The 72,089-nt window shown below is 32.3% G+C and overlaps 3 protein-coding genes and 1 long non-coding RNA gene across 4 annotated transcripts; 1 reads left to right on the forward strand and 3 right to left on the reverse strand.

Moving 5' to 3' along the window:
- Positions 1 to 12,936: 12,936 nt before the first annotated feature.
- Positions 12,937 to 15,042, reverse strand: LOC18586743 (uncharacterized). Its single transcript, XM_088810461.1, has one exon. It carries the CDS (start codon positions 15,026 to 15,028, stop codon positions 13,007 to 13,009), a length of 2,022 nt encoding a protein of 673 aa, XP_088666587.1. The 5' UTR covers positions 15,029 to 15,042; the 3' UTR covers positions 12,937 to 13,006.
- Positions 15,043 to 23,980: 8,938 nt separating this feature from the next.
- LOC108663616 (uncharacterized) lies at positions 23,981 to 24,595 on the reverse strand. Its single transcript, XM_018128831.2, has 2 exons — positions 24,529 to 24,595; positions 23,981 to 24,441 (listed from the first exon to the last, which is right to left on the reverse strand). Exons 1-2 carry the CDS (start codon positions 24,593 to 24,595, stop codon positions 23,981 to 23,983), a joined length of 528 nt encoding a protein of 175 aa, XP_017984320.1.
- Positions 24,596 to 34,001: 9,406 nt separating this feature from the next.
- LOC148760376 (uncharacterized) lies at positions 34,002 to 36,403 on the forward strand. The gene is made up of 3 exons (XR_016028786.1): positions 34,002 to 34,234; positions 34,886 to 34,965; positions 35,833 to 36,403. It is a non-coding gene; the product is annotated as an uncharacterized LOC148760376 (long non-coding RNA).
- A 7,187-nt stretch (positions 36,404 to 43,590) lies between these two features.
- On the reverse strand, positions 43,591 to 45,753 carry LOC18586741 (uncharacterized). The gene has a single exon (XM_007010278.3). The coding sequence runs from the start codon at positions 45,737 to 45,739 to the stop codon at positions 43,718 to 43,720; it is 2,022 nt and encodes a 673-aa protein (XP_007010340.3). The 5' UTR covers positions 45,740 to 45,753; the 3' UTR covers positions 43,591 to 43,717.
- Positions 45,754 to 72,089: the final 26,336 nt, after the last annotated feature.

Raw genomic sequence — 72,089 nt, forward strand, 5'->3', positions numbered from 1 at the left:
ACAATTCGGGATTAACCAGTCACTTAAGACTTAGATTCATTCAGATCATGCATGCCTCATGCGTTTTCAAATTCCAATCATACATTAAGAGGTTTTCATTATCTGACTTTATTATCAAGATTACCTTTAATCATCTTTGGCATTACTCTTTCACATAAATATAACATCATTCTTCCTTAGCCAATTTACCATATGTACTTGAAATTACAAGACTTGGAACAAGGTTCTTCTCAAGTACCTCTTAATGTCAATGTGAGTATCACTCTTAGCTTACAACTTCCTTTTTGTAACCACGTAACTTAATGCTTGTTTCCACAAGATTCCAAGTGGGATGCCTCTTGAGTATTTCCTTATAGATGCCTACCTTTAACTTATGTTTCACTGCATATAATTATTTAACCAGTGGTTTAGCCGTTAGGCTTTTTAGCAAGTTTCAATTTTCTAGATGTTATACTTGCCACGTATGATTGGTAATTCCTTCTCAAGGATGTTTATGCATTCCTGAAACACTTCATCACTTATTGGCTCTTTAACCTTTCGAGCATATCATTCCAAAAAAGGCATGCACTTATTCACCAAGATATTTAAATGCATGCTCATCTATCCATGGCCAATCAATCTTCTAGCCTCTAAGGCTAAAATCATATTACCTAGCACCGTACTATGATCCATTTAGATGCTAAATGGTTTTTCTTTTGGATATTTAAAATGTACCATCTAGTAGTGGTAATCAACACTAGCTTAATTAGGTGACAACCAATCCATTCCTAATATCGCATCAAACTCTAACATGTCTAGTAAAACTAAATTTACTGAAGTGTCCTTACTCCCAATCTAAACCATACAATCTGTATACACTTGTCTTGCCACAAACATCTCTTTCAAGGGTATGGTAACTACCAAGTCTTACTCCCTCTTGGAGCACTCTGTGCCAAATCTAGATGCAAAGTTTGGGGATACAAATGAATACGTAGCACAAGGTCATACAAAACACATGCAGCAACAAAGCAAATGGGTAGAGCACCTGTAATAATTGCGTTGGATGCTTGTGCATCCTACTGAGTCAAGGCATAAACTCTTACCTGTCTTTGACAAACTATCCCTTACGTTCCAAATCCTTTACCCTAGGATGAACTACTAGCACCTCAACTTTTACCTATTCCAACCTCTCTAGCAATCTGTGTAACAACAGACAAGGTAGGTAAAGTTGGTTGTGTTTGTCCTTGAGTCACTCCCTGAGATCTCTGACCATTGGGACAATCTCGAGCAAAATGACCGGTCAACCCACAAGAATAGCATGAAGTGGATCCTTGAAGACACTGCCCTCGGTACCTCTTACACATAAAAAATAGGGTGATCTATCTCCTTGAGACTGTCTAGTAGTTTGCTCTCTAGGTGGTTTGGAATCCTTCTTAGCCTTCTTAAAATTGCCCTCTGAGCCAGTCCCTTGATGGAATGACTGTGAACCTCTTTATTGGCCTTACTTGTCAAGATCCGGTACTCTCGTCGAGCTCGTGACAACCACCGCGATGTCCCGATAGATACACCTTACTCGAAATGTCAACTGAAATCTCGCAAGGCTCTAGCATCAGTCTTCCGCCTCCCCTGTGAGCAGCAGTTACTAAATATCATATTTTAAAAGAATATAGACTATCTTCAAATCAAAGACAATCAAAAAGTAATTTCTACCACACAGGGGTATTTTTATCATTTTACCCAAAACTTTGGAAACCTGCTAAAAATATAATATATAAATGAAAAATATACATTTCATATCTAAAAATAAATTTAGGTATCTAATCATCCATTTAAAGTGAAATTATAGCTAATCAAACTAAATAAAAATATTGAATAAAATATTCTATTTTCATATAAAACAATATTTGTAAAATTCTAAGTAAACAGTTAATGAAAAGTAATAACAAAATAAATTCATATATATAATAGCACATTTCGCCAAGGTATACAAAAATATTCTACAATGACATGTGAGCCCCAAAATAACAAAAATATACATGACTGTAAACCTACGATTTCTAAGGGTGCGAATCCAAAAGCAAACTCTCGATAAAATCGGCGATCTACAGACTGTCATGAGCTTGAAATGGGTGAAAGAAGGGTGGTGAGTTTTTATAAACCCAGTGAGTAAGTAAAGTTCATCTATAACATCTAAAGCCGAGTAAATAGAGACAATTAAAACATCTTATCATAATATGGTTCATAACATTAAAACTCATTTCAACACATATAAAACAGTTACATTTCATAAAAAAAAAATCAACAAGGCTTATGACTCTTAAAAACTTGGCTTGTGCTAAAACTTGTACTCGGTGACACCTTGCGCAGGGCATCCAACCGAGTCCGTCAAGGCTGTTAAAATAACATATACACATATAACATGTTTTTACGTTTAAAAATACAACGGTTCCTTGATGTTGATTGAGTTTCACCCGCACGTGGTGGTTCAGCGTGAAGTGAACTCTAAACTACCTTAGGAGATATCCTCCGCGCCTCTCATACTAAGGTAAAATATGACGGGGTTTATCGTGCCCCCCTAATAGGTCGGTCCACGAAAACCCACCCACTACAGTAAGCTAATCAATTACCCCACCAAATCAATAAAATTTCGATATATGACATCGCTAATATGATATTACCCAGCCTGTCAAGGTAAAACAAAACAATTCATATATTCCACATAAACACAAATCCAGCCATTCATCCCATCACATTGTCATTAGCCATCAATTCAAATCATATGTCAATTACAAATCCCGTTATGCCCATACATTTATTACAAAGCAAGGTCAGCACAACTAACAATAGTCAAAACACATATATATAACACTAGTGTATAGTCTCCACTTACTCAATTTCCAAAACCAGGATTCAATTTCAAACCAAATTATGAATCTTATTTCATTTAACCAACACTTCAGTTATAAAACATAATAGTTTACAATTTAAGTTTACTATTCTTTAAAATAATAAAAACGAGCATAAACTATTTTAGATAGTTAAGATGAAAGTCTGTTTACTCACAATAACGGGAGTACTCCTACTCTTGGTCCTTGGGTACGATATCCTTACCCTTACCAGAGGGCTCATGTCAAACCCTGCTTTGTAAAATAATTATGATGTTATTCACATGCTCGATAGAATGTTTGTATATTGAGGAAGCTCGAGAAATCGACAAAAGACGGTATTGCCCTTAGAGGTGCTGTGAAGTTGATTTATACCTCAAGCTAGTTCAAATGAAAAATTTAAAAGGAATTTGAGAGTTCTGAAACCCCAAAATCTACTTGGAATGGTGATTCGGAGTTCGAGGATCAATTTGGAATCAATCAGGAAATTTGACCGATTATGGGGTAAAATGGTCATTTTACAATTTGAGGACAAAATGGGAATTTTCAAAAAAAAAGAAAAAGATTTTCTTAGACCCATTTGGCATATTTGAGTATGATATGAGTATTGAAGTACAATTGGAAGATTTAGCAGTGAAAATATATGAATTTTCGATATTTTTAGAGTATAGGGGTAAAACGGTAATTTTGCCACTTGAGGACGAAATTGAATTTTTTGAGAGAATTTAGATCAAATTTGATTAAATGGAGCATGATATGAGTATAAGGAGTGAAAATTATGCATTTTGGTAATTTTTCAATTTTTGGGGTAAAAATGTAATTTTTTACTTTTATGGGGGTAAAAGTGTAATTTTTAAAAATTTGCTCCACCAAAACTTTGGAAAAGTCTAGAAATTTCATGGAAGACATGGATAAGTGAAGAGGATTGAGTGGTAGAAAAAGAAAGTTAAAAAGATGGCTAGAAAAAAAGAAAATAATAAAATATTCAAAAGGTAAATAAAATAATAATATTTTATTAAGCCTATTAAAAGGCTTGAAAGTTTCAGAATTCTTCATTTGGAGGGTCAACCAAAACCAGCAGGAGACAGAGAGAAATAAGAACGAACCCTAGAGTGAGAAAATTCAAAGAAAAAGTGTGATTTTTCAAAGAATCAAGTGTTTAAAGGTATGATTTTTCAAGCTTAGCTTAAGATTTATCATTTTCATGCATTTCTCCTTATTTTCCATGGTTAAATTATGTGTTTTGATGATGGATTCAAATCTGATCATATGGGTTTAGAGAGAGAAAGTTGTTAGATTAATTTGATTTTGAACTATGTTAGTGTTTAGTGTTAGTTTAGCATGTTTATGAGTAAAACAACAAGAAAAATATTCATTTTCTCCATGAATTTCTCTAGGCCGAATCTAGCCAATGGTGTGTGAAGATGAGGTTGACTTTATTTTAAGAGAATTAGATGAAAAAATGATGAATTATGAGGTTGGAAATTAAATGGGAATTTTTGGTGTAAAAAAAAATTGAAATTTTTACCCACTAGGGGTAAAAGCGTAATTTGTGGTCCGAACTGATAAATTGGACCACATTCACAGTCATTGAGGTATTGTGGATATAATTGGATAATTGAATATGAAATGGATGGAATTGGAGTTGAATTGGAGATTTTAGAAAATTTACACCGTGTATAGGCGAGTTAAGTCGGACACTGTGATTAAGCGATTGTCCAAACATTTCACACCCTATCTAGTGCATACGCATGGATAAGAGCCTGAAATAATATATATTGATTTGACACAAATTATTGAATTTTTGTGTCATGTATTGTGGATAGGTGGTGAGCTATCTGATACGGGTAAAAGACTACACCCGAGGATCGAGAATAGGAGTATATGTACTCCTATTACAGTGAGTAAACTTACTATCGTTTTAATTATCTAGAGTAGATTTATTTAATTGTGTGATTTTATGAAAAAATGGCTTAATTAGAAAATTATTGTGTTTTATGGGAAAATGAGATTTTATAAAATAATTTTATAAAATTTTTGAAAATTTAATAATGATTTCAAAAATAGAGTAATTGGAGACATAGACTATGATTGTGTTGTTTATCTATGATTTTACATTAAATGGCTTATGATAAATGTGAGTATGACTAGTTATTTTTATGATTTTAAGAATATGTGAACTGTTTTGATTTGCCTTGAATGTGTTAAGTGAGCCATGTCATACTATTGTGATTTTATTGGTTGGTGGATTATAAAGTGGGCACTGCAGTGACTAGGGTTCCGTGGGCCAGCCTAATTAGAGGGGAATGGTTCTCAATTATTGAGCTTACCTCGATTGGAGAGGCGCGTAGGATAACTCCCGAGGTAGGATTTGAATACACTTCACGCTAGCCACCACGTGAAACTGGGACTCAGCCAACACCGAGGAACGGCTGTGTTGTTAGAGGTGAAATGTGTTTGTGTATGTGACAATAAACAGTCTTGGCAGTCTCGGTAAGATGCCTTCGCGGGGTATCCCCAAGAATGGATTTTTGGCAAGGGCTAAGTTTTTGAAAAGTACATAAGCCATGTTGAGTAATTGGATGAAATCCAATTATTTATATGGGTTGGGATGAATTATTTTAATTGTCTCCTATTACTCGGCTTTAGATTATTTTGATGATGTTTGTCTACTCACTGAGATTTTATAATCTCACCCTTTCTTCCTATACATTTTTCAGGCTTAAAATAGGTAGTAGACTGTCAATTGTATTGAGAAGTAAATTTCGGAGCTGCATCCTAGAAAGCAAGGTTATAGACTTAAACCTTCTCAGTTATTTGGGGGCCCACGTGTCATTGTAATTTAAATTACATACTCCAGTTTTCTATATTACAGTATGTATAAATTTATTTTGTTTTTATGTGCAGAAAATTAATTTTTGATGTTTCAAAAATATATATATATATTGTTTTACATTAAAATAGATTATTTTAATTAATATTTTTATTTTATTTTATTATTAAAAAAAGAAAGAGAGAGGAATGGAAAAACTGGTACAAAAGCCTTGCGAGGTCTCAAAAGGCATTCGGGGGAAGAATGTCTGTCGAGACTTCGCGGCGGTTGTCACGAGCTCGATGGGAATTCCGGGTCGTGACAACTCACCACCTATACCTAATACACAACAAGTAATTTAATACATTTGTGTCAAACTATTATAAAACTATTCCAGGCTCTATATGAATGCATGAAATTGAATGAGAAATGTTCGAATAATCACTTAAAGATGGTGTTCTACGTAGGTTCAATTGTTATTGGACTAAAATGGTATTCGACCTAACTCACACTATACGTTGTTTAATTAGCCAAAACATCTGATTCAACTCCAAATAGATTCCTTGCACTTTCGGTACTCCAAATACACCCAAAGTACCTCAATGAACTTGATTGTGACTTAAATTATCACATCCAAAATTCATTTCGATTCCGAACTAACGTGCTAATCAGTGTCAACACAGTCCAATAAGTCTGTATATATCTTTAGAAATCAAATTCAATTCCATTTACCATGATTTTCTCGTTGTCATTCAAGTCGTTTACTAAAGGCACTATACTTTTCGATAACCATTGTCGATATCCGACACCATAAATCATCAAATACGAGCTAAATAATGTGAAATATAACAAAATTCATCATCAATATATCCCCTATTAAATTCGGCCAAGGAGGGTTTAATGAAGGACATGTGGTTTTCTTGCTTGTTTTTCATACCAAATATCACAAAACAACTAAAAACACCTAGATAGCATGAAATCTAGCAAAAACCATCATCAAAACCTCCCCCCTTTGATTCGGCCAACATGACTTCTTTCATGAAAATTTGGGTTTCAACCATAGAAAATAAAAAAGAAAGCATGGGAGAGGTGAATCTTAAGCTAAAATCGTGAAATCTTACCTCAGATCGTTTCGTTTTTCAGTAATTGATTAATTTCTCTTGAATTTTCTTCCTCAAGGGTTGTTTCTATTCTTTCCCCCTTTTCTTTGGCTTGCACGGCAATGAAAGAAGAATTGGGAGAGGTTTATGTTGGTTTATAAAGAAAATTATAAAAGAATTAAAGCTTGACACGTGTCAACGTGTGAATGGTTTATGGTTAAAACTTAACTATTAAGCATTTTCTTACCACCACATATAATACCTTAATTATCCAAAGTATAAAATGATAATAGGTGAAATTCATGGGCTTGACAAGTGTCACGGTGGTGTAAAATTTTAAAAATTCCTATTACGTCCTTATGGACACGTGGAATGACCGGTTTGCCCTTATGCTCAGAAAAATGTCAGAATTGAAAATTTTCACTTCTCAAATTCAAATTATGCTCCAAATAGTCAAAATCGGTCAAAAATCTCATCCAACATTCCAATTTTGCCCTCGGGTGGCAAAATGACCATTTTGCCCATACATTATAAAAATTCTCGATTGGATTCCAAATTAATCCTCGAACTTCGAATCACTATTTTAAGACATTCTAAGATTCAATAACTCTCAAATACATCCCAAAATCTCTATTTGGACTAGTTCGAGGTTTTAATCGACTTAATTGTACCACTAGGTACAATACCGACTTTTAACAATTTTTTGAGGCATCCAAGTATGCAGACATGCTATCAAGTACATAAATGACATGGCAAGTATATAATAGAGTTGGGCTTGACATTACTAGTCTCGATCCTAGCCATTTTGGGCTTATCTTGACCTCCTTAGGTCTCTATATCTTTCATCTCTAACGTTTGAGCACAGCTCACGGCCTTAGAGTAATCAGTGAACTCTTAGGTCACTATGGCCTTATATAAAGGTCGTACTAATCCATTAATGAACCTCATGACTCTCATCTCTTCAGTAGCCACCAAGAAAGGCACAATATTGAGACAACTCAATAAACTTAATATTTTATTCTGGCACCGTCATCCTAGAGTCTATACCAACATCTTGAACTCATAAGCTCTTGTCTCCCTCACACTGACAAGTAGAAAACTCTCCACAAAGTTGTACTAAGCTATTGCCAAGCAATTGATGTAGCAGCAGGTGCTCTACCTTTGATCATACCAGTGGCGGGTTGCCCAACCCAACCTAAATGCGTTTAGCTACAAGTGCAGCTTAAAGCGTTGCATATGACCTCAATGTCATCCAAGAAATCCTGTGCATCTTGTGATGTATTTGATCCAGAGAATGAAGGAGGTTTCAACTTCATAAACTCAAATAGTTGAACCTCAATACCAACTTTAACCGCACTAGCTTGTTATTAGTCACCTTGACTTTGTGACTTGAAGGATGCTTAAACAGTAGGACGATACTCACTCTGTCATCTTTGATCTAAGATTTATTGAGAAAGAAGCTCTATAGTATGACTGACTCCCTGTAAGCCTGTAGCTAAGTTTTCTAAGGTCACTACCATCGCTAAGGGCACTACAACCTTAGAAGCTCATTCCTCTACTATTGTATCAAGGCCTTGTCCCTCTGTCTATGCATTGGTGGGGCTATTAGTCCTCTCAAAACTGGTGGCCCTGTCGCGTCTACAATGACTTCTAATAGTAGGTGTACATGGTTTATTAGTAGCCTCCACAGGAGCCTCGTGCACTAGTTCACCTCTAATACTAACCCGTGTCTTAGGCGGCATATCTCACCTAGACAAGAGCAACGTATACTTTAAGACTCAACACTGTAGACTCACAACAAAACTAGACATAACTCTTAAGCATAATGTGGTAAACAAACAAGGAATTATATGAAGGTTTCCCATTTTTAGTTTGTGCCTGAGTACACAAAACAAAAACAAGATTCCTATATACGACACCAAACAATCCACTGACAACCAAAGAAAACCTAGGACTTTATGAACTTAGAGCTCTAATACCAACTTTGTCATATCCCATTTCGTGATAGAATATGACTGGTTGTTTAGGCATCAAGTAGTTATTAGACATCTACCAATGGATGAAAACCGAACACTTAAATCCACAACACTTGATGCTATTAAAATGCTATCACTGATCTGAAACAAAAACAGTGAGGAAAAATAACGTTTGAGTCACAAAAACTCTATTAGTGGATACAGGGAAGGGAAAAAGACAAGAGGAAGAGTTTTTCATAACCATGCAATCGTAAATACATATGATTAATAAATTCAACATAACTACCATAATGATCATATAAGATAGCATTTTAAACATCTTTTAAATAACATTGCATGAAAATAACTTTGCTTAAAACATTAGAACTCATTTATCCTCAAAAACCTCTTTAAAATCACTTGAAAATCCTTTTCTGTAACATTTCAATTAATACATTCTGGAATGTATCAATACATGCAAGAAATCTATCAATACTTTTGAGAGCGTATCGATACATTTCACATAAAACACATCCTGTAGCATTCTGTTGAAAATGTATCGATACATGCTCCACATGTATGGATACTTTTGCCACAGAATTTAATTTTTTGTGTAATATTCTAAACCTAACCATTCATAAGTCTTTCTAACATTGAAGGATCATTCCTTAGGCTAAGGTTTTATCTAACCAAGCCAATATCACCACATTACAATGTGAATAACATTTTCGATAATCATTTAATCATAAAATAAGCATTTAAGCATTAAGCAATAAGCAATACTCATTCAATCATTCCTCAAACTCATTAAACTCATTCATCATAACATTCCATCTGTGAGCGGGTCTGCCTTGTTCCAAAGAATAGTGGTTTAACCTTTACTAATTCGGGTTCTTAGCGTGCTCTGGTGAATGGCACATCAACCTCATCCGCGAACTATCGAGTCATCCCACCCCACTAAGGCGAGTGATGGACAAAGTCCTCACTACCATATAGTTCACCTCACATGAACAATCATCATAGTTGTGTAAGTGGCACATCAGCCTCACCCATAATCATCATAAGATCTCTTAAGCTTAGGATCTTTCTCATCCTTAGCTTGCATCATAAACATAATACATTTTCATAAATCATCATAATGCTAAACCTATAGTGCATAAGATTATCTCAACAAATACATCGTATGGCATGCATTGCATAATCTCATAAATCACTCACATGCTTAGCCCACAGTGTACATGATATTCTTAACACATACATCTCAAGGCATACATGTCATAATCTCATAAATGTAACTTATGCATCCATCATATCTTACATGCTACTTCATGTCTAGCATGTATATCATACCATGCATCTTATTTGGAAGGAAAACATTTAAAAAGGGTTGTCCTCCCTTATTAAAAACTAATAAGTAGTAGCATATTTACATACATAATAGATTCGCACACGATTTGAAAATCATTATGTCAAACATCTCACAAATCATTATCAAATCTAGTCCTTTAAACATTTCCTTGAAAAATTCATAACAACCTTGTAGTTCAAATTCTTTGATAAACCATTTACGGAAATAATATTTCAACATGCTTAAACAATCATTTTCATAGAAATCATGCTAACTTTACTATTAAAATACTTGAAAAGGTGTATCCATTCACTTAATTAGAGGTTTAATTTCTTAATGCTAATCACAACTTTGTTTTTGGCATCCTCAGTGAAATTTTCAAGTTTTCCTGTCATACAACAATCATCACAATAATTTCCTAAAACAAATCTCGAAATAATCATTCTAGGTACTTTCAAAACTATTCACTTTTAGCTAAACTAATTCTCCAGCTAAAACCCATGCTTAAAAACCCATAAATCTTTCATCTTTACCTTAGATGAGCTTAAATGCTTAAGAAAATCACAAAACCTTTAAACTTTCATCACTAACAGAAAATTTGGGCAATAAAATCATATTTTCAGAAACTAGAAATCAAGATTTCAAGTTTACAAAGCTTAAAAATGTCACATTTTTCTTAACAACTCAAAACCACATCATTTAATCATCAAAAATGAAGATTTAAGTTAAACATGAGTTGAAAGGGGTTGGGTTGAGAGCAATACCTTAGAAAAACGATTGATTGTTGAAAATCCTTAAAGACTATGAGGTATTTATAGTTTTAAGTGTGAAAATACAATTTTGCCTCTTTTATTCTTCTAAAAACGACGAAATGTACTAATACATTTGGGCCATCTATCAATACATTTAGTTCTGAAAAAATTATATCTATACATTATGAACATTTATAAAGACATGACCATATGCATTGATACATTATTATCATGTATCAATACATTTGAAACATAATGTAGTTTTTGAGAGAGATTACCTATAACACCTGCCCAACTTATTTTCATTAAATACCATTTAAGTAAATGTTCTCATTTTTACTTCTTTCCTTTTCACACTCCATGTATTTAAGATATTTAATATAAATAAGCAAACAGCCCCCCATTTGAATTTAATAAAAATATTAAAAAACTCTAAATTCAAAAGAATCAAAATCAATGTTTTGGTTTCAAGAACAAAATTGAAAAAGTTCTACTGAAATTAAATTTACAACTCCCATTTACCATAGCAAACGTACTTCAAAAAGTACGAAAAATTCATATTTGGTCATCTAAATAACAAGGGAATCATTATCGCCATTTTTTTTATGTTTAAGAGATTATTTTATAAAAATCACATATGTTGACCCTTTCTAGACTTAGAAAAATTTTTGCTTCAAAAGTGACAAACAACCAAAGTATCAATGAATTTTTTTTTGAAGGTTAAAACTAAGTTTGATATTCAAAACATAAAATCTATATGCTCGCCTAGGATTTTCTAACTTATCCTCTTACTTAGGGTTAGATTTCACACACATGAATAAGCCCACTGTAGGTGTACGAATACCATACTAAAATTGTGAAGTATATGTGAATGAGTTGATGATATTGTACTTGTATGATTGATGACGTGAATTGATTGTTTAAATTAGTGACTATGACTTGAATGGATGTTATGGTATTAATGAGTACGAAGTTGAATGGCATTTTAAATTTCCACATGTGAGATAATGCCAGATGATGGGGTTGTGAGTAAGAATGATACCATTAACCAAGGTGAAGATACTATTACCCATGAAGGGAAATCTCTTGCTTTCTCATTGCAAAGATTTGTATTTGGAACTATCACTATTTTATCAAATCATTAATGTACCATGGATTTCAAATGCATTTGTGGAAAATGATTGAAATGAGGTTGTTCGATATTTGAAAGGAATTATGTTGATATTAATGAAACTCATGTATGTTTTTCTAAAGTATGGTTTATTGAAAAAAAAAATCTTCCTCTTGGCTTGTCCCCTTCCCGTATCCACTCACAGAATCTTTGTAACTCACCTATTATTTTTTCTTACTTTTGTTTTACAGATCAGTAGCTCATTTGGCTAGGTGCCTTGTGGAGTAGTTCAACTCTTATTCGGTAGGTGTTGTAGTGTCTTCCTTCCAGCCACCCATATCACTACACTTCGTAGTGTGTCGAGTTAAGTTTTTAAGTGTTTATATTTACAATGGTACATGGTGATGTAAACAAATATTAATAGACATTTATTTGTTTTATGATTGTGAATATTATTGTGTTGATCCTCGGAATGGATGCATATGAATAATGTTCCTATGGTGAAAGGACCATAGCTGATAAAGGCACGGATGTTGCTGGACCACAGAATTATATGTTATGTGAATATTGATATTGAATGAATGAAATTCCACACATTATGTTGAGAAGTTTCATAATGATGTGATGATGTTTACTTACTTCTAAATTCTAATAGGCCAATGTTAATATTTATGTTATACTGTATGGATGTTGTATGAATACGATGGATGTCAAACTCATACATGTTGATTAAGGCTTGATTGGGCCTAATGGGCTAGACCGACATAGGTCTTTACACTAGTCACAAGCTCCCAGAAATGGGTCATGACATTAATGCATTATATAGGGATGGGAGCAGATAGCAAGCAAGATAGGTTTGTCAAAGAGATGACAAAAGATTCCATTGTAAAGTGTTGATATTAATGAGTACAAATGCATGTTGAAACCTTTCACTTTGATAATTATGATTTATAGTGTTCTTTCCTTTTCTTTGTGAAGGAAGCAAGCATCAAAATTGAGAAGTCTTACATTTATTGAACAGAAACACATAAAACAATGAAACATACAACAACTGCACCCCCATTTTACAACAAACCTAAGAAACTCAAATATCCCAAATAACAATTGCAATGGAAGGTATAGTTGGGTGTACAAAGTTTACATTCAAGAGCTACATCTTGGCAAGGGTGACCACATATAGAGCAGGTGTCATAACTCTTTTTGACAAAAATGAGAGGATGATCATGAGGGTGATAATCATCTGGGAAAGTGACACCTATCTTGATCTTCATAAATGGATATTTTCCAAGAACACATTTAGGATGAGCAGAATTATCACAAACTGTACAATAATAAAACCAATGGTTTGGTTCTCTTTTTTCTTCACATATGTCACAGTAATATTCTTCTGGATCATCATTGTCATCATGAAAAGTAAGTTTTAGAAAGTGTTTATCACACTTGCAGCGAATTGCTTGTGGTAGTGTAATGCATGCAAAATCCAAAGCAAAAGTACTACAATCTTTACATCTGTATACACCATTTTTGCAAGTGGCACCACAAGCGCTGCATTGCCCCTTGAACTTAAAATCAAAAAAGAGAAAGTGTTCATGTCCTTGACATATGAGGGTATGAGAAATTCGAGCACACCTTAGACAGAATTTACTGCGAGACTCTTTGTCACTTTTGTAAACAAATCCACTGCAGAAACGATTGCATTGAGCACATTTGAAAAAGACCCCAGAATCGAGGGTGGTAAGAGATTGATGAAACCAATGGTGTTTTTTCCTAGGTAATTCAGCACAGGTTTTGTGGAGAAGGAAGTCGCATTGTGAACAATAGTAAAAGGGAGTTGAGATTGATAGCATGCACGCATCACAATGTTTATCATCATCTTGCTTGATCTTGTTACCTAGTGTTAAGACATGGTCATGCCTAAAGTGTTTTATCTTTGTGGCTTCTTCATGTTGGTTCATTTCAATGACACAAGTGATGGAAGAATTTGTAGCTAACTTTTCACTAGACTCCTCATCTTCATCATTTACTTGATCAATTATATAATACATCCCCATCTCCCTTGCACAGTTCACATGGGAAACGTAATCACAATCTTGCTTCAAACACTTATAATTTCCATACTCTATTTTCACTTCACTGAGACAAATTCCACAATCATGTTTTCCAAGATCTTTTTTTTGAAAGAAATAGTTGTGAATAATATTATGGTGATGCCGTGTGGTTTTGATGACACGTGGCAATGAAATGCATTTTTCATGGATCATAATGTGGCATGTAGAACATATATAGGAAACATAATTTCCCTCTGTACCACATGCATCACAAATGAATGGGTCATGCCTTAACAATTGAGTGAATGAGTGCTTTTCACATTCAAAAATGGACCTTGACCTTGATCGAACACATTCAATGTCGATGTCAAAATTGCAAGGAAGACAACGATAAAACAAACTCCAATGTTGCCTTTGGCATAATGAACAAACAAGCCTATCATCTTCAAGATAAAGAAGGTGTTTGCGATCACTAGGATGATGAAGTTGAGGAGGAAACTGAGCACATTTCTTATGAAGGTAAAAATTACAATTAAAACAAACATATACAGAGTCAACCATAGGTTTTTGACACCAATGACAATAGGCTCTCTTAAGTTCATCTTTTGGATTTTCAATGAAAGTCAATGGATGTTCATGGCCAATATATCTGAGCTCATGAAAATTTTCATCCATGTTATGCAATCGTAAAGCACATTTGATGTCAAGGGTAGTAAGGCAAGAAGTGCAGCAATAATAAAACATCAAACGTTTTTCCTTGCACATATCGCAAAGAGAGGAGGACAGCTTAAGAGTAAGAGTAGGGTGCTTACGATGAAAAGGGGAATGACTAATTTCAGAAGGTGCCTCGGCACATTTTTTATGGAGGTAAAACTTGCAATCTCCACAGCTGAAACTTGGGCAACCCAATAACGATTCCAAGCATGCCGAGCAACAAGCTTCTTTACTTTGATCACCCTGCTTTTCATCGTAGAACACCAATGAATGTGGATGTCCAAAATTTTGGATTTTCTCAATTCTTTCACTTTGATTCTCCATAAGTGAGTAATAAATTTGAGATAGTAAGGAAAGACACAAAAAGAAAGATTAGGCTATTGATCAATATTTATAACCAAAGAAAAAATCTTGTTATTTTTTTTTTCTTTCTCTTTATTCTTTTCTTGTATTTGTTAACAAGCAATACTTTGGAAGACCAACATTAATAATCGTTAATAATAACGTCCCTTAGTTACTTAGGCTTTTCTTTTGTTTTCTTTTTGCTAAGTTGTAAAGTAATACTCACAATAATAAATTCTAATAAATGATTATTTCTAATTTTTGCATAAAAATAATGCTAATGGCTTAAAGTATTTATTTGACATTCTGTTTTTTGATTTTCTAATATGATTAAAGTAGCATTTCTAAGGTTTTTTGGAATGAACTAAATAATGATAATATATAATCCTTTCCTTAACATCAGAATATACTAAGTCAAGTATATACAAATTTTACTTCACATCTATCAGCATATGCGATTTTTTAGATAGACGGATGCACCTTGAAGGAAAGAATTTTACTTTATTCTTTTTGATCTTTTCTCAGAAGCATTTACATCCAAAGCAAGCAATGGATTAAAACGAAAAGTAAATAAGGATTAGTTTATTTTCTTTGGATCAATATCTAATTGTGTTGAGCTACGAATATGCTTTTTGGATTTATTCAGTGGAGAGTAAAACTCATTCTAAACCCTTTTGCTTTATTCTCTTTTTTTATCATTTCTCTAAAGCATTTCCCAAGCAACAAGCAAAGGATGAATTGTTATCAAAAGAGAAGCATCTCCATTCAAATGTTTACAATCTTTCTTTCTTTTCTTCTTTTTGTTGAGAGGAAATTATATAACTTTTTTTAATTTGGCTTCTCTTTTGCCAATGTCTTGTACTATGTTTCAGAACTAAATCACAAGAATGGTACGTAACCGTCAGCATACACATAGTAAATAAATGGAAAATCTGATAATTAAAAATGCATGAACCAATAACAAAGGAATAAAGAGATATTATGGAATATATGTCTAATTGCAAAACTCAGTGAGTCAAGCACTTATTTGGTTTAGAAATGGTAAAGGCTTTACAAAACTAAGAACTAGAAAATTCTTTTTAATATAAATATATATATTATAAGACATGTATATGGTAAAAGATGATAATTACATTAATCACTAAAATATTAGTAAAGAACTTGACCAATTCTAAAATTTATATTAAATAATGAGTTCAAGTTAAGAAGTGTAACAATTATGGAATAAAAAATTATACAAATTTGATATAACAATTATGGAATAAAAAATTATACAAATTTGATATAACAAGCACTATTATTTAAAATAATTAAAAGTAAGTAAAACAGAATAAACTCCAATTGAATGGATTGGTTATGTGAGGTTTTGCCAAAGAAGTCCAATAGCCCCAGTGCCTCGACTGTCCTAGAGGCCTGTGGCATCGGTGACTCTAAGAGGAGGTCAGCAAGGTTGGCGAAGGCAACTGCTAGGAGGAAGGGAGGGAGCGATAGCAAGTGGAGGGAAATGATTGACGAGAAATTACATTTGGATGAAAATTTTTATCAAAAAATAATTGTCCAAACTAAAACATATTTTTTTTATCAATCAATTTCCAGCTACAGTAGTTTCATTGGAAAATTTCATCGAATAAAAGCCAGAAATCCATTGAATAAATTTATTATTCTGATTAATATCCATAGAATAAAGTAACCAATATTTGGTAAAGAAACAAAAGGATAAATCAAGAAAAATGAATAAACTAAACTAATAAAAAAGAAGAATCCAACTGTATTTGACGCCTTTGTGATGTGGCCATGGGACTTGCAAATGCCCTACACTACCTTGCACACTTCATGGTATGGTAACATGAAAACAGATCAAACTAAAGTTCATAACTAACAATGAATTTATCTTGATGTATCAGTCACAAAATCATTGGCCTTTTCTTTGGTTTTTGTTAATTATTGTTATAAATTGACAATTCACTTTAGTTTCTCTTTCACTTTCCTTGGGAGCATATTGTTAATCATGAGGTTTGCTTATATTTTTTCTATGCAATACAAGATTGATAGTCTTTAAGAGTAAACTTCAACCACTTTCTCCGTGATTTTAATTTTTTTCACACAATATCTCGTCGTCATTTCTCGTCTTTTAATTAGAAAAACACCCGTGCATTGCGTTAAGGTAAAATTCATATTTTTAAGAGACCAGTCCTAGCATTGATTATTAGATAGATTTGGGTTGGAGAAGATATGAAAGAAGTACATGGACTATTGCGTATCACATGTTGTTGTTGCACAAAGGCTTTGATACTAAGACTATTATGTGTCATATATTGTTGTTGCTACAAAGGTTTTGATACTAATTTTGAATCCATACAGTGCTTTCTGTTACAAAAAATATGCACCAAAGATAAGTGATTTTGCTAATGTATTGCCAGTATTGTAGTTATACACAGAAGTTATGATTAAAGCATTTGGTAAATACTGTTGCCTTGATGCAAGAAGGATAAGACATTCTGTTATGTAATTCGTAATTGAATTTCAGTGGCGTGTTCATGAACAAAAGGTGAGCAAAAGTCTGCAGTTGAGCTACGGAGGCAATGTGTAGGTTTGGAGTAATCCCTGTATCCAAACAAAAGAGTTTATTATCAATGTTGCATATTAGACATAATTTCTATAAAAAATAGAAATTGAATTTTATGAATCACTCACAGTCAGTCAATATCTTTGAGTAAATGGTGAAGGCACAGGAAGTGTTGCATATGTACGTATAAAAATTTGTACATGAGATTTATATATGCATGTGTAGAGTGATGCTGATGAATTATAAAGTATATATGAACAAGAAACAAATACCATTAAGTGTAGTGGCATTAATCTTCTACATTGCTTTCAATCAACTATAGAGAGAGCAATTAAACAAAGCAAACAAATTCAGCAAGAAAAACAATATGTGAAACAGATTTATCTAACAATCATATAATAAGAAAAGGTCATGATCAGAATTTAGTAATCAAGAGATTTTGTCATTAAATAAACAAAACAATTCTATCTAACAATCAGATGATAAGAAAAAGCTATGACATAAATTTATAAGTGATGCATTGTAATTCGTACATTATAAATATAATTTCTGTAAATGGCCTTCAGCCATTAAGGATAACAAACTGCCAAGTAGACACATGTAGTTTTGAAAGTAAACGAATGCATGCCCAGATTTTTAGATGTTATACTACTCTTCTAAAAAGCCCAGCACTAACTTGACATAATAGACAATATCAATAAACAAAAAATAAAGAAATAAATAAATTAAAAAAATGAAATAGGATAGTCAACCTAATGACAGATGTTGGTAGGATAAGACCAACAGATTCACCATGCTCGAAAAGGAGTTTTGTTTCTTTAATCGTCATAATTCCATGAGCTTTTCTTTCAACATGATTCTCGAAATATCAATGACCATTTTGCTTACTCAATTTTGCCTAAAAGCTTGTCAGTGGTGATTAATCTACTCCGTGGCACCACTATAATTTTCCCATTTCAATCTCAAGACTTTATCTAAATTGTTTAATAGGATGCCCAAATGAAATTCTAAGCAGCTGCTTTATGCTTACAACTAAACAAGTCTCTCTCCCCTCCCCAAGCTGAAGAAAAAGGAAATAAAAAAACTCTTGGAACCCAGCGAAGCTGTGCAAAATGGGACCCCTCTAGAGGCTTCGCGTACCTCATATCTGATCTTTATGAAAAAAAATTGAACAATCAACTTATTTCTCACCAAGAACGGTAAATTCTACCACATTTACAATTAGGGTTCAAAGAAACCAAAAAGAATAGTACTTGCATCGATCAAACACCAAAGAAAACCAAGAAAAATGGATCAAAAGAAAGGAAATAGGAGCTGCACAGATCAAAGACCGAAGGAAGCCAAGAAAAATGCGCCAAAATAAATGAAAAAAGAAAGGAAATCAATTCAGAACTGAGAAGAAAAGCCATAGAGGAAAAGAAAGAAAGGAAGAGAATACAGAAAAAAAAAAAAAGAGAAGATAGAAAGCGGAAAATCCAAGAAGAAAAAGAAAGCAAATAAAAGAATAGAGAAAGATTAAAAACAGAGAGGTCGTAAAATCCAAGAAGGGAAAAAGGAAAGGAAGAAAATAGAGATAGAGAAGAGACCACAAGGGAAAAGGAAAGCTTTGGAAGCACAAGAATGGAAAGAAGTTAGGTAGCGTTTGGTAATTTACAATATAATGTGATTACAAGTAATGTGATTGTAGGGAAGATAACATTACAGTGTTTGGTATATAAGTGATGTAATGATTAAAATGCAGAGAAGATAACATTGCAGTGTTTGTTTTACAAGTACTTTACAGGGTATGTAATGTTAATTTCCAAAACTACCCTTATATATTAAAATACAAGTTTAACATGTATTTTTTTATTGTTAATTTTTATTTAATGTCATTTTTAAATATATTTTTAATTAAATATATTTTATTTTTCATTTCTTATTACAAGTATATATTTTATTTTTAATATAATTTCTTATATTCTATATTTTATTTTAAATTTTTTCTTTAGAAGATAATATTTTATTTTTATTTCTTAATACGTTTTATATGTATATATTAATGTGATAGCTTCCTCTCTTGTAACCAATAGCAAATTGGCAACAAAATATCCATAATTCTCAATCTCCAATTAATTTCTTCTGAAAATATCATAAATTCAAAATAACTTGCTATCAAGCTAAAACAAAATATCAAGCATAGCATCACCAAAACCATATAATTGAAAATCATAAATGAAGTTCCTTGATTGATGCTCTAAACCAAAAGTCATAAAGTTCTAATAAAACCAAAGTTGAAGTCACCTAAAGGATAGACACACCATTGTTAAAACACAAAAGAGTTCAAAGTTAATAACACTGTTGAAGTTAACCCTAAATTGATAACTATGTCACGATCCAATTTTCGGGCCATGATCAGCGCATGGGCCCAATGGACGTAATCCACTAAGCCCAAGCAAGCCTATCAATCTGACATGTTTATCATTCCATCATAAACTGCTAAGTCACATTTCATAACTTAGAATCAAAATATTACTACACATTGCCATCTCATGCTAGCATACCAACCAAGTGTATATACATTGTCTACAACATACATCTTAACAATTTACATTAGGTTCGTCTATATACAACAAAATAATACTCGACTTCCAGCGGAGGGACTCGAACGAATGTACAGCTACTGAATGCCGAGACATCTACCAAAATATGGACACAAGTCTACAAGGACACCTCGTCCTAGTTACCGACTGCCTTGTGATCTGAAAACATGAATTTGAAAATGGTGAGTATAAACCTAGTGAGTGAACAAGGAAAAGAACAAGCAACAATTAAGGAGAATTTAAAATAATGATGCACTTGTTTTAAAACAATGCAATTTAGTTCCATTCATATTAAAAACCTTTCATCAAGCCCTTAAATGATTAATCATTTGGAAATCATGAACTCATACATAACGAACCATTTGTAGAATGAAAGCCTCAATGATACGAAAGCAAGTCAAATACAACAACGAATCTTCGCTGCAGCGAAAAGGCATTCTCGCTGCAGCGACGTTGGGATTTAGTTATTAGCCAAAAGAGGGTTTCTCAACTGGCCGAGGGTTTCTCACTAAACCTCCTCATTTTAAACTTAACTCATGTAGTCCTTAATGTTGAAAGTCCATGCTCAGATATGGTAGCAAATAAGTGAAAAATAGGGCAGCAATTGGACAAGATAAGAGACAAAACAGAAAGTTTTTTGCTGTAGTGAGATTGAATCTCGCTGCAGCGAAATTGTAACCCAAAAACAGAAAATTTCTCGCTGCAGCAAAATTGCAACCCAGAAAATAAAAAGTTTCTCGCTACAGCGAGAATGAATTTCGCTGCAATGAAAAGCTACAGTGTCATTCTCGCTGCAGCGAAAATGCATACTCGCTGCAGCGAGTTTTCGACCAGTCTACCCCTCCAAACCCGAGAGTTTCTCGTTGCAGCAAAAATGATTCTCGTTGCAACGAGAAACATGGCACCAATGAAAAATATGCCCTTCTTCCCAAAGGAAAACCACCCTGCTGAATGTCCAAACCAACATGAAACGCATAACAATTTTCCACAGTTTAACATGTCAAGTTTCACATGCATTACAACCATATACCATTACTCATTAATTTCCTATATCACACATATTTACATATGTATATATGTATACGTATACCCATCATCATCATGCACGCCATCCCATCATCATCATCACCAGCTCATGAACACTCCCTACTCGCACATGGCTGGGTCATCACCGGGTTATGCGCACTCCCTACTCACACATAACCGGGTCATCCTTGGCTTATGCGCACTCCCTACTCGCACATAGCCGAGTCAATGTCATTAAACAACAATTTATTCACATACATATATATATCAACACAATGTGGTAGTGCATGAATCAATAATAGTCACATGTCACAACATGGAGTCAATCTATCAAAAGCTTGTTCCCAAGGCACTTGTTTTCATGAAAAGCTTGATAATTCATTCAAATGTTTGGCAAATACATTATATTCCCAAAACAAGTTTTGAAGGCAGTCCATTCACCGATTTATTGTTGAGCCTTTAGTTAACTTTAATTCCCCTAATGATCCAATTGGAAGGATGGGACTTCATTAGAACCTAGGATCACATTAGCATAAACAATAGGTCAATTCACACACTATGAACCCTAAAAGGTATCTCTTAGCTAGCTTTCAATTGCCACATTAAATGACTATCTATGTTCACTATCTTAATCACTAAAAAAGTAATGAACATACTCAACAATAAAACAATTCTTAATCTAAATTACTAGTCATTATTCATAACTAAAAACTGAATTTAGTTCATCACTCACCCTTGGGTTTCTTTGTAGTTGAATTCTCTTCCAATAGCTTCCAAATCAATAGGGTAATTCTCTCTTTCTCTCTCTAGAATGCCCAACTAGTGAGAGAAAGTCTGGAAATAAGCTTTATCAAGGGTTTTGAAATGAGAGAGTGAAAGAATACTTGAGTTCTAATCAAAATGTTTCAAAGGTATGAAAACTAGAGCTATAGAGAGAAAATTATGCAAGCTCCATATCAAGCTTCCATGGAGTTTTGAAGAAACGTGAGAGAGGAGAAGAAGAAGAAGACAAGCTGCTGGAAAATCTCTAGAAGCTACTGGAAATTCAAGATATTTATAGCCAATCTTATCCATTCCTTTAAAATTACGAAAATGCCCTTCCACCAATTAACTTATTCTCCTCCATTCTTTTATGCAATCTTTTTGCTCTTTTAACACTAGGACAAGGTCCATAATGGTCTAAACATACTCAGGTTCATAAAAACTTAAAATTTTAACTCGAGGTGAAAATGACCATTTTGCCCCTATTATGAAAATTGTTGAAACTTCTAGTTTTCTTCGTGTTTTCATCAGTACACATCATTTATGCAGTCTTATACCTATTTAGACCATAATATATCATAAAACTTTCTTCTAGGAGCTTATTAGAGAAAATAACGAAACTACCCCTAGCTCGTATTATTACATCTATGCTTAGTTATAAGTCTATAAAGGTTGGGGTCTCACAAACTAGTTCTTTGCAATAACAATACCCATCATTGCTTTAGATTGAGCCACTAAGCAAAGCCTTCATATAAATTTTCTGCAACTCCTTTGACAATGAAAATAGATAATTTATCTTCCACATATCACTAGAGATGATATGTCCAGCCTTAACAATTTCTTCAGGAGTTAAACCTTCAACTCCCTGAACTATCTCAACTACACACTTTTTCAACCTCTCATCTTTAGCCATGATTGAAAACAACTTGCTAATTTATCAATTCCTTCCCTTGCACCTTGACAGATTTTTCCAATTTTATCCACACTAGATTGGAATGCATAAACAATGTTGTCACCATTACTTTTTGTCTTAGCTTTTTTGCGACTCACCTCTCTGTCACCTTGCTCTATAGTTTTTCTTCCAACAGCAGTGGATCCCTCACTATTGGTAGCTTGAGCAGGAGAAACATCATCATCACCATTGTCATCTTCATCAACATTCAATGCACTGAAAGCTTCTGAAGCTACCCTTGTTGCTGCAAATGCAACTTCATCAGTTTCTATGTTCTCCACTACATCAGCTGGTGACTCTGCTCCTTCCCCAGTAGCTCTATCCTTCCCAAATATAATGGCTAATTGATCAAAGTAAGGGAAAGGCTTGTTTCTAAGTCCTGCAGCGGCTGGGTGACTCTCTATATATAACCAAATATAAGGCATCAAAAAACCATGCAAAACAAATATATGCCTACTTTAGAATATAACAATGTTGTAAAATAAATTAGAATCATTACCTTAACCCAACCAATCCAAACATCATCATCACAAGTAATACATTTCTTGACATCATCCCAACCGAATCCAGAAGCGGAATGCGATATCATCTTAGCAATTTCCCTATATTGTGTCTTCAACAACCTCATTCTAGAGTTAATATGGGGATAGCCTTTATGTTACAATTTGGGATCCTTTCTTTCATCCATTTCTCAAGTTGTTGCAAGTAACCAGGCTTGAATGTCCCATTATCTCTACCCCAACTTCCTTCATTCACAAGATCAAATGCAGCAGTCAATTAAGACTCCATCTTCAGTAGGTGTCCACTGATGGGTGGATCTTTTGCTTGTCCTCCCTAATCCTTGAGATGATACAACTTCCATCTACAAGTGTAAAACATAATATAGAAACGGCATAATAACAAATATATAGTATACAATATTTAATTAAAAATTAAAGAAGAAACATAACCTATCTAATTAAGAACAAATACAAATATGTCTCAATCAACACAAATTTGAGTTATTGCAAATAAAGCATACAACATCTGTTGAACCAAATAAAAAATTAAGTTTCATTTCTAGAAGCTATCCAATCATTCCACATTTCTTGTGCCAAGTTATTTCTCCAAGTAGTCCATGCATATGATGTCTCAATGTATTGGATCGTATTTGCATTTTCCATCACTTCTGATTCCATATACTCTTCATCCATTTCATCCTCAAGTGGATCATGTGTCATTTCTCTCCTAATGTGATTGTGTAACAATGCACAACCAGAGATAATTCTACATTTTATTTTCACTAGGTACCAAGACTTCTCTCTAAGTATTGCCCATCTCATCTTAAGGAATCCAAAACATCTCTCAATAACATTCCTAGCACCAGAGTGTTTGTAATTAAACAGTTCTTCTTTTGAACAAGGAGTGCGATTTTGTCTCCATTCATTCAAATGATAACGCTGACCTCTATATGGAGTTAAAAATCCCTCTCCATTTGTATACCCAACATCACATAAGTGGAAAAAACCTATGATAAAAAATTTATTTTTAGTACATCACTCTAAACAATGTCGAGCTAAAATAGTTAATAATTTAATGTATATTTTCCTCATACCTTTTGGGACTTTCAATCCATTTCTTCTAGATATTGCATCTCGAAAAACCCTGGAGTACCCTCCCATCCAGGTAAGATATATATGAATTGCATATCCTGTGAACATACCCCTAACACATTTGTAGCAATTTCTTTCTTCCTTGTTCTGTATCTAGGCTTATCAATTTCAAGTGCATTGACTTTAATGTAAGTTCCATCTAAAGCACCTAAACAATTCTATCGTTTCCAATAGAATAATGACAAAATTTATCCTTTAGTTGCATTTTTAATAGATTCTTATACTCAAGCTATAAATGTTTAAGAAATTTTAGTTTACCTTAAACCATTTCCATCTGAAGTCAGTTGAATTCTCGGGTACAAGCTCTGGCTTCTTTAGCAGTATTGATTGCAATCTTAAAACAAAATTCAAAACTAAACCAAAATGCCTACTCACTGTCTCACCACTTCTAACAAATTCTCTCTTTATGATCCTATTCTTTGCATGATGAGAAATGATGTACAAAAAGATAGCTACAATTTCCTCAACATTCATGTTTTTTGTTGGTGTAAGCCTACCAATGCATTGAAGCATATTACATAGTTTATAAAATACAGCTCTATCCATTCTAAAATTTTCAATGTATGTTAAATCAGAATCAAACACCATTCTCCTAAAATTCAATTGCCTAATAATATGTCTCCTATAAGTACTAGTTTTGGATCTTTTACGCTTTCTAGTATACATTAAAATATGATAACATCCTTAAACCAAAGTATTAGCTGAATTATCATGTTGAACAGCTCAATGGCAAATACAATAGCAGACACGATCGTTGCAGTTTGCTCTTGAGAAAACCCTTCGATTATGTGAATTAACAATATAAAAAAATAATTAAAATAATGAAATATAAACATTATATAAAAACAACATATAGTAAGCACAAAGTTAACTTTTCATGTCCACCTTACAAATATTCTATTCTAAGGTCAAATAGTATTTTTCCACAAATATCCAAATTAAACAATAACACATAATTATGGCTAAAATAACACCTCCACCATCACCACATTATTGTTATATGTTCACAAAATCACAATGAGTTAGCAGCATAAAGTTCAATTAATAAACCCAAACTGTCAGATTAAACAATGACATTAAAGAACATTAACAACTGAAGGAGCAGGTTATGCTGGTGGGATTGTAAGTGCAGCAGTTGATGGGATGTATACTGGTTTTGAGCTGTCACTTGAGATTCAACAATTATAGAAATCATTTTTGTTTTGATATTTCAAAAAAAAAAGAACATTAACAAGAATTTAAAGACAAGAAAAAACATATACTCATTCATCACATAAGAAAATAAATAACATTATCGAGATGGACTTTTATGTTTAGGAGACATATTATTGCTAATGAGCTCAGAACAAGGATTTTTAAAAGTTAGATACTATTACTAGTTTTAATCATGTTTATCCAACTTAAACATTACTAATTAACCTACAAGTATCTACATATGAGAGGATTAGAATTCGAGTTTAGGTTTATTAGCTCAATAATTGTACTACTTTCTTCTTCTAAGCTGCAGAATTTTCTGGTTGGACAATTCCTATTGTTTCTTGTTCTTCTGTTGGTTAGGTTAGCTTGTTTCTTTGGTACCTTTTGTTAATTGTCCAAACCCATTTTGGTGCTATTATAATGCCAATCTCCGCAAGTGTATCCAAATACTTTGCAGTAATAAATTTAGCTACTGTAATGAAGCTAGCTTTTCAAAAGATATTAAGACAATTTAAAAGATGTTGATTTGTTCATCTGTTCAATGTTAGAAAGGGATACTGTAAACAATTGGTAAATGTTAATTTAAACAGGAAGATTTTCAAATGGTTCTTAAACCTACTAACAAGAAAAAAGTATTAAAGGTTTTTGCATGGAAGATGTAGACAAAACAGGTGTGTAACATAAGAAAAAGGGTGTTATAAACAAAAGAATCTGATGTTGGGAACAACAACAAATAAAAGATTGAGACCAAACAGACTCCCATGTTCAATGTCTTGTTGGATACATAGATTATTGTATACGGTTAGCTTATCTATCTAATTTACTAGTTTTAGACAACCTTGAAATAGAAGGATGGTTGAAAATTCGAGGTCATTAAAATGATAATCCTTGACAAAGAGGAAAAGTAAAAGCAATTCCTTTAGGCATACAACTTGAAAACTATTTTTTTTGAAAGCATGGTAAATCTGAGACCAAAGATCAGATCTATGGTTCAGTAGTAAGGAGCACACTGAAATCAAATCTAATAATTGTTTCCCATCTAAAGAACACACAGAAGATTATCAGCAATAGTTGGACAAATATGAACGTCAGAGTAAACTAAAATTTCCCTCGGGAGAGAAACGAAAATCATAAAAGAGCATTGACAGGCTTCTAACTTCAAGCTCAACCACCGACATTAAAATCTTCAGTCAAACTACAAAGCCATGATCCAACCAAGCACAAAGAAGATGGCCATGTCTTGATGACATCATGGATTTGGCAATGCTAGGTACGAGTTCTGTTATTTTCTGCATTTCTAATTGGATAAAAGTTCTAATTGGATAGAACTTGAAAACTATTTGATTACCCATATTTTGTTGAGGGAATAAAAACCAAAAATTGCAACCAAACACGCAACGTTTTATTTCATCACAATTACCTTTGCCTCTAGTTAAAGATTAGCCCAGAAATCTAACTTTTCTTGCCAATCAAGGGCCAAATTGTTTTAGTGATAAACCCTAAAATATAAATATGAAGAAAACCCAAATTAACAGAAAAAAGTCAGATTAAAGAATACAAGAAGAAGATAAAAAAAGGAGAAAGAAAAAGAAGAATGGGAGATTTCAACCCACAATTTCAGATGATGAAGAAGCAGAGCTAGAAGAAGGAGGAGCAACTTTAGCAAAATGAAGAAGAAACAGCAGACCCTAAACCCAAAAAATGACGATGTTGCTTCTGATTATGAGTAATTTTTTTAAAAGATGATGGGTAAAAACGTCCTTAAGGACATTGCAGAGTGCAATGTAATGTGATTGCATTGGTTTTGGACTACAATCACATTACATCCATTGGCTGCAATGTGATTGCATTGCAATCTTACATTGCAGTGGTCTATTACAAAACAAACACTGCAATGTAATTTAATTGGGCACATCGCAGGGAATGTGACTTTATATCCCTTATACCAAACGCACCCTAAATACCATTCTAATTTTTGAGAATTCCTAAAATAACCTCTTGTAAAGAAAAACCAAAGTCATCTTATGGATCTCTTAAATTAGAAGCCACGTGGCACTCATCCAACATAGCTACGTGGTCAATTTTGGGAGTCTTTTTAGGGCTAGGGTTATAGATTATCACCTTATGGGTAATTTCAATTTCCAAAAAGGTTGTACCGTTAATTTCACCCAATCAAACTATCAAGATATTTTAATTTAAAATATTTTATTAGATAAACTAATAACATTTATTGGAATAGAACTTATTCATAAGATGCTAATTGAGAAAAAAAAAGATTAAACCATAAAAAGTGAAGGTGGAGTTAGACATGAATTGAATGAGTAACCATCCCTTGTGATACTCTCCCAAAAGTAACGATACTTGACGTCATTTTTAGAAAAATAAAAAAGATAAAATAGTAGTTTCTTACTTAAAAGTTACCTCATTAAGTTAACTCCTATTCAACCTTAGTTCGCCACCCTTAACCATTTTGAGAGGCTCTAAGCCCTTTTCAAGCTCTCTTGTTCATGAAAACTCCATTTTTATAGATTAAAGCTTGGTTTTGGTTGGTTTCAAATTTTAAAAAACACAAAAGTAAATATTCTAGCTTTTAAACCCTTTAAGCTTGGTTTCAAACTTCTTATTTATGCTTTTCAACATATTTATGTTTCTTTCTCCAAGGATTTTGAACCCAAATCAATTTTCCTAGCCTACAAGCTCACTAAGTTAAAGGAATGGTAGGTGAAAGCCTACAAATCATTTATATTACACTGATAACTGATAAACGACTAAGAGTTAGATTAATATAGATTTTGTTTGGTTAATGATAGTATAGCATTCAAATATGAGATTGATAGTCTAAGTTATGGTTATGATTGTGTTGTTACTATCTCCAAGGATTTAGCTGGAGTTAGGATTGATGCTTTGCTTGTATGCCAGTCAACGACTCAATGGAGTAGGTTGATGCAACAACTTCAAACTATTTGCTACATATAAAAACTAAGCATGATTTATTGAGTTCAAGTTTTATATGATTGCCATGCTATCTTATGAACGAAATGATTGAGCCTTGAAATAAATATTTTTCAAGATAGTTTCCAAAAGTATATATGATATGTAAAAAAGAATATCATGTATTAATTTCGAATAAGGGAGATAAGCTTTTTCAGATATTTTCAATAAAAAGAAATCCTAGATAGGATGAATAAGTAGAGCTAATGCATGACTAGGTTATTGCTAACAACCACTGGATAAAAATAATATTTTTTGGGTAAAATACCCAAACACCCCTAAGTTTTTTTTTTTTAATACTTGAGGGAGAGGGGATTTGAACCCTGCTCGTTTAACAGGGGGATAATGCAGTAACCAATGAGCCAAATGCTTGGGTGCCAAGCACCCTTAAGTTTTGATCAAAATTTCATGGAGGTCTATTGGTTTGAGAAATAGACACTCTGTCTCAAAAGAATGTCTTTTCTTGGACTCAAAAGTCTAATTGTTAGTAAATCGTTAGGGTTTTTGTTAATTTACTGACATGGTAATATTTTTCGAACAATTTTACCCTCGAACATGTTCAAAATTACAATACTATACAAACCTTTATTTTTCATTTTAAAATTTTTTTTCTTAAAAAACTTACCTTTCAAGCCAGATTCGACCAGATCTAGCGTTCTCTAAGTGGATCTAGTTGAGGGAAAGTAGACCTCTAGGGGAATGCCATTGTCGTGCTCCCTCAACCTCCCTAGTAGAGCATTATTTTTTAGGCTCCCTTAGATCCAGCCAGATCTGGTCGAAGAATGCCATATCCAGTCGAATCTGGCTTGGAAGTAATTTTTTAAGGAAAAAAAATTAAAAATGAAAAATAAAGGGTATTTTAGCCTTTTTCACAGTTTCTATTAACGATCTTAAGGCTTTCGGGCCGGAGTGTTTATTTCTTAAATCAATGGAACTCTGTGTAATTTTGATCAAAACTTCTAGACGTCTAATTATTTTACTCTTTTTTTTAGTAAGAAACTATAATTTATAAAAGATTTGGCAAAATGATAATGGAAAGAGGTTTACTTTATTCTCTTTGGTCTTTATTTTAAATGCATGAGTCTTTTACATGTGCTGATATTGATGCTTCAACGGTTCATAACATATGGGAGAAGATTTGCAAAGACCGGTTAAAAGATTTATTAGCTGGCAAGCATGAGAAAGCCAAGAGGGATGCGAGCACTCATCACGATATCCTCTTGACTAAAGGGAAGGCACGTACTTAGATCACTATAAAGGTGTGGGACCAGCTAGTCGATAATGTCTAGGCCATGCTCAAGTGGCAACATCGATTCTCGAAGGCCCATCAAAATTGCCAGACAGAAAAAGACGGTAGTATAGCAAAGCACACAGGGAGTTCTTTACCTTTTTCTTTACATCAAAAGAAAACGGTACGTGTTCTTAACTCGTAAAGTCAATAATGTGAGCATTTTGTTATTTTCATTGTGTTGTTGATGACAACGAACCAAATCCATGCATATGTTCTGATGATGCATTTGTTTTTCTTCTAAGTGTGTTAAGTGTTGTTGTTGTTTTACGATTTTAAAACATGTTGTATTATGTTATTAAGGATTGCAGAAACATGCATATTGGTGATGATGTATTTTTTCTCTTATTGTGATTTCAACCCGAGATGCTGTAAAGACTAGTGAAATTCTTTGAGGTTTTTGAGTGCACTCACAACCAACAACAAAGTACTAAAGATTTTGTGGACAACAAATCGAAGACTGTTAGTGCAAGTAATAGGAATGAGTCAGATTATTTTCATTATATCATTGAATATGTGCATATGTTACTTAAGAATTTCATTAATATATAATGTCGTTTCCTTTTTTATTTGTAAGAATCATATACATCTGCTATATTGCAAAAGTATGGTGATGATCCATCTCCCGAGCCAAAGTTCAATCCAGTAGCATGGTCCGAGGCAATTGGAAGGCTACAAACCACTTAGACCCACGTCTACGGGTTTAGCACCAGGATGCGACCTGCTACATTATTTGCTCTAGTTGTGACATCTGAGTCTACCTGTGGTCCAATGCCTTCTGCTGCTGCTACATGAGTTTTAGCATCTGAACTTGAGGGCTATCAAGATATGAATAGCGATGTAAAGGAGTTGAAAACTGACATGCATGATATTAAGTCCATCATGAAAGTTATCCTTGAAAGGCTTCCAAGTCCAACTAGCGAGTCTTCATCATCCTAACAGTCACAACGGCAATCTCCCTTTCCTAATGATTTGGCCAATGGAGAATTGTAATTCCTTTTTGTTGTACTATAAATTCCTTCTATTAACATTTTTCACTGATTTTGGGATAACATTTGTTTTTTAATTTGCAAAATATTTTGTATGTTTTTCCCATTATATAATACATTTGGAGTAATTTTCCAAACAAAATTATTACTTTTAATATATTAATACTATTCTTATTAAATGTAAGAAACACGAAAAAAATTACAAAAAGTTAATTATTACCAACGAAATTCTTTTAATACCAACATATCCCTTTTTATTACCTACAAAATTTACTTCATTATCGACAAAATAATGCACATTACCAACGGAACATAAAACAAATTTTAGTTACTAATTCCATCAGGAATTCCCTAGAACTAACCAACGGATTTACTAACAGTAAAGTATCAGTCGATGACTTTACGGATGGAATTTACCAACGGATTTTTTACATCACTGACGAATTTTTCAGCCAACGGATCAAGTTCTTTACCAACTAAAATAGTGACAAAAAATTTAGTCGGTGAAGTTACCGACAGAATTTTAAATATTGATGAAAAATTTTTACCAATAAGGGTATTTTTTATTAATCATTGACAGATGCACACCTTCATCGACGAAATTTTCAGTCAGTAAAACCTAATTTTTTAGTAGTGGCTATATTAGTCAATGGCCATTATTTCAAGAACTTTCCTTGTAATTAATGCCTAAATTGTCTAGTTTTAAGGCACAAAATACCTAGTGAAGAGCTGGTGGCGAAAAGAATAAGCTCATTATTGAACAAAAATTTGAGGATATTAGAATATTTTTTTTCTACAAATAAGGTTGTATTTTTTATTATAACTTTCATTTTACTAGCCTCAATTGGTGGATTTTTTAAAACAATTGAGGAAAAGGGGATTCTGTCACGACCCAATATTCAGGCCATGACCGGTGCATGGGCCCAATGGACGTAGCCCGCTAAGCCCAAGTAAGCCTATTTGTATACTCCTGCTCATCATACCGTCAACTATTCTTACATTTACATCTCATAATCTCAACCCTTAAATACTTTAATAGTAAATTATAACAACAAAAAACTGCATTTATGTTAGCCCAAAATAACATTAACTATTGCCACTCATGGTGGCTTTACCAATCAAAATATACATATATGGTCTAAGGCCTACATCTTAGTACTTTACATCACGTGTACAAATTTACAAACAAAAATGACTCTGGGCTTCCAGCAGAGTGACCAAGGTGAAGGTGCGGCTACGGAATGCCAAGATACCTTCCAAGGATACGAATACCTCGACCTGGTTACCGACTACCTCTTGATCTGAAAATATGAAGTTGAAAACGGTGAGTGTAAACCCAGTGAGTGAACAAAGGAAGGGAACAAGCAAACGATAAGGAAAATTTAAAGAAATCATGATGCATTTATTTTTCAAAAGCAATGCAATTTAGTTTAGTTCTTATTAAAACCCCTCATTAAACCCTTAATGAATTAATTACTTGACGAAAAGGGTCCATACACAACAAAAGATTCGAAGAGTGAAAACTTTAATAGTATTCAAGCAAGTCCAGTCAAGTAAAACAACGGGTCCTCGCTGCAGCTGAAAGGCTGTAGCGAGAATGAATTTACGCTGCAGCGAAATTTGGCTCAAATTGTCAACTAGCTGAGGGTTTCTCAAGTGGCCGAGGGTTTCTCAAGTGGCCGAGGGTTTCTCACCAAACCCCCTCATTTCGAACTTAATTAATTTATTCCTTGATATTGGAAGTCCATGCTCAACCATGATGTTAAAGAAATGGAAAATGTGGCAAAAACCAACAAGGTAGCATGCTGGATAGAAAGTTTCTCACTGTAGCGAGATTCAAGCGACAAAACATAAAGTTTTTCACTGCAACAAGAACTCAGTCTCGCTGCAGCAAAATTCAAGAGGCAAAATAGAAAGTTTCTCGCTGCAACGAGAAATAAGGAATCTAAATAATGAGGGACCTCCTTTGTACTAAACATCCATTTAATGCTGCAATAAAATCAATTTGTAAGTAAATGGGAAATTTTCAAGATTCATCATGCCATACAATCACATATTATAATCATGGTCTTTCTATTGCATATACATATACCTAAACATATATCAATTTGTACACCATCCCATCTCACCCAGCTCATGTGCATCCCCCCACATCGTGCACTTAGTTGGAGTCATCGCGTGCATCCCCCCACATCGTGCACAGTTAATGCCATCGTGTACATCCTCCCACATCGTGCACACGGGCAATATCACCATCTATCTCCCTCACCACCGTCATCACCAGCATGTGCATCCCCCCACATCGTGCACACTCACGGTTATGATTATCACACAATGTCAACCATTAATGCACAACATATACACATATATATACCAACATAATGTAGTAGTACATGAATCCATAACAGCCACATATCAAAACTTAGAGACAATTTGTCAAACCCTGCTTTGTAAAATAATTATAATATCATTCACATGCTCGATAGAATGTTTGTATATTTAGGAAGTTCGAGAAATCGTTAAAAGACGATATTGCCCCTAATGGTATCATTAAGTCGATTAAGCCTCGAACTAGTTCAAATAGGAATTTTAAGGTGAAATTAAGAGTTTCACAGTTCAGGGATGACTCAAAATGGTAATTAGGAGTTCGAGGATCAATTCGGAGTCAAATTGAAATTTTCACTATTAGGGGTAAAATTGTAATTTTTCCATCTACGGACAAAATTTGAGAATTTGAGAGAATTTAGATCACATTTGACAAATTGGGGAATGATATGAGTATAAGGGATAAAAAATATGTCTATGGGCAATTTTTCAGTTTTTGGGGCAAAAATGTAATTTTTGATTTTTACGGGGGCAAAAGTGTAAATATCAAAAATTACTTCACCAAGACTTTGGATAAGTTTGAGAATTTTATCTAAGTTATGGATATTTTAATGAATAATGTGTGGTGGAGATTTAAAGCTTAAAAGATAAGAATTTAAAAAATGGACCAATAATGTAGTGACATGTGGCAAGTTTAGATTATTATATTATTTAACTATAAAAATCAGCCCACACCACCATTTTCTCTTCATTATGGCCGGCCATAGCAAGAAAACAAAGGGGAAAAGAAAAACAAAAACCTAGGGGGAGAAATTCAAGGAAAAATTGGTGAAAATTCAAGGAAACAAGTGACCAAAGGTAAAATTTCTTGATTTTGACTTGTGCTTTACCTTTCCCATGCATTTCCCATCATTTTCCATGGTTGAATCATGTGATTTGAGGATGAATTCAATTCTGGAAAAATGGGTTAGGAGAGAGAAACTTGTTAGATTAATTTGATTTTAAGTTATGTTAGTGTTTTAAGTTAGTTTAACATATTTAGGAACAAAACAACAAGAAAAGAATTTATTTTCCTCCATTACCATTATTGGCTGAATTTTCTAGGGGAATATTGGCTGATGATCTTGATGTTTATTTGAGGAATTATGATGAATAATGATGAATTATGAGTCTAGAAAAATAATGGAAATTTTTGGAGCAAAAATATGAATTTTTACCCATTAGGGGTATTTTCGTAATTTACTATCAGGACTGATAATTTGCACCACATCGAGGGACATTAAGTCAATTTGGGTGCAATTGAGGTATAGAAACTGAAAAAAATTAATTTGAGATTAAATTGGACGCGTTAGTAATTTAATCGGGTAATAGGCCGAATTAAATCAGCACCGCATTTAAGCGGTAGTCGGATAAGTTGCATGTCATATCATGCATATATACCGAGCCTGAATTGATTTTATAATGGTCAAGCATTGATGTGGTGAATTATGTATTGTACATTGTGGATAGGTGGTGAGCAAATTACACTGGTAAAAGTACCAAAATTGTGCTTGAAGACTGGGATTAGGAGTACATCGACTCCTAGAACTGTGAGTGGACAATTTATCGTCTTAAATATCTAGAGTAATTATACTTGTTTGATGCTTTTATTGAATGGTGAATTTAAATTATAAAATATTATGTTTTCCAATTAAAATGTTTTTTTTATAAAAATGAGATTTATATTGGTTTTGAAATCAAATATTGTTTTGGGAAAATTGAGTATATGGAGACTGTGTTGAAATTTTTGATTTTATATGTTATTGAAATTGGGGCTTATGACACTATGGTAGCATGATGGCTAAATTTTTGGGGTTGGCATGAAATATATGAACAATTTTGGATTGGTCTCGGTAGACTGAATTACATTTTATTCGCCATATTATGCTACTGGAATTTTTATGGGTCTGGTGGTATATTAAACGGTCACTGCAGTGGTGGGGGTTTCCGTGGACTGCCTATGAGAGGGGCACGGTAACTCAATTTTATACTTACCTCCGGGGGGAGATGTTGGGTGAAGTATCTCCTGAGGTATGATTTGAGTGCACCTCACGTTCGGGCCACCTCGTGAGAGTGAGACTCAGCCAACGCCAAGGAACGGCTGTGTGTCAGATGTGAAAACATGTTTATGGGTATGGGTCATTGAACAGCCTTGGCGGTCTCAGTGGGATACCTTGACGAAGGTACCCGCGAGAATGATATTGGCAGGGGCCAAGTTTAAAAAAATTCATAAGTCGGGGAAATTTTGATGAAAAGAAATTATTTGGTATAGATTGAAACGAATTTTGTGTTATGAACATTATTGAGATATAACGTTTTTATATTGTCTCCATCTACTCGGCTTTAGATGCTTTTGATGGTAATTGTTTACTCACTGGGATTATTTAATCTCACCCCTCTTCCTATCCATTTTTCAGGCTCAGGACAGTTTGTTGATAGTTGATTAAGACGAGAATTAATCTCGGAGTTGCATCATAGGAAGTAAGGGTTCGTAGCTCTACACCTTCTTGGTTAGTTGGGGGCCCACGTGTCACTGTAAACAAAATTTCATACTTTAATTATCTTTATTACTATATGAATAAATTTATTTTACTCTTACGCTACAAAAGTTATTTTAGGAAGACTTTGAAAATATTGTGTTTTAAGAAAATAGAATATTTTATTTAATATTTTTATTATATTCAAATAGCTATAATTTTACTTTAAACGAATGTTTTAGACTTCAAAATTTAATTTAGATCATGAAATATGTGTTTCCACTTACATATTACATTTTTTCGGATTTCGAAATTTCAAAAAAAAAAAAATGACGAAAATGCCCCAGTGAGCTAGAAAATAATATTTTTATTGTTTTGAGTTGGAAACAACTTATGATTTCTTGAAATGCGAGATTTAATAACTGTCGCTCACCGGGGAGATGCGGAAGTTGATGCTAAGCCTTGCGGGGTTTCGATCGGCATTCGGGGTAATGAGTGCTTATCGGGACGTCGCGGCGGTTGTCACAGGCCCGATGGGAGTTCGGGTCGTGACACAATTTATCAAAGGCTTATTCTCATGCATAATTTAAAGAAAAGCCAAGTAAAATCATTTAAATGTTTCATCCCAACACATATGTATTTCCCAAAAACACTTTGATGCAAGTTCACTCACCGATATTTGTTGAACCTTTAGTCGACTCTAACTTCCCTAATGGTCCAATTGGGGTTGAGGGGCCTCGTTGGAACCTATCACACCAAAAACATCACAGCCAATCCAATTTACATTAATATTGCTCCAAAAGCTATTTCCCAAATCAAACTTCAATAGCCCTTTCTATCTACCTTCCCATTACCATTTGATTAGCTTTTTAGTTTCTCTTCTCTAGTAACACTAGAAATAGATAAACAACTTCAGCAATAACATAACTCATTACTTCAATTACTAGCCATTATCAACAACTTAAAACCACTCCTAATTCATCACTCACCTTGGTGGATTATAATGAAATTCCTTTTTAAAATTCCTCCAAGCTATTTTAGAAGTTCCCTCTTTCTCTCTCTAAACACCTAGCTAGTGAGTGAAAGTATAGAAGTAAGATCTTCAAGGGTTTTAAAGTGAGAGAGTGAAAGAGCACAAAGGTTCTATGCAAAAGTGCACAAAAGCATGAAAATTGGAGCTATTTTGAGAGAGGTTATGGAGGTTTCATAACAAACTTCCATGGAGAGGGAAACAAACATGAGATGGAAAGAAGAAGAAGAAGAAGTTGCTGGAAAGAATGATATTTATAGCTCAAGCTTATCCAATCTCTTCTTAAATTACGAAAATGCCTTTAACAAGTTAGCTTTGTCTTTCTCAAATCCTTTATGCAATCTCTTTACTCTTTTGACATCAAGACAAAGTCCATAATAGTCTAGAAATACTCGGGTTTACGAAAACTTAAAAAAATTTTGACTTGAGATGAAAAATGACCATTTTGCCCTTACCTTGAAAATCATCATTATTTTTATTTCCTTCGTCATTTTAGCCTTATTTTCATCATTCATCTATGCCTCAGGCCTACTTAGGCCTCAATATTGTTTGAAAGTCTACTTCTAGGGGCTCACTAAGGAAATGACGAAATTACCCCTAACCCGTGTCATCGCGTCTACACCTAGTTACAAGTCTATAAAGATCTAGGTCTCATAGATTCGAACCTGTACTTTTAGCAAGGAGATCATGCACCAACTAATGAGTCAAATATTTAGGTGTAACCTTTGATTGGTGGATGACGACATTTAATGCTTAATATCAGTGCATTTTTGTCCAAAAAAAAATAGAGTTTAATTTAAGAAAGGTACTAATTACGAAGTAAAAAATTATACAAATTTGATATAACAAGCAATATTATTTTAAGTAATTAAATGAAAGTAAAAAAGAATAAACTCCAATTGAATCTTAAAGCAAGAATGATTTTAAGAGGTTTGCCAAAAAGGTCCAATAGCCCAAGTGCTCAACTGTCCGAATTAGGATCCTCTTCCTTCATCAACTGTCCTATCATGGTTAATAAGCTTAACAGCCTCAACAAAACCACCAATCCCAAACAAGACAAACAGTCAACTTAATCAATGATGCCAATCAAGATCAATGAAAAGGAAAAAAAAAATAGATGCACTTGGGACAAAAAAGCATGGATTTTTGGGTATATATTTCAAGTTTATTTTTCAAGATTTCTCTTTTACTTTTCGACATTAAAAGGCATGAATTTTTTAAAAAAAGTTAATTTTAATACAAAATACATTAAAAATAAAATTTTTATTTAAAATTTCATGAAAGTCAAATGAGATTAATAAAAGATAAGGTCCGAATTTGTAATTGTGTTAGGTGGTATTGTTGTATCCAATTTCTTCATATTTGGATTTTTTTTTTATTGGGGGAAAAGGGATTCGAACCATGCTTTCTAGGAAGGGATTATGCACCAATCAATGAGCCAAATGATTAAGTGCTCTCCATATTTGGATATTATGAGTGTTCAAGTTGTTTAATTGCTTTATTTCTAATTTCTTTTATATTCATTAAAGTCCAAAATCGGACTTGACTTTAATAATTAGCAATAAAATTACATACAATGGTATTAAGGAATTATAATCATTCATACTTGTTATGATTTTAGTTAACATAAATTATGTCAAAAACTAAATACTTATGTCAAGCACGACTCTACAATATGTTTATTATGCCATTCTTATATAAAAATGCATGTTTGCTTACTTGGATACCTCGAAAATCGTTAAAAGACGACAATATACCAAATGGTACAATTAAGTTGAATTAAACCTCGAACTAGTCCAAATAGAGATTTTAAGATGAAATTGAGAATTTTAAAACCCAAAATGACTTAAAATGGTGATTCGGAGTTCGAGGACCGATTTAGAGTTAAATTAGAATTTTCATGACCTAGGGGTAAAATGGTCATTTTATCACTTGAGGTTAAAATTGGAATGTTGGAAGAATATTTTGATTAAGATTGACTATTTAGAACATAATTTGAGTTTGAGAAGTGAAAAATTTTAATTCTGACATTTTTTGAGCATAAAGGGCAAAATAGTCATTTTGCCACCCCAAGGGCAAAATTGTAATTTTACACCACCCAACAATTGTCCAGCACATGGATTTTACCCAATATTATCATGGATAATTGAAGGATTTTATGTGGTGGAGAAAGAAAGCTTAATAGTTAAGAATTTAAAAATGGACCAATGGTAAGGTGACAAGTGTCAAGCTTTTATTTTTTTATTATTTTCCTTATGAATTAGCACAAAATCAGCCCATTTATCATTCTTATGGCTGGCCATAGCAAGAACAAAGGAAGAAAAGAAGAACAAAAACACTAGAGTGAAAATTCAAGAGAAAATTGGTGGATTTCAAGTAATCAAGCAATCAAAGGTAAAATTTCTTGATTTTGACTTGTGATCTACCTTTCCCATGCATTCTTTTGCATTTTCCATGGTTGAATCACATGATTTCATGATGGGTATCTTGCTGATCAAACCCTAGGAGAGAGAATTTGATGATGATTTAGATAGATTTTTAAGATATATGGATGTTTTTAGTTGTTTATGGTGTTAAGTGTAAGAATTAAGCTTGAAATTCACATATTCCTCATGAGTTCATCATTGGCCGAATCTTTCTTGTAGAGTGTTGATGGTGGATTTGATTTTATTTCAAGTGAATTGGTTAGGAAATGATGAATTATGGTGAGAAAATCAAGTAGGAAAAATCATAGTATTGATGCACCTACCGTGGCCGAAATTCTCAAGAGAAAATGTGAAGATGATTTTGGCTAAATTTTATGCTATTTGACTTGTGTTTGATGGTTTGGAGAATTGGAAGAAAAATGGAGTTAATTGGTAGAAAAATGGAGTTAATTGGTGTTGAATTGGACATATTGGCCAATTAATCGGGTGATAGATCGAATTAGGCCAATACCGTTTTATTTAGGTACACAATTGAAATTGTGTAGAATACCGTGTTTAGACGATAATCCGAACAATTTGCATTCCATTTCATGCATTAGTAAAGAGCCTGAAATAGATTTATAATGGTATGACACAGTATATTGAATTATGTGTCGTGTATTGTATATAGGTGGTGAGCCCTCTAACAAAGGTAAATAAGTTGTGTCAGAGGATTAAGAATATGAGTATTTCAAACTCTTGATACAGTGAGTAACCTTATCATCATTTTAATTATCTAAAGTATGTTTTTATTCAGTTTTGGTGAATTTTATGAAAATGAGTTTAAATGGTAAATCTTTATGTTTGATAAACAAAATGTGTTTAAATGAAAAGATCTTATAAATTATCTTGAAATTGAATGATGATTTTGAAAATAGAGTAATTGGAGACCCCTTGATGTGTTGTAAATTTATGATTTGAATTTATGGCTTATGTTAATGTGTTGGCATGACTGGCTGGGTTGTGGTTTTGTGAACTGTATGAATTGTTCTGTTTTACCTTTACAGGCTGGATAGTATTGTATTAGTCATGTCATGCTGTCAAAATTTTATTGTATGGTGGGTTTAGCTTGCTGCAGTGGGCGGGTTCTGTGGACCAACCTATTAGAAGGGCACTGAATTTGATTATATATATATACCTCGGTCGGAGAGGCACGTAGGGTATCTTTTAAGGTATGGTTAAAGTTCACATCATGCCGAACCACCTCGTGATGATGAACTCCGCTAACGGCAAGGAACGGCTGTGTTTTTTTAAATCAAAAATATGTTTACGGGTATACAAAAATTTTAACAGCCTTGGCGGACTCGGTTAGATGCCTCGGCCAAGGTATCCCCGAGAATGATTTTGGCAGGAGCCAAGCTTTTAAGATACTCATAAACCATGTTGATTATTTAAATGAAATGAATATTTATGTTATGAAATACATATTGAGATGGAATATTTTAATCGTCTCCATTTACTCAACTTTAGATATTTTGGATGATGTTTGTTTACTTACTGGGATTATATAATCTCATCACCCTCCTTTCCACCCCTTTCAGGCTTAGGATAATCGGTAGATAGCTCATTTCATCGAGAGCTACCATTGGATTTGCATCCTCCAAACTGTAAGTTCACAGCCTTTATTACTTTTGGTTATTCGGGGGCCCACTTGTTATTGTAAATTAAATCTTATGCTTTAGTTATCTGTATTACAGTATGTATAAATTTATTTAGCTTTTACGCTACAAAAATTATTTACCGGTAACTCTATAAATATTGTTTTATAAGAAAATAGAATATTTTATTGAATATTTTTATTATATTCAAATAGGTATAGTTTCACTTCAAATGAATGTTTTAGACATCTAAACTTATTTTTTATTATGAAATATGTGTTTTCCACTCGCATACTACATTATTAGCTAGTTTCGAGATTTTGAGAAAAAATAACCAAAATGCCCTTGTGAGAAAAAAATTATTTTTCTATTGTTTTGATTTAGAAATAGTTTGTAATCTCTCAAAACATGATACTTAACAACTGTTGCTCACAAGGGAGGTGTGAAAACTGATATTAAAGCCTTGCGAGGTTTCGGTTGGCATTCTGTGTAATGAATGTCTATCGGGACGTCGCGGCGATTGTCATGGGTTCGAAATGAGTACTTGGTCTTGACAACTTAAACTTTGGAAAATGGCAAACATGTGTTTATCATTAACTTTTTGTATAATTTTCTTAAGAACTTGTCATTATCACCTTAAATAAAATGCATAGGTTAGATTTTAATATATTGTACATAATTAAAAAGCTATAATTGTAAAAACAATTATTTTTTGACCAAGAATATATATTTATAAAAAAATTTGACAAAAATGAGAATGGAAAGAGAATTACTTTATTCTCTTTGGTCTTTCCTTTAAAACATTTGCACCTTACAAATAATTAAAGCCAACAACCAATGGATAAAAATACTATTAAATATTATTAAGGTAAAATGTTTAACATAAATCGTTGGATTAATTATTTTCTTCATCTTTCTAGAATAGAATAAAGTCCATAATTTCCAAGTCAAGACATTGGAATTCGTTCCAAACACTTACTATTGATTCACAATGAAATAATAATTTCCCAGTCAGCATCAAGTGTTCCAAACACATTATTATTTTACATTAATAATAATGACTCTTAGTCACTTAGGCTTTTTTTTATATGTTTTTTTTTGTTCTGCTAAGTTGTAAGCAATACTCACAATAATAAATTTTAATAAATTAGAGTCTCAAATTCTTATTGATGGGTTCGTATAAATAGTCTCAATTATATGCATTTTCTAGTATTTACAAATTTAATGTCATGGAAATAGTCTTTCTAAGGTTTCTGAAAGTACACAAGATAATTGTAATAATTCTCTTCTTTAATATCATTATGTGCAATCCTTTAGAAACAAATTTTGATTCTGGCAACAAAAACTAAATTTTGATAAAAACATTTTTATTCTCATGTGATATTAGAAGAGTAATGAAAATGAATTGAAATATTTATATGTTTTTATTAAGGCAACAAATTGAAATTAATGAAAATGAAATTGGAATTACCATTTATATTTTTTTGTAATCAATTTACAATTATAATGTATATAAGAGAGTAAATTACATTTTTTCAATCACTAAAGTTTTAAAAAATTTTCTGTTTTGATAACCCAAAATTTAGAAAACATCATTGTAATCGCCAGCGATAATAAATGTTATTATTAAAAAATGACAAGCCTTCACGTGGTATTTCACATCACTGACCTCGTTAGCTGCTCTTGCCATGCGAATATCATCCATGTCAGTTATTCTTGCCAAGTTAAAAAAATTAAAAAATGATTTTAAAAAAAGAATTTAAAAATAATAATATTTATTATGAAAAAGACATGTTCACGTGGTTACGGTAACTCAAGTTTAAATGTCACACAAGTGGAGATCTTTTTATCTAATTGTTAAGTTGTTAAATTACTAAAACCTATAATTCAACGATAATGACTAAAAAGATATTTTTCAGAATTGGATGATCATGATAAAAAAATAATTTAATTTTATAAATCAAGTGAATTACAAATGGAAATGGATGGTGTTCATAATAAGCCTGAAAACAAATATAAGAAAATAAGATTTCTAAATGGATGGATGCACCTTGAACTTTAATCTTGAAACTTGACAAAAGGAAGAAGAAAATTTTACTTTAATCTTCAATCTTTAATCTTGAAAACTTTTGGTTTTTCTTGCTTCTATTTTTCTTTACCGTTTCCCTTGGTTGCCAATGAACTAGTTTCATTTTGAAGCTAAAGACTATCAACTTCCTTGTTAGCGTTAGTCATTGTAAGAATGGATTTATTAAAAGGTAACTTTAAGAGGAAATTCCACTAAGAAACCTATCAGGAACTAACTTTCAAATGGGATAAGATAGCTTTAGTCTTTGCAAAATATATTGTTTCATTTTGTGCTTTCTTAATTTTACTATTCAAATTAGAAAATGTGTATGTGATCCTTGTACAGAAATGTAAGTTTTTTTATCACGGCTTTGTTCAACTGCAGCAAAACAAGAGGTTGAAGCAACCTGTTTGAGAGAGCCTCTAGGAATTGCAAGACATGTAGGAGCAGACTCCGAATGAGAATATATATAGTTTCCTAAATGCCAGCAAAACCAACAATGATAGCCCAAACGGCTAAGGCTCAATAACAAATTCCTTTCAAAACAAATTTGAAGTTCGATATTATTGCTACAAAAGCTCATTTAACAATGGAAAATATAAACCCATACAATGAAAAACAATCAAGCACTCTTTTCAAATGCAACCCCCACTTTATACGAAAGCTAACAAACTCGGTGAGTGTAGCGGTCCCAACAATCGTAGTGGATGGTTAAGTTGGGTGTACAAACTGTACATTCAAGAGCTACATCTTGACAAAGTTGATGACAATAAGAGCAGGTGTCATAACTTTTTTTGACAAAAAAGAGAGGATGATAGTGTAGATGATGGTGATATGGGAAAGTGATCCCTCTCTTGATCTTCATATATGGATATCTTCCAAGAGCACATTTTGGATGAGCAGAGTTATTGCAAACTGTACAATGATAAAACCAATAGTTTGGATTTCTTTTTTCTTCACATATGTCACAGTAATTTTGTTCTGGATCATCAAGCTCATCATGAAAACTAAGTTTTAAAAAATGTTTATCACCCTTGTAGCGAGTTGCTTGTGGTAGTGTAATGCAAGCAACATCCAAAGCAAAAGTACTGCAATCTTTACATTTGTATCCACCATTTTCGCAAGTGGCACCACAACCGCTGCATTGCCCCCTGAATTTAAAATCAAAAAAGAGAAAGTGTTCGTGTCCTTGACATATGAGAGTATGAGAAGTTCCAACACACCTTAGACAGAATGCATATTCTTCGTCATCCTTGTAAACAAAACCACTGCAGAGACGCCTACACCGATCACATTTGTAAATGTCCACTAAATTGAGAGTGGTGAGAGATCGATGAAACCAATGATGCTTTTTTCTGGGTAATTCAGCACAGGTTTTATGGAGAAGGAAGTTGCATTGTGAACAGTAGTAAAAGGAAGTTGAGATGGATAGCATGCACGCATCACAACGTTGATCATCATCTTCCTTGATCTTGTTGCCTAATGTTAAGTCATGATCATGGCTAAAGTGTTTTACCTTTGCGGCTTCTCCTTCTTGGTTCATTTCAATGACACAAGTGATGGAAGAATTCACAGCTAAATTTTCAATAGACTCTTCATCTTCATCATTTACTTGATCAATTATATCATACATCTCCAACGCACAATTCACATGGACAACATAATTGCAATCTTGCTTGAAACACTTGTAACTGCCATACTCTATTTTCACTTCACTAAGACAAATTCCACAACCATGACTTTCAAGATCTTGTTTCTGAAAGAAATAGTTGTGAAAAATATAATGATGATGCCGTGTGATTTTGATGATGCGTGGCAGTGAAATACATTTTTCATGGATCATAATGTGGCATGTAGAACATATACGGGAAAAATAATTTCCCTCAGTACCACATGCATCACAAATGAACGGATCATTCCTTACAAGTAGAGTGAATGAATGCTCATGATCACTATTATATTCAATAATAGACCCTGGCCTTGACCGAACGCATTCAATGTCAATATCAAGCTTACAAGGAAGACATTGATAAAACAAACTCCAATGGTCCCTCTGGCATAGCCTACAAACAAGGCTATCATCTTGAAGATAAAGAAGGTGTTTGCGATGACAAGGGTGATAAAGTTGAGTGGGTAACCGAACACATTGCTTATGAAGGTAAAATCTACAATTAAGACAAACATACACGGAATCTATCACAGGTTTTTGACACCAGTGACAATCGACTCTTTTGAGTTCATCTTTGAGATTTTCAAAGAAGGTCAATGGATGTTCATGACCAATATATTTGAACTCACGAAAATCTTCAACCATGTTATGCAATAGTAAAGCACATTTGATGTCAAGGGCAGCAGAGCAAGAAGTGCAACAATATTTAAACATTTTACGTGTTTGCTTGCACAAATCGCAACTAATGGAGGACAACCTAAGAGTAAGAGTAGGATGCTTACGATGAAAAGGGGAACCACTAATTTTGGAGGGTGCCTCGGCACATTTTTTGTGGAGGTAAAACTTGCATTCTCCACAGCCAAAACTTGGGCAGCCCAATAACAATTCCAAACATGCCGTGCAATGAGCTTCTTTACTTTTTTCACTCTGCTCTTCATCATTGAACACTGCCAAGGAATGTGGATGGCTAAAATGTTGAATTTCCTCAACTCTCTCACTCTCTTTCTCCTTCTCCATAAGTAAATAATAAATTTGAGATGGCAAGGAAAGACATAGAAAGAAAGATTAGGCTATTGATCAACATTTATAACCAAAGAAAAAAACTTGTTATTCTTTTTTCTTTCTCTTTATTCTTTTCTTGTGTGTGTTAACAATCCAAACTTTGCAACACCAACACTAATAAATATTAATGCGAATGACTCCTACTTACTTAGGCTTTTCTTTTGTTTTCCTTTTTCTAAGTTGTAAAATAATCCTCACAAAAATAAATTTTAATGAATGATTATATTTAATTTTTGCATAAAAGTAATGTAATGGCTTAAAGCATTTATTTTTTTTTATTATTTAAAATTCTTTTTATATATTCTAATATGCTTAAAGTAATATTTCTAAGGTTTTTGGAAGTGGACTAAATAATGATAATGTCACGACCCGGAACTCCCATCGAGCCCGTGACAACCGCCGCGACGTCCCGATAAGCACTCATTACCCCGAATACCGATCGAAACCCCGCAAGGCTTAGCATCAACTTCCGCATCTCCCCGGTGAGCGACAGTTATTAAATCTCGCATTTCAAGAAATCATAAGTTGTTTCCAACTCAAAACAATAAAAATATTATTTTCTAGCTCACTGGGGCATTTTCGTCATTTTCTTTTTTTTTTTTTTTTTTGAAATTTCGAAATCCGAAAAAATGTAATATGTAAGTGGAAACACATATTTCATGAATTAAATTAAATTTTGAAGTCTAAAACATTCGTTTAAAGTAAAATTATAGCTATTTGAATATAATAAAAATATTAAATAAAATATTCTATTTTCTTAAAACACAATATTTTCAAAGTCTTCCTAAAATAACTTTTGTAGCGTAAGAGTAAAATAAATTTATTCATATAGTAATAAAGATAATTAAAGTATGAAATTTCGTTTACAGTGACACGTGGGCCCCCAACTAACCAAGAAGGTGTAGAGCTACGAACCCTTACTTCCTATGATGCAACTCCGAGATTAATTCTCATCTTAATCAACTATCAACAAACTGTCCTGAGCCTGAAAAATGGATAGGAAGAGGGGTGAGATTAAATAATCCCAGTGAGTAAACAATTACCATCAAAAGCATCTAAAGCTGAGTAGATGGAGGCAATATAAAAACGTTATATCTCAATAATGTTCATAACACAAAATTCGTTTCAATCTATACCAAATAATTTCTTTTCATCAAAATTTCCCCGACTTATGAATTTTTTTTTTTTTTACTTGGCCCCTGCCAATATCATTCTCGCGGGTACCTTCGTCAAGGTATCCCACTGAGACCGCCAAGGCTGTTCAATGACCCATACCCATAAACATGTTTTCACATCTGACACACAGCCGTTCCTTGGCGTTGGCTGAGTCTCACTCTCACGTGGTGGCCCGAACGTGAGGTGCACTCAAATCATACCTCAGGAGATACTTCACCCAACATCTCCCCCCGGAGGTAAGTATATAATTGAGTTACCGTGCCCCTCTCATAGGCAGTCCACGGAAATCCCCACCACTGCAGTGACCGTTTAATATACCACCAGACCCATAAAAATTTCAGTAGCATAATATGGCGAATAAAATGTAATCCAGTCTACCGAGACCAATCTAAAATTGTTCATATATTTCATGCCAACCCCAAAAATTTAGCCATCATGCTACCATAGTGTCATAAGCCCCAATTTCAATAACATATAAAATCATAAATTTCAACACAGTCTCCATATACTCAATTTTCCCAAAACAATATTTGATTTCAAAACCAGTATAAATCTCATTTTTTATTAAAAAACATTTTAATTGGAAAACATAATATTTTATAATTTAAATTCACCATTCAATAAAAGCATCAAACAAGTATAATTACTCTAGATATTTAAGACGATAAATTGTCCACTCACAGTTCTAGGAGTCGATGTACTCCTAATCCCAGTCTTCAAGCACAATTTTGGTACTTTTACCAGTGTAATTTGCTCACCACCTATCCACAATGTACAATACATAATTCACCACATCAATGCTTGACCATTATAAAATCAATTCAGGCTCGTTATATATGCATGATATGACATGCAATTTATCCGACTACCGCTTAAATGAGGTGTTGACTTAATTCGGCCTATTACCCGATTAAATTACTAACGCGTCCAATTTAATCTCAAATTAATTTTTTTCAGTTTCTATACCTCAATTGCACCCAAATTGACTTAATGTCCCTCGGTGTGGTGCAAATTATCAGTCCTGATAGCAAATTACGAAAATACCCCTAATGGGTAAAAATTCATATTTTTGCTCCAAAAATTTCCATTATTTTTCTAGACTCATAATTCATCATTATTCATCATAATTCCTCAAATAAACATCAAGATCATCAGCCAATATTCCCCTAGAAAATTCAGCCAATAATGGTAATGGAGGAAAATAAATTCTTTTCTTGTTGTTTTGTTCCTAAATATGCTAAACTAACTTAAAACACTAACATAACTTAAAATCAAATTAATCTAACAAGTTTCTCTCTCCTAACCCATTTTTCCAGAATTGAATTCATCCTCAAATCACATGATTCAACCATGGAAAATGATGAGAAATGCATGAAAATGATAAATCTTAAGCTAAGCTTGAAAAATCATACCTTTAAACACTTGATTCCTTGAAAAATCACACTTTTTCTTTGAATTTTCTCACTCTAGGGTTTGTTCTTATTTCTCTCTCTCTCCTGCTGGTTTTGGCTGACCCTCCAAATGAAGAATTCTGGAATTTGCAAGCCTTTTAATAGGCTTAATAAAATATTATTATTTTATTTATTTTTTGAATATTTTATTATTTTATTTTTTTTCTAGCCATCTTTTTGACTTTCTTTTTCCACCACTCAATCCTCTTCACTTATCCATGTCTTCCATGAAATTTCTAGACTTTTCCAAAGTTTTGGTGGAGCAAATTTTTAAAAATTACACTTTTACCCCCGTACAGTGAAAAATTACATTTTTACCCCAAAAATTGAAAAATTACCAAAATGCATAATTTTCACTCCTTATACTCATATCATGCTCCATTTAATCAAATTTGATCTAAATTCTCTCGAAAAATTCAATTTCGTCCTCGGGTGGTAAAATTACGATTTTGCCCCTAGATAGTGAAAATTCTTGTTTGACTCCGAATTGATCCTCGAACTCCGAATTACCATTTTGAGTCATCCTTGAACTGTGAAACTCTTAATTTCACCTTAAAATTCCTATTTGAACTAGTTCGAGGCTTAATCGACTCAATGATACCATTAGGGGCAATATCGTCTTTTAACGATTTCTCGAACTTCCTAAATATACAAACATTCTATCGAGCATGTGAATGACATTATAATTATTTTACAAAGCAGGGTTTGACAGATAATATATAGTCCTTTCCTTAACATCAGTATATACTAAGATAAGTATATTCAAAGTTTACTTAACATCTATTACTATATACAATTTTCTAAATGGATGGATCACCTTGAAGGAAAGAATTTTACTTTATTCTTTTTTTTTTTTTATCTTTTCTCAGAAACATTTACATCCAAAACAAGCAATGGATTAAAAGAAAAAGAAAAGAAGGATTACTTTATTCTCTAATTGTACATAGTTGCAGCATTATCTAATTGTGTTGAGCTATAAATTTGCTTTTTGGATTTCTTCATTGGAGAGTAAAACTCAATCTAAACCCTTTTACTTTCTTCCCCTTTTATCATTGCTCTAAAGCATTTCCCAACCAACAAGCAATGAATGAATTATTATCAAAGAGAAGCATCTCCTTTCAAAATGTTCACAATCTTTCTTTCTTTTCTTCTTTTTGTTGAGAGGAGAATATATAACTTTTTTGAATTTGGTTTTTCTTTTGCCAATGTCTTGCACTATGTTTAACAACTTAATCACAAGAATGGTAAGTAATCATCTGCAGAAACATATATTAATAAGTGGAAAAACTTATAAAGATGCATTATACAAAACTACGACTTCTAAAATTCTTTTCAATATAATTAAATAAATAATATATATTATAAGATGTATATGGCAACAAGATGATAATTACATCAATTATTAAAATATTGTTAAAACAACTTGACAAATCTCAACCCTTAGCATCCGAAAGATGCACAAAGTGCGAAACTTGCATCAAGATTTAGCTCTTTATGGTCAAGCACATTCCTCGTGGTTGCCCAGTTTTGAGGTACAAGATAGGTATTACTATGGCAGAAGACTCTACAAGTAGAGCTCACGCAAGGTGGACACCAAGAGGTTCAAGAGGTAGAACTTGCCAAAGAGGTCCAATAGGCCAAGTGCCTTAAGAGGCAAAAAAGCCTTAGCTGTCCAAGAAAATCCTGGTGCATCAACTGGTCAAAGAGGCTCACCCTCAATAGGCTCAACAGCCTCAACACAAGCATTGCATATTTGGTATAATGGAATGGGCATTGCAATTTAGTTGTATTCTTTTAAAATATATTTACTTCATGGAATAGATAAAAATAAAATAAAATAATTATTTTATAAGAATAGAATAAGATAATAATAGAATAAAATAGTTATTACGTAATTTAATACGATGAATAAAATAAAGTAAGAATAGTTATTATTATTTATTGCAGTATTTGGTTGGTAAAAATAACTTTGGAATAAAAAAGGAATTGAAGATAAAAATACATTTTATTTTATATATATGAGATTATTTATTTTTATTTTATTTTTTAATATTAATAATTTATAATTTATTTAAAATATTAATAATTGATAATTTAAATAAAAATATATTATTTATAATGTATTCATTAAAATTACGCAATATTAATATTTTATTTATAATTTAAATGTTATTATGATTATTTATTTTTATTTTATTTTATGTTTTAAATATTAATAATTTATAATCCATTTAAAGTTTTAATAGTTGATCATTTAAATATTAATATTTTATTATAATTCAAATGTTATTATGACTATTTATTTTTATTTTATTTTATTTTTTAAATATTTATCATTTATAATTTATTTAAAATATTAATCATTAATAATTTAAATATTAATATTTTATTTATAATTTAATCATTAATATTACAAAATATTAATATTTTATTTATAATTTAAAATATTATTATGATTATTTATTTTTATTTTATTTTTTAATTATTACATAATTTATAATTTATTTAAAATATTAATGATTAATCATTTAAATATTAATATTTTATTTATAATTTAATTATTAATATTTGAGGGATTGTAAATTTCTAAATTTATGAAGGGTAATTTAGTCATAATAATTTTTTAAGCTATTCCATTAGACATTGAATAGATAATACCATGGGGGAGGTGGGTGTAGTTCAAAAAGACTTTTTACGAATTTTGAGGAATAGGTAAAATAGAGTAATTGCTATTCTTTGCTAAATTACCAACCAAACAAGTAGAGCAAACCGTAGTAGGGAATAAAGGGGCCATACCAAACGTGCTATTAGAATACTTTGTTTTTTTATTTGGTTACTTTTTGAGTGGGGAATAGCCATTTTTCAAGAATGACTATTCTTTAAAATCACTAAATACAAATTATCACCTGTCCCATGATAATAACTATTCCAAATTTTAAGCAATAAAATTTTAAATATTTTAGATAAAAATACCTTCATTTATTTAAAAAAAAAAACAAACCCTACACTATAAAAGGTTTTTTTTTTCATTTTCTTTTTTCTTTCTCTTCCTTCTTTATTTGTCTTTCACCCGTCTTCTCTAAGAAAGCTTCATCCAATCATCGTCCTCCACAGCCGCCATGAACACCGCCAAGTCCTTTGTCACTAACTATCGAAGAAATGGTCAACCTTTTTGGAGTGTCGATTTGGCCAAAAGCATGGTAAAAAACATGATTAGGAGTACCAACAACAACATGGACACCGCCAACAAGGATCCGATAATCCTCCCACCAACACATAAATATTATTTTAGTCCACAATAATCACCAAGGGCACACATGATTTTCTCAATCTATTAAATCTTTGATGGCATCTCAAACCCATAAGCATAGATGCCTCTTAGAACTTTATCAAAGCTCTCACAAACCTCATCATAAGTAGTAAAGAACTTTGGTCCTTCATCAGAAAGCAACTCATTCATTTTGGAGTCATATTGACGAGTATCATATTGTGATCTGTCGGTTGTGAGTCTAGCCATAACTGTTTGGCTGGATTGCCATTTGAGAAAAGGAAACAAAGGAAGAAAATGAAAAAAAAAATTATAATTAAAATTTATATTAATAATAAATTATAGATGTTTAATGAAAATAGAAATTAAACAATTAAAAAATAAAAATACAAATAAAGAAAAATGATTCAAATAATTAATATAAAAATTATATTACTAATTTAATAATTTAATAATAACTTTAAAATATTAATAATTTATATTAGTAATTTAATAATAAATTATTGATATGTAATGAAAACAAAATTTATTTTTATTCTGTTGAAAATAAATTTTATTATAATAAAGGGTAATTGGTCATTTTATTATTTATTGTTGGATTATTCAAAAGTTATTCCTACCAACTAAATATTAAAATAAGTCATAATAGCAATTCTTATCTTGTTTCATTCCACAAACCAAACTATATAATAATAATTTTATTTTATTCATTTGTTATTCTATTTTCACAAAATAACTATTCTATTCTATTTTACAAACCAAATATACCACCAATACTAGTGGTGTAACCTACCGGTGCAAGTAAGAAAGGCAAGGAGAAACTTGGTGCAGAAGCAGCTGTACTTGGAAACAAGGAGTAGAAATAATATTTTTTATACATTTCAAGTTTATTTTTCAGGATTTCTCTTTTATTTTTTTACATTAAAAAGCATGGATTCTATCATAAAAAATTTAATTTGAACATAAAGTACTTTAAAATTAAAATTTTTATACAAAATTTCGTAAAATTTAAATGAGACCAATAAAATGATATTGAGGAATTATACTCATTTATACTTGTTATGAATTTATTTATGAAACGCCCCATACTTTGAAATAGTGATTAATAAAGTTGATCGAATGCAAATTGAGGTCAATTAAAATGTTTAAAAGTGATAAAAGATGAAAGGAACAATTTATGATAAAATATTTAGCACGCGAGTAAATAACAATAAAATAATAATATTTTATCGGAGGAGAATTTGATAGATAAAAGGGTGATTTGGAGGTCAATTGAGGTATAATAAGGAACTTTGGCAACCAAGGAGACAAGATAAAATTTTTAGAATAGAATAATATTTTATTAATAAAATAATATTAAATATTAATATTTAGCTGGATGTCGAAATCAGTCATGAAGAAGGATCATATGGTTGATCCAAGTAGGGGAGAAGATGTCAAGTCTGACTCTATAAAAATACTTGTCATAACATACATGTGATGGATAGCATGTTTGCATGCTAGGAGAATCTTGAAAAATTTACAAAAGTCGGTATTGTACCTAGAGGTACAACAAAGTTGATTTAGCCTCAAACTAAATCAAATAGAGAATTTAAGATGAAATTAAGAATATTAAAGTCCCACAATGGTTTAATATGGTGATTTGGAGTTCGAGGATCAATTTAGAGTCAAACCGAAATTTTCACTATCAAAGGGCAAAATGGTAATTTTGCTACCTGAGGATAAAATTGGAATATTGGAAGAAGTTTTTGATCAAGATTGATCACATTTGACTCATTGGAGTATAATTTGAGGTTGATAAGTGAAAAAAATTGTAATCCCGGTATTTTTGGAGCATAAAGGTAAAATGGTAATTTTGTCACCTCAGGGGCAAAATTGTAATTTTACGCACCCGACACTTGTCCAGCACATGGATTTTATTCAATATTATCATGGATAATTGAAGGAATTTAAGTGGTGGAGAGAGAAAGCTTAATAGTTAAGAAATTAAAAATGGACCAATGGGATGGTGACATGTGTCAAGTTAATATCCATTTATTTTTTTTAGCTTTAAAATCAGCAAAAATCAACTTATTTTCTCTTCATGTGGCCGGCCATAACAAGAACAAAGAGAGGAAAAGAAAAACAAGAAACCTAGGTGGGAAAATTAAAGAAAAAGTGTGGGATTTCAAGGAATCAAGCAATCAAAGGTAAAATTTCTTGATTTTGACTTGTGATCTACCTTTCCCATGCTTTTCTCCTTATTTTCCATGGTTAGATTTCATGTTTTCATGGTGAATTCATGGCTGCCCAAATGGGTATGGAGAGAGAATGAAGTTAGATTGATTTGATTTTAAGTTATGTTAGTGTTTTTAGTTAGTTTAGCATATTTAGAAACAAAACAATAAGAAAAGAATTCATTTTCCCCCATCACCATTATTGGCTGAATTTTCTACGGAGGATATTGTGGCTGAAATTGATGATATTTCATGATATTTGGGTGATATTTGATGTTTGGTGAGGCTAGAAATTAAATGAAAAATTTTGGTGTGAAAATATGAATTTTTACCTAATGTGTAGACATGTGTGATTATTGACCCGGGACTAATAAATTGAATTTCATTCATAGTCACTGAGGTAATTTAGGTATAATTGGAGAGTAGAAAGTGAGAAGAATTGATTTGGAGTTAAATTGGAGATTTTAGCCGATTAGGCCGATTATAGTGTGACTTAGGTCGGATATCACATTTAAGTGATTAATCAGACATTTTGCATCCCATCACATGCATTCATTTAGATTTAGAGAGCCTGAAATAGTTTATGATAAATTGACACAATTTATTGAAATTCGTGTCACGTATGATGTATAGGTGGTGAGCCCTCTAACAAAGGTCGAGAGATTGTGCCCGAAGATCGAGAATAGGAGTATATCGAACTCCTAGTATTGTGAGTAACCTTATCATCATTTTTATTATCTAAAGTATGTTTTTAATCGATTTTGATGAAATTTTATGAAAATAAAATTAAATGGTAAATCTTGAGTTTTACAAACAAAATGTGTCTATATGAAAAGATTTTATAAGTTGTTTTAAAATTGAATGATGATTTTGAAAAATAGAGTAATTGGAGACCACTTGTTATGAATTAAATTTATGAATCTAATGGCTTATGACAGTATTTGCATGAATGGCTGAATTGGTATTGGTGTTGAAATATATGAAATGTGTATTTAGCCTTGAAAGACTGTGAATTATAATAATTGCCATGTCATGCTAGAATGAATTTTATTGATTGGTGGATTATATATTAATTAATCACTGCAGTATGGGGTTTTTGTGGACCAGCCTTTTAGAGAGGCACGGTAAACCCCATTATATTCTTACCTCGAACGGAGAGGCGTGTAGGGTATCTCTTGAGGTAAAGTTTAGGGTTCACTTCACGCCAAACCACCATGTGAAGGGGAACTCAGCCAACGCCAAGGAACGGCTGTGTTTTCTCAAACTAAAAATATGTTTTACCCGTATACGAAATTTTTAACAGCCTTGGCGGGTTAGAGTGTACGCCTCTGATCAAGGTGTCATCAAGTATATTTGATGGCATGAGCCAACTGTTTATGAAAGTCATAAGCCCTAATGAGAAATTAAATGAAATACAACCGTTTGCATGGGTTGGGATGACTTTTCAAATTGTGAAATACTTAAAATGATGGGATATTTTAATTGTCTCCTTTTACTCGGCTTTAGCTTATTTAAATGGTGTTTGTTTATTCACTGGGATTTTATAATCTCACCACCCTCATTTCCACCAATTTCAGGATCAGAGTAGGCTGTAGATAACTGGTTCCATCGAGGATTTCTATTGGATTAGTATCCTCCACACAGTAGGTTCACAGTTTATTTAATTCTAGTTATTGTGGGCCCACTTGATATTGTAAATTTAATAGTTTATTGTGCTATAGTATGAATGAATTTATTTTGTTTTTACGTTACAAAAAGTATTTACGCATACCTGCAAAATTTCTGTTTATAAGAGAATAAAATATTTTAGTGAATATTTTGTTTTATTTTTTTATTATATTCAAATAATTACAATTTCATTTTAAATAAAGGTTTTAGATGCCTAAACTTATTTTTAATTGTAAATTATGCGATTGGTACTTGTTTGCTACATTTTTAACTAGTTTTGAAATTTTCAGTGGAAAATGACCAAAATACCCCTATGAGACAAAAATTTTTATTTTGTCAATTTTAAGTTGGAAATAGCTCAAAATTCTTTAGAACATAAAATTTGGTAACGGTTACTCATCGGGAGAAATGAGAAACTGATATTAAGCCTTGCGGGTTTCGGTTGGCATTTTGGGAGATGAGTGTCGATCGGGGCACCATGGCGGTTGTCACGGGCTCGAGGGGAGTTCCGGGTCATGACAATTTAACTTCAATTAACTTTGCAATCTCAAAAACAAAATACTTAAACTTTGGAAAATGCCAAATGTGAATGAATTTTTGTTTCTTAAGATCTTGTCACTAAAACCTTAAACAAAATGCATAGGTTAGATTTTAATATATTGTAAATAACTAAAATGCTACAAATCTAAAGACGACATTTTTTTAAATAAGCATATATAATTCCTAAAATATTTGACCAAATGAAAATGGAAAGAGGTTTACGTTATTCTCTTTGGTCATTCCTTCTAAACATTTACACCTAGATAAGCCAACAACCAATGAATAAAAATAAAAATAAAAATATTGTTAGCGTAATATGTCAACATAAATTATCGGTTTAATTATTTTCTTCATCTGTCTAGAATAGAATAAAGCCCATCCTTCCCAAGTCAAGAGATTGGAATTCGTTCCAAAATTTTACCATCGATTCGCAATGTAGACTGTTTTTTCATCTGTAACAAGTTAATTAGGAAGCACTTTCATCTGTGGTTCTTTTCAAATATATAATTTCATATGGATGAATATATAGCTGAAAATTCAAGGTTATTGGTCCCTTATAAATTAAATCCATGTTTTATTATTCTGTTTAATTCAAATAGCTTTGCTTTTTGGTTAATTTTATATGAAGATTATAATATTTGTTTTCCCTTTACATTTTTTAACTAGCATTTGGATGCTGCTACTAAGATCTCTATTTCTTTTTATTTTTTATCACTTATTAGACATAAATGAATTTTTTGTTAAGAAATATAAGAATGTTTACGTTTTGTGCATGGGTTTTAGGTTCTATTTAGAAACACAAATCCAAGGCCTGAACATCTATCACGAAATCTAAGTTAGAAATATCAGATTTGCAACTTATGATTATACTTAATGATAGTTTATGATGAATTATATTTGTCATTATCAAAAATGAAAAGTTTGGATGCAACCCATGAAGTTATTGATATCTTTACACAGATGTTATCTGGCAATACTTTGTGGTTCTTGGGGGAAGACATTCTAATTGTAATGATTGGCTCACCAATATAAATATTCTTTCAAGTTTGGTGGATTTTCTGAATAAAGTAGTTCCTTTTAATTGATCTCTGTATCAATAGACATAGGCCCTAGCATGGGATTATCTCCAAATGATTGCATCTACTTTCTCGTCCATTTTCACTTCTACCACCAACACCACCAGTGACACCAACCAAACCTCGTTGTCTTCCTCCAACTCCTCCTTTACGACATCGTTTTCATCCCAAATCAAACCCTCTTCTCTCTCAGGGATGTCAACGGATACCCTATTATAGGGTACTCGCGGGTACCCTACCTGGTTACACCGGATTAAGGTACTTCATAAATGGGTTCAGGTAGTTATTTCACTATTTGAATCGGATTCGGGTACCACTTATTGGGTACCAGTTATTCGAACCCGATTATTATTTATAAATATTTTATTATTATTTTAATAATTAAATTAAAAATATACAATTTTTACCAACTTTACAAGTAATTTTTTTTGTTAAAAACTAACAAATATATGGAAAGTATGGTTACTCTAATTATTAATATGATGACATTAATATATTTAAATTAAAAAATTATTATATTGTTAATTATGTTTAAATAATTGAATATTATATCATATTATAAAGCAATATAATTACTATTATATATATACTTTTAATATAAATATATTTACTTTCTATTTTCTGTTAACATTACAAAAATTATGACTTATAAAATTATTAATTATAATATATATACCATTATTTATATAATCTTATAATATATATACTTAAAGAAAGCTTTTGAGATTAGAATAGTTTTGAAATCTAAATGTTTTTTTTAATTTCATGAAATTAAGAACAAATTCTTATAATTAATTAAATTAATTCATGAAACTATTATTATTAATTAACTTATAATGTCTTTTAATATATAGTTTATATATTGTGTTAATTTATAAGGAATATAATGACTGTTTTATATATTAAAATATTTTTTATGTATGCATGTGTGTGTATATATATATATACTTTAAATATAGATACGTTTACCTTTTATTTTGTATTAACATTGCAAAAATTATAACTCATAAAATTATTAATTACAATATATATACATTTGTTTATATAAACTTATAACATATAAATCTAAAGGGAAGTTATGAGATTAGAAAAGTTAATTGGGTAATTGGATACCCATGAAGAAGATTTTAATAATTTTTTTATTTAAGCAGATATTTAAACAGGTTAGGGTAATTATAGGGTAGTAGGAATGTATTAGGGTTATGGTAGTAATTTTTAAATTATTCGGGTAATTAATAGGGTTAAAGTATTTGATTTTTAATAAGCTTAGGGTTCGGGTACTTCGAAATTAACGGATACCCTATCTATCGAAATCCCTATTTTCTCTTGTGCTTTCTCTTAATTTCACCTCCTTTGCCGAACAACCCCTTCATTGCTATTCCTCTTTGAATGGGCTTTCCTTCTGGGTGATATTATATATGGGTTTTGGAAGTAGTTTGAGAATTTTTATTACATTGAGAGAAATGGGTTTTCTTTAACAAAAAGGATTTAAGGCTTGATTTAATTAAATTTGGAATGATCAAAATAAAGATGGGATTAATTTTGTTAATAACACTAAATGTTTGGATAAGCATTACAAAACAGATGTGGTTGGGAAGAAAACTTCAGACTTATATTCAAGGCGCGGAGCGTAATAGGAACAAAATTTTTAAAATTTTTTATTATATATATTTAATATTTTTCAAAATAATTTTTTATTTAATAATTAATATAAAATAATTTTTTATTTATTATATATTTTTTCTTTTCTCTTCTTCTTTTTATTATTGTTATTATTATTTGTTTATTTTTTAATTTTTATTCTATTTGTTCATATGTTTATAGTTTTCATATATTTTCTTTCCTAAATTTCTACGAACTATCAACTATGTTCTTCTTTTTTCCTTTTTGTTATGTAGGTTTTATCTCTTACTTGTTATGTTCTTCTTTTTTCTATTATATGTATTTTATTTCGTATAATTTTAATCTTTAAAAATTAAAAAATTATTAAGTAATTTTCAAATATAAGTTTTTGTGTTACACTATTGGCTGTCACTTAAAATTTAATCAATATATCAATTTTTTTTATTAATTCTGCTTGATAGATTAAGTCGTCTAGTTTTGTCTCTTATGGTTTTTACTCCAACTATAAAGAGAATTTTTTCAACAATGAAAATTATAAAAAAAAAGACTTTGAAACAAAATGTATAATGAGTTTCTTATAAATAATTTAGTTCTTTATATTGAAAAAGACATTATAATGAAAATTTAGACTTTGAAACAAGGATTAATGCTTAACTGCCTAGCCTTTGAATAATTTATCAATAACTAGGTTAAATATTAAAATGGTGCAACCTAAAGTTGTTTTGCCATATTTAAACATTGTAAACCCATTTTCCAATCCCATAGAGTAAAACACACTTAAGTGAAAATATTGATGTCCTTACATGAGAGTATTAAGACTATTGGATGCAAACCAATTTTTAATCCCAAGCATGGGCCAAGATCACATTCATTCAGAGCATACATGTAGATTGCATATTATCATTGTCATTAATTTATGTATCTTTTGTGATTTTTTGTTTTTGTCACGACTCGGAACTCCCATCGGGCTCGTGATAACCGCTGCGACATCCCGATAGGCACTCATTACCCCGAATACCGATCGAAACCCCGCAAGGCTTAGCATCAGCTTCCGCATCTCCCCAGTGAGCGACAGTTATTAAATCTCACATTTAAAAAAAATCATAAGTTGTTTCCAAATCAAAACAATAAAATATTACTTTATGGCTCACATGGGCAATTTCGTTAATTTTTTTCGAAAATACCGAAACTCGCCAAAAATATGGTGTAAAAGCTAAATATATGCATACATACTTTACATCAAATAACTGAAGAATAAAATTACTTTTACAGTGACACGTGGGCCCCCAACTGACTAAAAAGATGTAGGGTTACGAACCCTTACTTTCTTGGATGCAACTCTGAGATTAATTCTCGTCTTAATCAACTATCAACAAATTATCCTGAGCTTGAAAAATAGATAGGAAGAGGAGTGAGATTATGATTACATAATTTCAGTGAGTAAACAATTACCATCAAAAGCATCTAAAGCCGAGTAGATGGAGACAATATAAAAACGTTATATCTCAATAATGTTCATAACACAAAATTCGTTTCAATCTATACTAAACAATTTCTTTTCATCAAACTTTCCCGGCTTATGAATTTCTTAAACTTGGCCCCTGCCAGAATCATTCTCTCAGGTACCTTTGTCAAGGTATCCCACTGAGACCGCCAAGGCTGTTCAATGACCCATACCCATAAACATGTTTTCACATCTAACACACAGCTGTTCCTTGGCGTTGGCTGAGTCTCACTCTCACGTGGTGGCCCGAACGTGAGGTGCACTCAAATCATACCTCAGGAGATACTTCACCCAACATCTCCCCCCGGAGGTAAGTATATAATTGAGTTACCGTGCCCCTCTCATAGGCAGTCCACGGAAACCCCCACCACTGCAGTGACCGTGAGGTGCATTCAAATCTTACCTCAGGAGATACTTCATCCAACATCTCCCCCCGGAGGTAATTATATAATTGGGTTACCATGCCCCTCTCATAGGCAGTCCACGGAAACCCCCACCACTGCAGTGACCGTTTAATATACCACCAGACCCAAAAAATTTCCAGTAGCATAATATGGCGATTAAAATTTAATCCAGTCTAACGAGACCAATTCAAAACTGTTCATATATTTCATGCCAACTTCAAAAATTTAGTCATCATGCTACCATAGTGTCATAAGCCACAATTTCAATAACATATAAAATCATAAATTTCAACACAGTCTCCATATACTCAATTTTCTCAAAACAATATTAGTTTTCAAAATCAGTATAAATCTCATTTTTTATTAAAAAGACATTTTAATTGGAAAACATAATATTTTATAATTTAAACTCACCATTCAATAAAAGCATTAAACAAGTATAATTACTCTAGATATTTAAGACGATAAGTTGTCCACTCACAGTTCTAGGAGTCGATGTACTCATAATCCCAGTCTTCAAGCATAATCTCTGTACTTTTACCAGTGTAATTTGCTCACCACCTATCCACAATGTACAATACATAATTCACCACATCAATGCTTGACCATTATAAAATCAATTCAGGCTCGGTATATATGCATGATATGATATATAACTTATCCGACTACCGCTTAAATGCGGTGCTGACCTAATTCGGCTTATTACCCGATTAAATCAATATACGCATCCGTTTAAACTCCAAATTAATTTTTTTCAGTTTCTATACCTCAATTGCACCCAAATTGACTTAATGTCCCTCAATGTGGTGCAAATTATCAATCCCGGTAGCAAATTATGAAAATACCCCTAATGGGTAAAAATTCATATTTTTGCTCCAAAAATTTCCATTATTTTTCTAGGCTCATAATTCATCATTATTCATCATAATTCCTCAAATAAACATCAAGATCATCAGTCAATATTCCCCTAGAAAATTCGGCCAATAATGGTAATGGAGGAAAATAAATTCTTTTTTTGTTGTTTTGTTCCTAAATATGCTAAACTAACTTAAAACACTAACATAACTTAAAATCAAATTAATCTAATAAGTTTCTCTCTCCTAACCCATTTTTTTCAGAACTGAATTCATCCTCAAATCACATGATTCAACCATGGAAAATGATGGGAAATGCATGGAAATGATAAATCTTAAGCTAAGCTTGAAAAATCATACCTTTTTCACTTAATTTCCTTGAAAATTCACACTTTTTCTTTGATTTTCTCTCTCTAGGGTTTTGTTTTTGTTTTCTCTCTCTTCTTGCTGGTTTGGCCGGCCATGGGGTGGAAGATGAGCTGATTTTTGTGCCTTTTAAAAAGGAAAATAATAAATTAATAAAGGCATGACACGTGGCATCATGTGATTGGCCCTTTTTTAAACTTTAAAATTTTAATCCTTTTTATCTCCACCACACAATTAGTCAATGGTCAAAATGAGGATAAGAGATGAAAATGTGCTGAAAAAATGTCCTGGTGGTGGAAAATTACTGTTTTGCCATTGGGGTGATAAAATTACCATTTTACCCCTATACTTTAAATTATACCGAAATTAAAAGTTTTCACTTTTAAACCTCAAATCTTACTCCAATAAGTCAAATGGGGCCAAAAAAATCTTTTCTAAAATTCCCATTTTGTCCCAAGTGGCAAATGACCATTTTACCCCTAGATAGCGAAAATTTTGATTTGTCACCAAATTGATCTTCGAACTCTGAATTACCATATTAAACCATTCTGGGACTTTAAAATTCTTAATTTCATCTTAAAATTTCTATTTGAACTAGTTCGAGGCTTAATCGACTTAATGATACCATTAAGGGCAATATCGTCTTTCAACGATTTTCTCAAACTTCCTAAATATTTAACCATTCTATTAAGCATGTAAATGATGTCGTAATTATTTTATAAAACAGGGTTTGACAACACTACCCCCCTTAAAATAAAATTTTGTCCTCAAAATTTCTTTTATCAAACTCAAAAAAAAGGTGGGGTATTTTCTTCCATTATTTCCACATACTTCCTGTTTATCTCACAAGTATAGAATATCAGTCTTCTTAATCATATTAATCCATCTCGTACAGCTTAACCATGCTATAGATCACATTTCCTTGACATTATCTCCTTGACTATTTTCCAGAGTCTCTTATGTTCACATAGTTTAATTTCTGATAAAATTTCTTATCATTGTACTACCTACATCACTCATCATATATTAAGTTTGAATCTTAATTCATTAAAAATCATTCTTCATTTTAGTTGATCATAATATCAACCCCACATATGTGTATATGCCTTATAATCCCATTTATGCTTCCAAGATCTATCTTGATTTGATCATTGAATACGATGCAATATCACAATTCTTCATAGTCATCCCTTTGTCCTCAATCATCTTTCATGCCTCTATATTGCTTTGTATCCCATCCTCATACTTATATAACATGTCAGTCATGAGTCTAACTTGACTGTATAGCCATTTGCTCCTTAAGCTTTAATGTTTTCTCATTGCGAAAAGTCTTTCGAATTTATCACATCAGAGTATTCATAAGGTGGATACATATCCATATTTTATAGTTCAAGGTTTAACGTAGCAAACATTGTCTCATCATTAAAGTTCTGCCATTATCTATCAATCATAGCTCCCTTGCACACTTACCTATACATTCCTAGGTTACCTATACATTCCTAGGTTACTTACAAGCCACTCATGGCCATCCAACTTTTGCCCTCTTATAGTAAGTCAAACTAATATATTCTCTTATGCTTTTCTATACGTTTTCTTAATAAAGTTCCACTCTTTCATACGAATATAACATCATTCTTCCTTAACCAATTTACAAATTGTACTTGAAATTGCAAGACTTAAAACTAGATTCTCCTCAAGTACTTTTCAATATTAATAGTAATATCACTCTCAACTTATAGCTTCCTTTTTATAATCACAAAACTTAGTGCTTGCTTTTACAAGATCCACGACAGAACTTCTCTTGAGTATTTCCTTAGGGATATCTATCTTAAACTTATGTCTCACAACATGTGATCACTTAACTCGTAACTTAGCCATTTATGTGGCATTCTCTTCGAGGCCCACCCATGTGGCCTCCCTATCCGGGGTCCACTCCAAGGTATTGTTATATCTGTATCGATCCCCTTGGCTTCCCGACCCTGCAGGACCACATACACCAAGTATCGAACCTCAGACCTTTTACTTCCCCCGAAAGGAACGCCTTTAACTATTTCAGCTTTAACTCATTCATATCGATACCTTCCAAAACCTTAAAACTCCAATTACCAAAACTTAGAATCAAGTTCAATGACCTTAGGTCAACTCGTGAATTCAACTTCACATCTGTCTCATTTTATTCATGCGTCTTAGACATGAAGTGTTCTTAGCACCACGGCACGGTGGCTATTGGAGTTTACTTGATCAATATTATTCATCTATATTTAAGGTTACTACACTAATCATTCTCAACCGTTTGGTTTCGCTTCAAGCTTACGTCACAATTTTCATAACCATTTATATCCTCTTGTGCTTATAACATATAATAAGTAAAATAGATATTTTCAAATTCATCTCATCCTATTCAATCTAACATGACTTAACCTAACTCGGGGTCACGCAGTGTCAATGTGGATTTCTTAAAACAACTTTAAAATCGAAAACTTTAAAATCCTAAGCTTTAAAATCAAAATCTGTGATCTTTAAACCATGCTCTGATACCACTTTAATTGTCACGACCCGGAACTCCCATCGAGCCCGTGACAACTGTCGCGTCGTCTCGATAGGCACTCATTACCCCGAATGTCGATCGAAACTACGCAAGGCTTAGCATCAGCTTTCGCATCTCCCCAGTGAGCGACAGTTATTAAATCTCACATTTGAAAAAAATCATAAGTTGTTTCCAAATCAAAACAATAAAATATTACTTTCTGACTCACAAGGGCATTTTCGTCATTTTTCTTCGAAAATACCGAAACTCGCCAAAAATATGGTGTAAAAGCTAAATATATGCATACATACTTTAAATCAAATAACTGAAGAATAAAATTACTTTTACAGTGACACGTGGGCCCCCAACTGACTAAGAAGATGTAAGGCTATGAACCCTTACTTTCTAGGATGCAACTCTGAGATTAACTCTCGTCTTAATCAACTATCAACAAATTGTCCTGATCCTGAAAAATGGATAGGAAGAAGGGTGAGATTATGATTACATAATCTCAGTGAGTAAACAATTACCATCAAAAGCATCTAAAGCCGAGTAGATGGAGACAATATAAAAACGTTATATCTCAATAATGTTCATAACACAAAATTCGTTTCAATCTATACCAAACAATTTCTTTTCATCAAAATTTCCCGGCTTATGAATTTCTTAAACTTGGCCCCTGCCAGAATCATTCTCGCGGGTACCTTCGTCAAGGTATCCCACTAAGACCGCCAAGGCTGTTCAATGACCCATACCCATAAACATGTTTTCACATCTAGCACACAGCCATTCCTTGGCGTTGGCTGAGTCTCACTCTCACGTGGTGGCCCGAATGTGAGGTGCACTCAAATCATACCTCAGGAGATACTTCACCCAACATCTCCCCCCGGAGGTAAGTATATAATTGAGCTACTGCGCCCCTCTCATAGGCAGTCCACGGAAACCCCCACCACTGCAGTGACCATGAGGTGCATTCAAATCTTACCTCAGGAGATACTTCATCCAACATCTCCTTCCGGAGGTAATTATATAATTGGGTTACCCTGCCCCTCTCATAGGCAGTCCACGAAAACCCCCACCACTGCAGTGACCGTTTAATATACCACCAGACCCAAAAAATTTCCAATAGCATAATATGGCGAATAAACTTTAATCCAGTCTACCGAGACCAATCCAAAACTGTTCATATATTTCACGCCAACCTCAAAAATTTAACCATCATGCTACCATAGTGTCATAAGTCACAATTTCAATAACATATAAAATCATAAATTTCAACACAGTCTCCATATACTCAATTTTCCCAAAACAATATTAGTTTTCAAAACCAGTATAAATCTCATTTTTTATTAAAAAAACATTTTAATTGGAAAACATAATATTTTATAATTTAAACTCACCATTCAATAAAAGCATTAAACAAGTATAATTACTCTAGATATTTAAGACGATAAGTTGTCCACTCACAGTTCTATGAGTTGATGTACTCCTAATCCCAGTCTTCAAGCACAATCTCTGTACTTTTATCAGTGTAATTTGCTCACCACCTATCCACAATGTACAATACATAATTCACCACATCAATGCTTGATCATTATAAAATCAATTCAGGCTCGGTATATATGCATGATATGATATATAACTTATCCGACTACCGCTTAAATGCAGTGCTAACCTAATTCGGCCTATTACCCGATTAAATTGATATACGCATCCGTTTAAACTCCAAATTAATTTTTTTCAGTTTCTATACCTCAATTGCACCCAAATTGACTTAATGTCCCTCAATGTGGTGCAAATTATTAGTCCCGATAGCAAATTACGAAAATACCCCTAATGGATAAAAATTCGTATTTTTGCTCCGAAAATTCTCATTATTTTTCTAGGCTCATAATTCATCATTATTCATCATAATTCCTCAAATAAACATCAAGATCATCAGTCAATATTCCCCTAGAAAATTCGGCCAATAATGGTAATGGAGAAAAATAAATTATTTTCTTGTTGTTTTGTTCCTAAATATGCTAAACTAACTTAAAACACTAACATAACTTAAAATCAAATTAATCTAACAAGTTTTTCTCTCCTAACCCATTTTTTTCAGAATTGAATTCATCCTCAAATAACATGATTCAACCATGGAAAATGATGGGAAATGCATGGAAATGATAAATCTTAAGCTAAGCTTGAAAAATCATACCTTTTTCACTTAATTTCCTTGAAAATTCACACTTTTTCTTTGATTTTCTCTCTCTAGGGTTTTGTTTTTATTTTCTCTCTCTTCTTGCTGGTTTGGCCGGCCATGGGGTGGAAGATGAGCTGATTTTTGTGCCTTTTAAAAGGGAAAATAATAAATTAATAAAGGCATGACACGTGGCATCATGTGATTGGCCCGTTTTTAAAACTTTAAAATTTTAATCCTTTTTATCTCCACCACACAATTAGTCAATGGTCAAAATGAGGATAAGAGATGACCATGTGCTGAAAAAATGTCCTGGTGGTGGAAAATTACTGTTTTGCCCCTGAGGTGGTAAAATTACCATTTTACCCCTATACTCTAAATTATATCGAAATTAAAATTTTTCACTTCTAAACCTCAAATCTTACTCCAATAAGTCAAATTATACTCCAATAAGTCAAATGGGGCCAAAAGAATCTTTTCTAAAGTTCCCATTTTGTCCCAAGTGGCAAATGACCATTTTGCCCCTAGATAGCGAAAATTTCGGTTTGTCTCCAAATTGATCTTCGAACTCTGAATTACCATATTAAACCATTCTGGGACTTTAAAATTCTTAATTTCATCTTAAAATTTCTATCTGAACTAGTTCGAGGCTTAATCGACTTAATGATACCATTAGGGGCAATATCGTCTTTCAACGATTTTCTCAAACTTCCTAAATATGTAACCATTCTATTAAGCATGTAAATGACGTCGTAATTATTTTATAAAACAGAGTTTGACAGTTTTGTTTGGAAATAAAGGATTGATTGATGGATTAGATTCTAAGGTAGAAGTTGACTATGGCAAGTTGATAGAAAAAATAAGTTCCAAATCTCAAGTTGAGTTATATATTTTGAATGATTGATTGCATGATTTTATACGGTTGAACTCTAGTGAGAACCTTGAATATATGAGCTGACCTAGAAAAGTAGTTTTAGCAATATGTGTGAATTGACAGTGGAACATCCACCATGGGTTTAACTACTAAGTATCGTTATCCCTTAGAGAGGATTTGATGCTAAAAGTACAATACAACTTCCTTAATTTTTCTGAAAGTTTTGTATACATGTTTAGCCTTTCCTTACAAGTTATATGCTTATGAAACATTGATTTCAATAATAAAATTAATTGGTTTTCTTTGGTTCTATCATTTCTGTAGGGATTAGATTTAACAGAAAGGATTAATGCTTGATTCAATTAAATTTGGAATGATCAAAATAAAGATGGGATTTTGTTAATAACACTAGATGTTTGGATAAGCATTACAAAACATATGTGGTTGGGAAGAAAACTTGAGACTTATACTCACGGCTGAGCGAAACAGGATCAAAATTTTTAAAATTTTTTAATATATATATATAATATTTTTCAAAATATTTTTTTATTTAATAATTAATATAAAATATTTTTTATTTTTTATATGTTATTTTTTTTCTCTTCTTCATTTTATTATTGTTATTATTATTTGTTTATTTTTTATTTTTAGTCTATTTGTTCATATGTTTATAGTTTTCATAGATTTTCTTTTCTAAATTTCTATGAACCATTAACCATGTTCTTTTTCACTTTTTTTTTGTTATGTAGGTTTTATCTTTTACTTGTTATGTTTTTCTTTTTTCTGTTATATGTATTTTATTTTGTATAATTTTAATCTTTAAAAATCAAAAAATTATTATGTAATTTTCAAATATAAGTTATTGTGTTACACTGTTGGCTGTTGCTTAAAATTTCATCAATATATCCTTTTTTTATTAATCCTGCTTAATAAATTAATTCATCTAATTTTGACTCTTTCGGTTTTTACAACAACTATAAAGAGAATCCTTTTAACAATGAAAATTATAAAAATAAGACTTTGAAACAAAATGTATAATGAGTTTCCTATAGATAATTTAGTTGTTTATATTAAAAAAGACATTACTAGTTTTTTCAGTATAGAGTTAATAATTGATGAATTAAAATTCAGGAAATATCATTGAGTACAACTTTTTCAAAAATATTATTATAAGTCTTTCTTTTCTTATTCTTTTTTATTTACTTCTTATATAAAATTATTGTCTATTATGAATCATTGATTGTAGGTTAAATTCCATATATTAGTTTTAAAAATTTTTACCCCTTATTTCTTTTTGCTTTTAACTTCCGCAACAAAAATTGGCTAACTCTGCCCCTGCTTATAATAGAAATTAAATTTGATTTTTTGTTTTCATTGAGAATCTAATTGAATATTTGGTACAAATAGATGCAATGCTAATTATAGGGATACTAATTAACTTAAAAAGGTGATCACTCAAAGGACAATTTGTTGTATTCAAGAGCTTATTGGGTTAGTAAAAACAATAATTAAGTGGAGTGTGGATGTTAGGGATGGTTGCTGCTATTTGTATGCAAGTAAATGTTGCTACTTTATCTGTTACTATTAGCATTAAAATTATTATAATTTTGATTACGACAAAATGATCAAATTTGCTTGAACATTATTTAAGTAATCTTTGACAGTTTCTTGAAATGATTTAACTCCCATACATTTGTTCCACATAGACACAAGCTTGACTCTTAAAGTTATTGAACTATATTTATAAGCTGTATGACTTAGGTGTATGAGTGCTTATGATTCTCATTAATTAAAGGTTGATTTAAAGATTTAAAGGAAAATCTTGATGCACTCATTAAGGGGGAGTTTTGAATATCTTGTTTAATGATGAAAAAGAAAAAGGAGAGAAGGAAGAATAAGTTAAATAGAGTTTAATGGACTTCATGTTTAATTTATATGTGTGATGCTTAGTTAGGATTTTATTGAATATTATGTGCTAGTTATTATGGATATTCAATATATCTTGTTTAGCTACTGTGGGTATTGTATATCTTGTTTAGCTGTTATGGATATGATAAATAATTTATTGCAAATCTTTAAAGAAAACTAGATGCATTGACTAAGGGGGAGCAACTCATTATGCATAAAGACTTAAAGCATTCATATTGAACATAGACATTGCACTTTTAATCTAGGAGTGTTTTGTCATCAACAAAAATAAGAGAAAGAGAATGTTGACTCTTTATGTTTTTTATGATAGCAAAATATTCCCATTCATTTGTGTCTAATACCTTTACTTGAGTGTGCAGAAAATTAATATATAAAATTAATTTATTAACTCTTCAAAAAGTATTTTTTAAAGAAAAAAAGGGATAAAATCAACAACATGTAACTGTCTAACCAAGAGGAAGCTTATTGGTGAAACAAGGAAGAATGTTGGTTGATCAAAGTTTCAAATTGGAGAAATGGCGGACTGAAGAGTTTAAGAAACATAACCAACTTAGTCAACCAAGTCAGCTGATTAACTGCTCTCTGCCAGAATCTGCAGCCTGAAACAGAACCAACTTAGTCGACCAAGTCAGTCGACTAAGAGCTCTCTGTCTGCAATTTGAACCAGAGCACTACAAGACAGATTAACGGCTAAAACTCATCCTCAACTATTTCCAATGACCATAAACTATCAAATTGCCATCAGAGTTGTTTCTCCAAGTATAAAAGGGTCTTCCAATTGTTAGAAATCAGTTTTTTGAGAGAATTGAAGGCTTCCAAATGATATAAAGCTAAAAAACCAGAAAATCTTCTCTGCACCTTACTGCACTTCAATGCCAATCTTTGTAATAGAGTTCAGTACTTCATCTTGTATGATCTAGATCAAGTAAGTGACATAGATACTTCTTTATTTCTTCTCTTCTTGTACACTTAGAGTGAGCGAGTCACTCTAAGGGATTTATTCAAGCTTGAATTGCTTGATTGAGTGTAAAGGTTCCAACTTAACCTAGAAAAGTTGGTTGTTGTGTTTTGGTTGATCTCGGTAAAAATCATTGTTATAGATTATGGTTAAGCCTTTGAAAAATCACTTTGAGTTTTGGTTGATCCCGGTAAAAACCATTGTTGTAGGTTGTGGTTGAGCCTTTGAAAAACCACTTTGGGTTTTAGTTTAGCCTATGAAAAACTTGTCATGACCCGGAACTCCCATCGAGCCCGTGACAACCGCTGCGACGTCCCGATAGGCACTCATTACCCCGAATACCGATCAAAAACCCGCAAAACTTAGCATCAGCTTCCGCATCTCCCTAGTGAGCGACAGTTATTAAATCTCACATTTCAAAAAAACCATAAGTCATTTCCAAATCAAAACAATAAAATATTATTTTCTGGCTCACAAGGGCATTTTCATCATTTTTCTTCGAAAATACAGAAACTCGCCAAAAACATGGTGTAAAAGCTAAATATATTCATACATACTTAAAATCAAATAACTGAAAAATAAAATTACTTTTATAGTGACACGTGAGCCCTCAACTAACGAAGAAGATGTAGGGCTACGAACCCTTACTTTCTAGGATGCAACTCCGAGATTAATTCTCGTCTTAATCAACTATCAACAAATTATCCTGAGCCTGAAAAATGGATAGGAAGAGGGGTGAGATTATGATTACATAATCCCAGTGAGTAAACAATTACCATCAAAAGCATCTAAAGCCGAGTAGATGGAGACAATATAAAAACGTTATATATCAATAATGTTCATAACACAAATTTCGTTTCAATCTATACCAAACAATTTATTTTCATCAAAATTTCCCAACTTATGAATTTCTTAAACTTGGCCCCTGTCAGAATCATTCTCGCAGGTACCTTCGTCAAGGTATCCCATTGAGACCGCCAAGACTGTTCAATGACCCATACCCATAAACATGTTTTCACATCTAACACACAGCCGTTCCTTGGCATTGGCTGAGTCTCACTCTCACGTGGTGGCCCGAACGTGAGGTGCACTCAAATCATACCTCAAGAGATACTTCACCCAACATCTCCCCCCGGAGGTAAATATATAATTGAGTTACCGTGCTCCTCTCATAGGCAGTCCACGGAAACCCCCACCACTGCAATGACCGTTTAATATACCACCAGACCCATAAAATTTCCAGTAGCATAATATGGCGAATAAAATTTAATCCAGGCTACCGAAACCAATCCAAAACTGTTCATATATTTCATGTCAACTCCAAAAATTTAGTCATCATGCTACCATAGTGTCATAAGCCCCAATTTCAATAACATATAAAATCATAAATTTCAACAAAGTCTCCATATACTCAATTTTCCCAAAACAATATTTGATTTCAAAACCAATATAAATCTCATTTTTATTAAAAAAATATTTTAATTAGAAAACATAATATTTTATAATTTAAGCTCACCATTCAATAAAAACATCAAACAACTATAATTACTCTAGATATTTAAGACAATAAATTGTCCACTCACAGTTCTAGGAGTCGATGTACTCCTAATCCCAGTCTTCAAACACAATCTCTGTACTTTTACCAGTGTAATTTGCTCACCACCTATCCACAATGTACAATACATAATT

This window comes from Theobroma cacao, chromosome 10 (genome assembly GCF_053813885.1).
Source record: "Theobroma cacao isolate CCN51 chromosome 10, ASM5381388v1, whole genome shotgun sequence".
In the NCBI taxonomy this organism is placed as follows: domain Eukaryota; kingdom Viridiplantae; phylum Streptophyta; class Magnoliopsida; order Malvales; family Malvaceae; genus Theobroma; species Theobroma cacao.

Excerpts from the sequence above, each read along its gene's own strand:
- LOC18586743 (XM_088810461.1), bottom strand. The coding sequence starts at position 15,028 with ATGGAGAATCAAAGTGAAAGAATTGAGAAAATCCAAAATTTTGGACAT.
- LOC18586741 (XM_007010278.3), bottom strand. The coding sequence starts at position 45,739 with ATGGAGAAGGAGAAAGAGAGTGAGAGAGTTGAGGAAATTCAACATTTT.
- LOC108663616 (XM_018128831.2), bottom strand. The coding sequence starts at position 24,595 with ATGGGAGGGTACTCCAGGGTTTTTCGAGATGCAATATCTAGAAGAAAT. Across the intron at positions 24,442-24,528 it reads TGGATTGAAAGTCCCAAAAG|GTTTTTTCCACTTATGTGAT; the intron begins GTATGAGGAAAA and ends TTTTTATCATAG.